The sequence below is a fragment of the Xiphias gladius genome, chromosome 6 (genome assembly GCF_016859285.1).
Source record: "Xiphias gladius isolate SHS-SW01 ecotype Sanya breed wild chromosome 6, ASM1685928v1, whole genome shotgun sequence".
Classification (NCBI taxonomy): Eukaryota; Metazoa; Chordata; class Actinopteri; order Istiophoriformes; family Xiphiidae; genus Xiphias; species Xiphias gladius.
The window spans coordinates 10,536,218-10,594,759 of NC_053405.1; the positions used below are offsets into that span (position 1 = coordinate 10,536,218).

At 37.8% G+C, this 58,542-nt stretch overlaps 3 protein-coding genes across 3 annotated transcripts; 1 reads left to right on the forward strand and 2 right to left on the reverse strand.

The window, feature by feature from the left end:
• Positions 1 to 540: 540 nt before the first annotated feature.
• LOC120790480 (pyroglutamyl-peptidase 1-like) lies at positions 541 to 8,378 on the reverse strand. The gene is made up of 5 exons (XM_040128033.1): positions 8,281 to 8,378; positions 6,353 to 6,405; positions 4,457 to 4,573; positions 3,695 to 3,927; positions 541 to 2,049 (listed from the first exon to the last, which is right to left on the reverse strand). Exons 1-5 carry the CDS (start codon positions 8,312 to 8,314, stop codon positions 1,854 to 1,856), a joined length of 633 nt encoding a protein of 210 aa, XP_039983967.1. The 5' UTR covers positions 8,315 to 8,378; the 3' UTR covers positions 541 to 1,853.
• A 415-nt stretch (positions 8,379 to 8,793) lies between these two features.
• lsm4 (LSM4 homolog, U6 small nuclear RNA and mRNA degradation associated) lies at positions 8,794 to 13,601 on the forward strand. The gene is made up of 5 exons (XM_040128034.1): positions 8,794 to 8,941; positions 10,319 to 10,360; positions 10,861 to 10,959; positions 11,973 to 12,153; positions 12,890 to 13,601. Exons 1-5 carry the CDS (start codon positions 8,939 to 8,941, stop codon positions 13,057 to 13,059), a joined length of 495 nt encoding a protein of 164 aa, XP_039983968.1. The 5' UTR covers positions 8,794 to 8,938; the 3' UTR covers positions 13,060 to 13,601.
• Positions 13,602 to 14,060: 459 nt separating this feature from the next.
• On the reverse strand, positions 14,061 to 55,377 carry LOC120790482 (E3 ubiquitin-protein ligase rnf213-alpha-like). The gene is given in 58 exon segments (XM_040128035.1): positions 14,061 to 15,461; positions 15,641 to 15,819; positions 16,079 to 16,168; positions 16,835 to 17,032; positions 17,467 to 17,544; positions 19,134 to 19,338; positions 20,464 to 20,641; positions 21,254 to 21,331; positions 21,589 to 21,718; positions 22,478 to 22,729; positions 24,018 to 24,106; positions 24,389 to 24,563; positions 24,857 to 25,010; positions 25,493 to 25,596; positions 25,720 to 25,754; positions 26,057 to 26,144; positions 26,565 to 26,807; positions 28,286 to 28,396; positions 29,109 to 29,231; positions 29,538 to 29,728; positions 29,831 to 30,038; positions 30,664 to 30,778; positions 30,967 to 31,069; positions 32,031 to 32,176; positions 32,838 to 33,017; positions 33,127 to 33,229; positions 33,453 to 33,571; positions 34,418 to 34,605; positions 34,906 to 35,109; positions 35,759 to 35,919; positions 36,040 to 36,158; positions 36,381 to 36,566; positions 36,864 to 36,999; positions 37,123 to 37,273; positions 37,739 to 37,788; positions 37,873 to 37,986; positions 38,101 to 38,222; positions 38,341 to 38,436; positions 38,646 to 38,773; positions 39,825 to 43,406; positions 43,770 to 43,925; positions 44,020 to 44,204; positions 44,982 to 45,522; positions 45,524 to 45,535; positions 45,659 to 45,814; positions 46,340 to 46,477; positions 47,197 to 47,414; positions 47,494 to 47,653; positions 48,150 to 48,769; positions 49,303 to 49,455; positions 52,027 to 52,200; positions 52,472 to 52,661; positions 53,112 to 53,234; positions 53,317 to 53,415; positions 53,573 to 53,707; positions 54,729 to 54,888; positions 55,007 to 55,062; positions 55,160 to 55,377. Coding segments are annotated over 58 exon segments (12,534 nt in total). The 5' UTR covers positions 55,349 to 55,377; the 3' UTR covers positions 14,061 to 15,304.
• Between the last annotated feature and the right edge of the window lie 3,165 nt (positions 55,378 to 58,542).

Sequence of the window (58,542 nt, forward strand, 5' to 3'; positions counted from 1 at the left end):
AAAGTTCAGTTCTGTTCACGTTACTATTCCAGGACGCTACTTTGTGGTAAAAACCGTGATACTGAATAGCAATTAAAATGACACACACTGCTAAAAATAATGACAATTAACTCAGACTCACTGGCACCAACTTGCTTGACTCAGGTAAAAGTTTAGTTTTCTACAACTAGCTATGACAGCCTAAAACTATATCCTTGTTTCCCCACAGGCAGGTAGTTCTGTTGCGGATACACAGGGTGTTGAAGTATGGAAACCATTCAATGCTAAAATTTCTACAGAAACTTATAAAAGTGGAGCTGTGTTGGGTGGTGTGGGCTGTTGTCAGCGATGACTCAGCCGCCAGGGAAATGCTGGTCAACACAGTGAAACAGAGAAACCAATGAAAAAAAAAAAAAAAAAAAGATTAAACAGAACATTTACATCTGGGAGTAGCACCATCACAGACACACTGAAGGAATATGCTGCGGATAAAGCATAAGTCACCTATAACGCATATCTCACATGCATAACTATAACTAATTGGGGGAAGAAGTCAAAAAAGTTAAAAAAAAAAAAAAATGGATGTGTGGATGTCTGGAAAGCTACATATTTCAAGTTAAAGTGACTGAAAAGAAAAATACAAACATTCACATTGCATGAAAAATGCTGTCCGTGTTCCAGATTAAGTAAAAATGAAAAACAAAACAAATATAGAAAAAAAGAAAGTGCTGCAGAAATAAAAGTCCAGACCCAACTCTGACTGAACTGACAGTCCAACTTCATCAAATCAAATCCTCAGGTAAAATAAGCAACTATGTCTGATTCAATGAAGGGAGCAAAAGAAAGCTGTGCAGCCATAATTGAATTTTGACAAACCCACAACATGAACTTCCTGAATCGACAGACTTGAGATCTGTAAAATATCATTGCACAGCCGGGGGCCAGATCACAGTGAGGTGAATTTGGGGTTTTTCTGTCAGAATTGGGCCAACAAACTGGGGGAAAATGAGCTGGAACCAACCCGTTCCCTGATTTAAATAACCTTTGTAAAAGAAGGTAAATTTCTTTGAAAAACTTCTTATAAAGAAAAAGGACTCGAGAAACAATTCAACATCAAATGTGAAACAGCACAGTTAGGCTCTAGAGCAGCTGGAAAAAAATATCTGAAGCAAACTGAAATTAGCAAACACAGTTTACTGCTAAACATTTCTACTTAAACCATAATGTATCATGTACATTAACCATCTATAGATATTCAGGTGTAAACACCTGTTGACTGAAACATATATATTGTGACAGAGTGAAATTCAAAATTTGAGGATGAAGCTTTACAGAGTACATTTAAGGGTTTTCCCAAATGTGACTTCTATAACTATTTCAATAACCCTAACCCTATAAGGTGCAATAATAGAAGTCACTTTTGGGGCTATAGGTTGTAATATCTGCTACATTACAGACCATATGGTTCTTCACTGTATCTGCATATAAACAAATATGAGCAGCACTCTGCCGCTGCATTTCCTTAGTGAACTTAATTCCCAGAAGTTAAACTCCAAAGCCAGAAGGTTTCATGTTCCTTGGAAGTGGGACAAAAGCTTATGTTAAAATGTGATCAAGGGTTGTCTTCAGACTCCCATTTTATCCTCTCACCATCGGGAGACATCGAAACATAACTGAATCAGGCTTAGCAAAACAAAACGCAAAACCCTAAGACAAGGATAAGTGAACACGGGAAACATCCTATATGCTGAAGTGTTCATTTTGTCCAAGTGAAGACAACAATTATAAAAGAAAGAAGTTTGGCTAGTTGTGGTTAAGTGCAATTTCTCTGGTGTGGTGAGGGCTGGAGAAGCTGGTTGGCATCTGGAGGTCACTTAGTGGAAGTGCTGCTGGCAGTGTATCTTTTCCTCGGCCTGGGCCAGAAGCTCCAGCATCTCTTGGATGATGGCCTTCAGTGCACGACCCAGGTCTTCCCCGCTGTAAGGCTTTCCAAGAGGAGGCACGTGGATGAAGGCAGAGCGACCACGGCTCAGGTACAGAGACGTGTAGTAGGTGAAATCACAGAGATATCTGTCCGGGAAGAGAGCAGAGCATTGGATGAATGGATGAATGGATGAATGAAGGGCCTGTCTCTTAAAAAAATTAAATAAAAGCTATTTTCTTGACACATCCTGGACGTGCTTTAATCATGCATTCCTTATTGCATTTGGAAGGACTCACCAATAACTCAATTATGCTATTCTCCAGTTTGTCCAATGTGCACACACATTTATTTTTAAGGTTCCCCATTTCTGCCAGACATATGAGTGTTGTGCTGACAAACATACTGTATAAAAATCAGTATAACTATGTAAAAATCACTATTTATGGCATCACCGTAAGTGAAGTCTCCATAGATAGATGAGCCGCATCCAGGAGCATACAGTGATACTTTATGATATCATTTTTACTGAGGACAGATCAGATAAAGCTATCGTCGCTCATGTTGCTACTGTAGCCTGACCCATATCTCAGCCTGGCAGATTCTAGCTTATCACAGATGTGTCAATATCAGCACGGGTGTCGGCCAATAAGAAGCAAGAAATTTTAATACAAACATGCCAAAGATACACTCAGCTGCCAGTTTATTAGTTCGACGTAGCTGAAAATAATGCGTCCTAATACAACAGCCCTGCAATAAATCCTCCATTCATGAAGGTTGTAATGTTCAGTTTGTGTTGATTCAACTTGATGATCATTTTGGAGGACGGAGTGCTGTTGAACTGTACTGCATTATAATAATGCAATACAGTTCAATACAGTGAATTATACAGACACACCTCTCTGTGATGCAACACAGTTCAATGTCACAACATCAACATTACAAACTACAACCTCCAAAATGATCATAAAGTTGAATCAATCCTCATCTTCCTTAGTTTTAGCTAGGTGTTCCTAATACGGTGGCAGCTTAGTGTATGTTTGAGAAAGTGTGAAAAGTGTTGCCATTACACAGTTTATCCACCAGAGTGCACTGTTTGTTATTGTAACTTTAAAATGTACCACTCTCGATTGTAAATTTAAAGGGATGCTTACCAAAATTTTTGTTTATGTTATGTGTTTAGTCCTTATATGTTAAAAAGTGAATATTGGCCATTATATTGTTATCGGATTTTTCATCAGATACTTATACATTAAAGTATTTGTCTCAAAAAATTGTGCCCCAGGCTTCATTAACATATATATAAAAATTATTTATGGGCAACATCATTTTAATGATAGGGTATGGTCATTATTATTATTAAATTGTGTTCAACGTTTTGCAAATTTTTTTTTTTTTTTCTAAATTTTCTGCACTGTAGTAGTCCCCCAATAAATACAAAAGTATAGATAAACTAGATCAAACGTGGGTTAAAAGTGGTGATATGTTCTTTTAAGATACGGTACCTGCAATGGAAAGAAGCATCACTTTGTATTATTTAATGTATGGATTACTGATTTTTTTTAAATGGTAATTTGCTACTTGGATACTTCATTTGCACAGATTGAATAGTTTTGAGTTCCTTTTAAGCAATAGTATATCCTATGTTTACTCCAGACTTTGTTGCCCTTAGTTTTACCTCAGCTGTCTGTCACACTGTCATACAAAACAGCCTCTATCCTACACAGCTGAAGCATGTGGTCCAGAGGTGAATGGCAGAACAAAAGCTGATTCTACTTAGAAAAACAGAATTACCTTCCGGCGTCTTTGGAGACGGACACAGTTACTCCCAGTCCGGAGGCGGTCACTCTCTTGCAGACTGATTCCATGTCAATTACTGAATCAATGCAGTCTGGGCCTCCCACAATGCAACACTGTGAATCAGGACAGAAGCTGCTGTTGTCCAGACCCTTGTAGCCATGATTTCTGCCACACTTCTCCAGCGTGACAGTGGTGGCCATACCCGAGACTCCAACATGAACAACCAGCTGGCAAATAAAGGAAACAATAAGAACACAAAGTCAGAATTACTAAAATATTACTGTCCCATAGCACAAATGAATCACAGGATATCTGTGCCTGCTCCTTTCACTCCTTACATGTAGCTCACTTACACCTGAGTGTTCGTGGTCCAAAAAATAATCTGTGGCTATTTTAGGTGAACCTGAAATGGTCAAATTCATTGGGCACTAAACACATCTGAACACAAGGTGAAACCCAAGTACAAATTTTCAAAGTTTATTGCCCTCATAGGGAGCCTAGTGTCAAAGCCAAACTCAAGTCCGTCATTTGTTGCATAATTTGATAATTGTATATCCTTAAATTAAATGCTGCATGCATTCCTCATATTTCTTACTATCAGCTTGTTCACAGGGCCTGTCAGATCCAATTATAACTTACATTTGCCTTTACACAGACCTGAGACCTGTGGCAGTAAAACCTGGCCTAACCTGGAACTGAGGCAGGCAGTTCAAAGTAGAGCAATGTGACCAGGTCACCACCAGGTTCTCCGCTTACCAGTGGATGATACTGCTTCCATAATGAAGGAACCAAACTCTGGACTGTCTGGTACTCTACAGGAACCTCATACACATGCAAGTCCACTTCACTGCCGAGTCCAAGCTTCTTCAGTTCCTGACAGGATGAAAAAAAACAAAACATAAAAGCTAAATTTCTTTCTGCAATTTCAGATAAGATCTGTCATTTCTTGGATTTTGACAAAATATACAAATTTACTTACTGTTTCCGAAGCTGTCAACCACATCTCATGGCCTTTCTCAGCTGACGGACTTGCTCAGTTCTCCGTGATATGGAGAACGTCTTGCCATGAGATGTTGTTGAAAGCTTTGGAAATGGCAAGTAATTTCAATGGTCTGTTGAATTTTTTTTTGTTGCCAAACTGCCGTTTCCAAGGAAAATAATAAACCTTCAAGCTCAACATTTCTTGGATGTTTTTTTTGCCGAGAGTCTAACAGTGACAGAACACATGGTCCTAATGTAAATGAAATTCTCTGTTAGCACTTTGCTCTATCCACAGTTACACTACTCTGTTTTCCGGTTTACATAAAGTTTAAGTTAATGAAGCTATTTTACGGGCAAATATTTAAAAAAAGAAAAAAGGTCAGGTGACCTGTTTTCAGCTCAAAATAATTTCAAAACAATTAGAACAGAGGTGGTGCAATGACAGTAGTACTGTAATCAAAAGAAAGATGGCTGTTAACAACACAGACCCATACATAAGCAGATAATACTCAAGCATTGAAACTCATTGTTTGGTACTTGTGATAAAATAACCTCAACTCAAAGGTCCATTAATAGCTTTCTTTCAGCTTTAAACAGCATCTTACAGACTTCATCAAAATCACGGACCAAGAAAAAAAACTAGTAGGCTTTGAGTTTTGATAATACATGTTATGGAAATGCAGTAAATAACATTTAAATTGCAAAATGTATTACTTTTTTTGTAGATCTGCAACAGCAGGCTTTGCTCATCGTCCTATTTGCCTTTTCTGTCCTACTTACTACCCACCAACAGTCGCTTTTCCACGTGATGTCCTTACCTTTGCCTGTTATAGCAAGAGATACATTATGTACAGATTGCCAAAAAACATAACTATTTAGTACTGACGATGATGATAATCCATGGCAAACGTTTCTGTGAAATGCTATTAAACTGACATGTTTGCTAAATTTTGAAAATCAAGGAGGTGAATGTCAGTCATTTTTTCCTTTTTCTTAGAGGAAAGAGGTCTCTCAGTTGCCTTGCCCTTTCAAAACAACATTATTTTTGCACTGAAACTAAAAAAATTCTATTATGAAAACTAAACACATTAACTGCAAATATCAACCATATTCATATATAAAACCAGTATGAGCAAAGCAAGAAATAAAAGATGCAATCATATGTATTATATGCAAGACAAATCATTGTCAGATTCACAGCCAGTCGACCAACACCTCCCCCAATCTTCCTGCAGGACAAATAGCCCTGGACACTGACCCCCACTTGTATAAAAAACGAGGCTTGTCTGACCACGTCTGTGACCCCGCCACAAAGCGGCCTTTTGTTTGCCTTTAATATCCTTATCAAGTCCGTCTAGACACCCTGACAACCACCATCGTCACCCCCACATGCAGTTTCCCCAGCAGGGCACAGGGAGCCTCTGAGACACACTGCTGCGCGGTGTGAAGCCAGCCAGCAACTACCAGAGCATCATGTAACCACCATACAAATAGGTTCGAATCTTGCTAACAACATGACAGGCATGAGGAACTTGGATGGAGGATTTTTTCCCCCCCAGGATGGATAAATAACACATTGGACATATTTGTGACAATTGGACAGAAAAAAAATCCCTCAAGTGTAATTCATGATTATGTGCATTGTAACAACAATATCGCGGTGACACATACCTGTACTGCTACCCAGCTGGCGTTGACCGTGTGCTCTCCGAATGGCCCAAAACCTACAAAATACCTCAGTTATTTCAGTTGCTGTATTAATTTTATACTGTGCTGATGCTGTCAGATTGTTGGTACATTATATTTATTATAATGAAGCTTTTGAAATCAGTTTGTTTTTTTACACATAAAGAGAAATATACTGGAGTGACCAGTGACTTAAGGGAGAATTTTATTTTCACAAACACTAATAAAATACAGTTGTGAAATATGATACAAGCATTGATTTCATTTCCTGATGGGATCCACTTAGACATGAGTAAACGCTACATACTCCAATGTTGATATTAGCTGGTTGGATTTGTTTGATTGCAAGATACAGTGAAAACGTCACCGATTGTGGCATTTGTAATAAAAACTGTATATCATATACCTTTAACCGTATACCTGTGTACCTTTCAATATTTTAGATTTTTTTTTCACCAAATGTGAAATATCTTTTATATTTAAAAAAAAAAATGGAGATCCTGCTGCATAAAATTTGCTGTTTTAGATTTTAAAGTCTGCAGTGCTCAACCATGTTGCTCTTCTTGAATTACCAAAGGACCTGACCAACCAAAAAAAAAAAAAACAAAGGCAGATGGATATTAACTGAGGCTTGTTTATATAGGGATCCATAACTGATCCCCCTCCACCACACTTCCTAGGGTCAGCGGGTCCCTGGGGGTTGGGTGTGGGGGGAAGTCAGTCTGTCTGACAGGCTGCTGAAAAGGAGCAGAGAGAGGGGCCAGCAGCTGCCAGCCGCCCAGCTATTGTGAAGGTGCTGTTCCCAGGCAATCTACACATCTTCAATCAGCTGGGACGGCAAGCTTCTACACCCCTTTGTGTCTGAAAACACCAAGTCACTGTCTGTGTTACTTCTGCTCAGATTAAATGTTGAAGACTGTAGTTTGTGCACTTTGGCTGGAGGGGGAATTGCACTCAGTCTTGTTTTTGGAAAAAAAAATCCTAAGTAGAATATTTATATTTACATATATATTAATATCAGTACATTACATAGAACTATCCTTTAAAATGAATAGTGATGCAAATTTTGTTGTCTAAAATGAAATGCAAAACAGTTTTTAAGGACAGATTGATGGGATGCAGCTGAAAATAACAATTGTCGGTCCAGATTTACATATTGTAGCACAAAGTTATGTGATTAAAAATGAAATAAAATGGAAAAGCATCCATATAGAGACCAGTATAGTGAGATATCAATACTAGAACACAATCATTGGTTATTGGTTATTATTTTATTTACTTTCAACCACTTCGTCCAGATCTGTAATGACACCATGTCTGGAAAGAGGCCTGGTGTTGAGAAGAAGTCCAGCTGTTTGACAGTAGATGAAACTCACAATACAAGGAAATGAAGAGGAAAAACTCAGGAACTCTTCCTTTGTTAGAAAAGTTATTAAAAGTCTTTATCTCATTTATGAATGTGGGCTAAATTTCTTAAAATGAATGTACTCAGAAACAAGTTTCCTAATATATCATGTATATATTGTATGTGTAGAGAGAGCACCAAAATCGACTAATTCCTGGTGAACAATGTTAGATATTAAATTTTGCACAAATGTTTACCTCTGTCAGATGGTGTTGTTTCTTATGGCCTTTCAAGAAAAAGACGTGAGAAACAAGACAAAAGATTTTTCACCTAGCCTGCCAGTAGCCTCCATTTATGTAAGAAATACCTGAATACAACAAGATTCCGTTATTAAAACGGTAAACAAAAAGGTTTCCTTCAACTGTCTACCCGCTGCAGCGGAGTGAAGCAGTAACAGCCTGACGCCATTAACGGTGGAGCAACTGTCATCTCCACAACTTTTCCTCCACTTCACTCGCTGCCGGCAGACGGCAAACGACAACAATAGCACCTAAAAGAGCAGACAAACCTGTAACGATCACAGTCCGTTTACTGTTATCCATCTCCCGTACTGTTGTAGAGGATCTGACGTGTGTTTTTTTTTTTTTTTTTTTTTTTTTGTTTCTTTTTTTTCTCGGTCTTATTTGTTTTGATAAACGACCGTAGGGAAACTCGACACACTCCAAAGCTGACGGCCTCTTCTGCTTGTCTTTAAAACGCCGGTCCTCTCGACTGCAGTTTGCGTGAGACGTGACGTGATTACGTCAGCCATGACACGCTTTATTTCGTCGTCATCTTCTTCTTGGTTAGATAGATATGGTGGCTAAAATATATACTATAACTAAATACACCAGCTATAAAATGAATATAAATAAAAAGAATATAAAAAACAGAGACCACAGAATAGCTAGCACTGTACAATTGTCATAAAATAGTATAATACACGGAATTGCTCATGGATGTTAAACGGAAAACGAATGTACATTGAATTTATGTATGACTGATATATAATCATTTACACAATTTTGACTGTAGAGGGCAGCATCTCGCAATGCTTCCATGATTTTGCGACGCAGCACCGGAAACTCGTTGGGGACTCGAAGAAGAACAGTAGGAGGTAAAATCGTGTCAGGGAAGGGCCAAGACAGAAATTAAGACAACAAAAATCTGAAAGAGATACTATCACAATGGTGAGTATCTAACTGTGGGTTTCACCCAAAACGTTGATAGTTGTCTTTTAGATTTCCAGTAGCACGCCTGCTGGGCAGCAATGAAGCGTTGGGTCACAATGATGCTCGGGAACGTTACGCAAGCTAAGTGAGGTTAGCTACTGAGGCTATATTAAACAGATTTTACACAGTGTTTTATGTTTGTTTGTTTTTTTCTTTTAACATACTGTTAAAGCAAATCTCTTTATCGTGCTGCATGTACTGAAGTGGACATATCATCTTATTTGACCTCAAACTCTAGTACAGGGTATCTACATGGTTTTCAGATCTTGAAAAATATTAAAAAGTACTGAATTGAGTTCCCTATAAAAAAAAAAAAAGCCATCAGAAAACATTGAAATGTCCTAAATGTCATGTGCAAAGGCCTTATATACCTTTCCAGCAACATTAGTTCTAAGTTTGGGCTCTTTGGAGAAAGTATCTAAGAAGCTCATCAGTTCATAATGGACTACGGTCGATTCTAGAAAAACTTAAAATTACAAAGAAAGTATTTATTTCTTAATTGGTTAATCCAGCCATCAATTTATGCCGTTTATCTGGGTCCAGGCAAAGACGGATTAAAAAAATTAGGATCCTAGGCATAGACATGGAAAAGGCCCCCTACCCCTCCTATACGTGACCCCCAGACTGAAAGAGAGACATTTTTTGCATCTAATTGTGGTCTCTTTTTTTTTCCCCTCTTTGAGATAGTTTTGCCTGTCTTCGTATTCTTGTAACAGAGCTCTGTGACTTTCAGATAAGAAATATTAACATCAATTTCATTCAGGGGGAAAAAGCCCCAGGGGCCCTAGGGGTCAGGGGGCCCCTGGGTCTGGTATGCAGCTAGGAAGTCCTGACAAAAATGTGATATAAATGTCAGTAAGTTCACATACGTAATAGATAATAGTCATTGTTTTTTTCCTGCCATTCTTTGACAGGTATGAAAGTGAAAAAAGTTTTTAATTGTATTCTCTGCTGTTAAAAAGGTCTTAAATTTAATTTGGTGAACACTCCAGAAAAACTCTGTTAGTTATTGCCTTAATAGAGGCAGGTAATGAGAATTAATGCGGTATTATGAATACTCACATAGGAACCTTGTCTGAACCTTATGAAAATAACTTGAAATAAGAGTTGTTTATAAGAGCAGCCACTGCCAGACTATTGCCTGCTGCCAAGCTGGAGTTGGTTTCAGTGGAATAACACTGCTGGGTGAACAGATTACGGATACTCCAAACGTGTCATGCAACTGGGTCTAACCAATGCTTCAAATGTAGTCCTGGTTGTATGATTAACTCAGATAACTAAATAATATTGTCAGGTTAATTCATATGTATGGCCTTTTTTTCTGTCATTTTGCAGCTTCCCCTATCTCTGCTGAAGACTGCCCAGAACCATCCTATGGTGAGGAGGCACTGAGCTCTTTCTGCCGTCAAAGAGCGTTGTAGCAGTTGACTTATAGTTTAGCCTGTAAAATGTTACGCATAATAAACATTGTGTATTTCAAGGTATCAGATTAGAAAGTGATATCCAAAATTGCTTACTGACTGAAAGCAGTTAAAGTCATCCGAAGTAATTGATTTTATGTAAATGATCTTATTATGCATTGTGTAATTTGTAGCGCTCTGCTGTTGCTGCTTCAGCTCTAGCTGTTTCATTTTCAAGTTTAATTAGTTTAATATATCTTGATCAAACTACATTCAGTCTTGGCTACCTATTGGCTAAATTGAATTAACTTAAGTCCAGTGTTTTTGTTTAGCTGGTATTGTAACTTGCAATCTGTGCAGCCTTTAATTGCTGTGTCTTGTTCTGGGGGTTATACCACGAGAAAACTAAAGCTCTAGCTTCTGTCATCCACCTCACGGTGTGCTGCTGTTTGTTTGTCGTGTCTTCTCTCTGCTCAGCTGGTGGAGCTGAAGAACGGAGAGACGTACAACGGTCACCTGGTCAGCTGTGACAACTGGATGAACATCAACCTGAGAGAAGTCATCTGCACCTCAAGGGTAAAGCCGCGCTCAGCTTTCATTTCTCTGCCGTCACTAAAACTTAGGACAGACTGCTTCCTACAGTAAAAAGGGCCTAGTAGACATCTCTGTGGCCCAGTGTTAACATGTAGCTCTAGGTGGGTGGTGTACAGTAGCTATCAGTGTTGTCTGCAGACACAAACCAAATGTTTATGGCCAATAACAGAGGCATTTAACTTTCACTCCATCATACACATTTCCAGTACTTTTGTGTTTTCTTTGTTTTAGTTTTTCCTGTTGCTGCTAGTTTAAACAGCCTCTCAATGCTTAAATCTATGTGTTGTCACACTTGAACAAAATTCAACTCAATTTGCTGTATGACTGCTATTGTTATTTTTTAAAACAAGTAAAGTTTAATTTTAATTAACAATTTTCATTAATAAGTTGGCAATCGGCGATCAGCCTAAAACAACGTATTCACATTGCTTTAAAAGTCAGACCTGTCAAAACCCAAAGGTATCTATAGATTAAACAGAGGAAAGTGGCAACTCTTTGTATGGCCACCAAATTATTGATAAATAATAAAGATTAACCAGCTATCAAATTTGAATCAATTACTCTTCTTAGATAGATTGCATGATTATTTGACCTTCATTGACTATCATTCAGCACTAATGTTCTAGTGTTGCAATTGCTTACTCATGTGCGTATTGTAGACTACACTTATGAAAAGTCCCTATTAATTCTGAATAAAAAATAATGGTGGGTTAAAAGCCAAAATGTCACAAAACAGTAAATGGCGGAGCAGACAGGATTGAAATCGAAGTTCATTACGACCTGTTATAATTACACAAAGAATTTGGGATACAAGAAAGAAAGACAACAATTACTCATTAAAAACAATAGACATTGCACAAAGATCTTCTAACTGTCCAAAAAGGTGTAGCGTGAAACTTGTTAACAAAACTCAAAATATTTGCTGTCAAAAAGTGATATTATGATTAGGATGCATTTGGATCCGTTGACTACCCCTAAACACTGACCTCTGACAGGATGGAGATAAGTTCTGGAGGATGCCTGAGTGCTACATCAGAGGAAGCACCATCAAGTATCTGCGAATCCCAGACGAGATCATCGACATGGTGAAGGAGGAGGTGGTGTCAAAGGGCCGTGGACGGGGAGGCGCCCAGCAGAACAAACAGCAGGGCAAAGGAAGGGGGGGAGCCGGCCGGGGTGAGTGGGAACGCTCCCTGCTGATCAGACGGACTGCCGGGGCGTTTGTTTGTGATTTGCTGTCACATCATGAACATTGGCATTACAATTTCAGGTTGTTTCCAAGTTTCCGTGCTAATAAAAAAGCACTCACTCACTCACTCCACAAAATCTCAGGAGCACCAAGGCTTTTTCACGAAATCCTTGTCAATAAAATATCAAAATGCCTGTATTGAGATTAACAGTGTCAGCTGTAAACAACCGAACTCCACTGGAGACCTTTTGTGTTTTAGCGTTAGTTGAAGAATTATATTTATAGAATTATAGTATATTAATATTTCTGCAAACATTAGGCTGATTAAAACACTTCATAACCAATGAAGTCACTGGGAAATGCAGTGTCAATGAGCAAGAATTTTTCAGCAGCTTAAATTGAAGATGTTATAAAACATTTTACTACCAGATAAACTTGGCAAAACACACATTTAGCTAAACAAATCCTCATTTAAAAAAAAAAACAACAGACTTTTCCTATTAGTGTCTGATAGGCCAGGGAGGCCGTGACATTTTAAAGAGCTAATCATTTGAATTGAGTGTAACATGTTCAGGCTGTCTGACAGCTCTGATGTACTTGAGTACAGGTGATTGTTTTCAGTTCAGTTTAACACAGTTTTTGGGGGGGGGGGTCTGTCTTATCACAGCGGATATAATTACCAGAAATTACGTATTTCCATTGCTCTCTTATGTCTCTCTGTAGGTCTGTTTGGTGGTCGTGGCAGAGGAATGACCGGCAGTGGTCGGGGCCAACAGCAGCAGCAGCAGCAGCAGCAACAGCAGCAGCAACAACAGCAACAGCAGCAGCCGCAGCTGCAGCAGCAGCAGGATAAGAAACCAGGCAAACCACAGGGAATGAAGAACCAGCACTGACAGACAACATAGCACCTTCAGCAGCATACCCTCTTATTCAGAGTGATTGCTCCTTCAGTACATGAAGATGAAATTAACTCTCTGGTGTTTTTTTTTTTTCTTCTGCTGAGATGTTTGTCAGGACTGATCACTGCAGAAATCACACTGGGAGAAGTTGAGAGAAGCTGTGCATTTGCACTGAATTTTGTTTTTTACCATCTGTATGTTGGTATTAACATTTTTTATGACCATATACCAGTGTATCAGTCAGAACTGATAGACTTCTCCTTTAGTATCAACTTGTAATATGTATCGTTACAACTTTACATTTTGTATCATAAATCACATTCGGTTATCATTCAAAAAACAGTTTTCCATCAGTTGGTACACTGGAATGAGGTTTCTATTTTCAGTTTTTTTTATGTGGTTGTTTGCTTGTTTTGTCTCCTCAGGTGTAGTTTTCATTGGTGAACAAACTGCCCAGCCCCAACTTTTGTTGCATGAATTTTTTTTTTTAAGTTGCTCTTTATTTCTGTGGTGTTTTTGACGTTCCGTTGTTTTTTTTTTTTGGCTGCTGCACTGTACAGTCCAATCACAGCAGGTGAACAGTAGACCAGCAGTCGCCAGATGAGGATTCAGTCCCTGAAAATTAGTACTTTTGTTAAAGCATTTGTAAGACGACACTTGATGATGGGGAAACAAAAAAAAAATTCTCATGTTCTGAAGTCTGACATCGATGAGTCCAACGTGTCAATTTGGTTGGGTTTCATTTTATTTTTGTAACAAAAGACGGTGTTGTAATTTATTTACATGAGAACATGAGAATAAAACAACTTTTGTTAAAGCAGTTGTATTTATTTAGAAGTGATCCTCTTTTTAAAGATTCAGCCACAGTTGGCTGCTTTTTGTCCTGTTGATCAAAACAATCCGGAATCAAAGTACAATATTGTACTGTCATAATTGCCTGGGATAAGTTTGTCCTTTAAATTATATAGATTTTAAATCTTGACATCTGTCTGGGATCAGCTAACAGTATGTTTTTAAATCTGCAAAGAAAGATCTAGAATCAGTGAAAAGTAGCTTTTATGAGGAGTTTATGGTGTATAATTAGGACAATTTAATTGATAAGTGGTTCGGCAAAGTTGCAGTTTTTTTAAACAATACAATGAAAAAAAGAAAAATCTGTTTAAACTCAAAACAAGATACTTACAGTATGAGGCTACAGTATCAGGTTACACATGTATATTTAAGTTGAATGATTGATTACTTAACAAAAATGTAAATGTATTCCAAATGTTATAATCAATTGAGGACTTAAACTTTAATCCCTCAGCAGATACAAATGAACATTTACTGCTTACAGCCTTACAGTATGAAAGGTTACATGCTTTTCACCGTTTTACATAAAATAAGATACCTCTGGTTTTTCGGCTGTTGGCCTGTAAGCAGATTTTGGAACCTTGTAACACATTATTAATGTTCTACATTCTCAAAATGGTTCTTTTATTCATAAAACGTTACAACTTAAAATGTTTAAAGAGTAGGGAGATGTTCTGCTTCCTGTTTCCTGATTTTCAGTGAAGAATACACCTATATCCAGGCTTTCAAACACCCCTGCAAACGCTGATGGGTGTTTTCACAGACACTATGTCCATGATTTTCTAGTATCATTGACCCCAAACAGGTACAGACTGAACAAAAAGACATAAAATAAGATAAATCAAAGACTGCACCAGAGATAATTTGACATGATCTGATATTGTAAACAAAAGGTTTTGTTTCAAAGAATATTTTACCTTCATATTAATGCAAATAAACATTCAAAGTACTTTAATTTGTAAGAAAAATTAAATGAAAAATATGTAATTTCATATCTTTTCTTCCCTACTTTATCATACCAACATGCAGACACTACTCCGATTTTGGTGGTCACTATTGATATAAACTTATTCCAAGAAATTTAACTAACGTAATCCTGAAACATAATATAAAAGTTACAATATACTGTCCTAGTCAAACCTTTTCCTAAGGAGATACTGACATTTTGTTCAAACGAGGCTCAGACAGTAATTCTTCAAATTATTGCTATTAATAAAAGGCAGTAAATAGCTATAAGGCCATTTTTAACTCTTTCCGTACATAAAGTAATTATCACAGAATAATCAACAAAAACAGACAAATAAAAAAAAAAAAGTAAACTGCTTTGGTTTCTAGAATCATAATGTAAATTCATCCAAAAACTAAAATCTCTATAAACTCATCCGGTTCATCCCTCCATCATCCAGTCCTGTTTGGCGGTGACAGCAAATTTCCAAGTCTCCACAATCTGAGATAGCTGCAGATTTTCAGGGAACTTGTCCTTCACGTAAAGAGGCAACCCCACTACTTTGGGGTCCATGTAGGCAGCCACAGTTTCTTTCACACTGAGAAGAAGGAAAATGTATGGAATTTAACACATTACCCTCTCAGTTTCATTCAAGGGAAAGGACCAGGTTTGCATGTAGAACCATTTAACCAACTACAATAAACACAACTGAAGTTCAGCAGCAGTGTGACGGTATTTTAAGGAGACATTTAAAGCTGTTCAACGGCTCCAGTTTACCTCCAGGATGGATTGTAGTAGTCAGTGGCCTGCGGACGGCCCAGATTCAACAGAAGGAACTCGTGCATCTCAAGCAGCCACTGGTCCACGTTTCCCCAGGACAGGAAGCCTTTCAGATCAATCTTGTCTTCCTCTGTCAGCGGCATCTGGTACTTAGCTGGATATCCCGAAAAGGGCTCCTTTTTATATAAACACGGAGTGAAATATTTTATATGTGTATTTAATTACAGCTTATATTTTGTATGAGATGCTGTGTTTGAATTACACAAAAAAAAAAAAACAATGAATGATTGAAAACTATTCCATTCAAATATTTTTAATGAAACATTACAGCAAGAGGTGAGATGCTAATACTCAGGTGATTTAGTGATTTTCTATTCAGTGCTCTTGTTTTGCCTTTAACCAGTCCAATAGCAATGGTGAAAGAGCAACACTTACCCTCTTGAGACGCAGCATGTTTTCAGATTTAAGAGAGGAGAGGAGTTGCCACAATGAAACACAGTGTCTGAGGGTGCATCTGCCCAGAGCCTGAAGAAACAACACAGCAGAGTAAGGAGTCTGTTCTATGCAGTCTGAAAGCACACAAAAGTGAGTTTTTAAAGAAAATGAACTTACACCTACAGCTTGTTTAGTGTTTTAAAGTGATGAGATTTATTTTTGTGAAGCTTTATTTCGTAGGTCACCTTATTTACCGATGTTTATTGGGATAATTGACATAATTTAATCATTGTTTGATAATTTCATTGCTCAGACTGGTAGAGTGATGTGATGGTGAGGTGGTTTACTATGTATGTTGTCAGAGTCCAGCCGTTGCTGTGGTTTTTAAAGTGGACTAAGCTACACCAAGGAAAATGTCCCTGTGCTTTTACTTTACTCAGGACCTGAAAGTAGTTTTCTATAATGCATTAACTAGATAACAGTAAAAGATGAATCAACCTCACTAAGGTGGCAGTTTTAGCTGTGTTTTGAGTTTTGCCAGGGATTAAAAAGCTATGTTTTCTGTAGTCATTTATTAGTTCCTTATATTACTGTTGATTATGCTCTCGCAGTAGTTCTGTTGTTAGACGACTGAGAGACGCATTTACACCTTAGTGTGTCAGTTTACACTGTCATTCATTCTCATTTCCTAGCTATCCAGCCTCGTTTAGGAAATCTTAACAGTCACTCCAGAGAAGAGGCTGCATATGCATCGACCTGCAAAATGTGATGATCGATGCGGTTGGCCATCTTCAGCACGTCCTGGAGGTAAGTGACCAGTTTCATCGTGGGATCACCACCAGTCATTGATAGGAAACCCAGGAGCAGCTCCACGATCCTGAATGCCTCGCACACATCGCTGTAGGATCTCAGCTCTCTGGACACAGCGTTCCGGGTCAGAGAGGACAGAGGATCCTGAGGGAGACACAGTGTGAATGAAGCCTGGATCCATAATCTACTTTAAATGTAAATCAAAACAAGATAATATATGTGTCTTCTGTACATAACTATCAAATTGTATAGGTCAAATTTGGTGAATGTATAAATGTCTATATATGAAGATATATTGCTGTCAAGATGAATACCTGCCATTTAACAAAATGTTTACTCATACTGGGATAAAATTATTATTAACAACTAAGTGAAACCCTGTGTTTTATCATTGTAAATTGAATATTTGGGGATTTTGGTTCTGGTAACTTGTGAAAGTTTGACAGACCAAAAAAAAAAAAAAAACAATAGATTAATTATTGATGAACATAATCTTTAGCTGCAGTCCTTGTAAATATCTTTCCTTAAATGCATGTAATATACAGTATGTTTGTGCTTTTGGGGGTTCATTAATTTACCTGATGCACTTTTCCTTCAACGGCTTTGAAAATGGTTTTATATTCTCTCTCTTGTGCGTTGACCAGAGTGGGAATTCCCTAAAATAAAGTACACCGATTTTGGTGAAGCAAGGAAACACAGAAATAAACCGTAAATTAAGTGAGGTAACAGAGCAGATTATGACAAAGAAGTCAAGCAAGATGTTACGATTTGCTTGGTGAAAATGTCTTACTGTGTTGTTATCCAACACAATGGATGGGCTTAGCATTAAGTACAGTACATTATGAAAGCCCAGAACAAACCATGTCAAACAAAATGATGTGTCTTTTTCTCTAGTCTTGGTTGGATGTGGCTGGACATCATGCTACTGGTCTGGGAGGATATGTAACGCTCGGGTGTGGTGCAGGGCATGGTGAAACACTGAGGGTTCTATTTTCATGCAGGTGCAATGACAGCACTGGGGCAAAGGCCGTTTTTGTTCAGTTTTCCTCATTGGCTACTCAAACTGTATGTGTCTCCGCCTGTGTGGTAATTTCCTGGCACCAAAGGAGCGCATTTGCAGTAATGTGGAAGGAAAGGTGGGGCTTAGGCTGTGTTTATGCTGATTAGGTGGTGCAGTGCAATTATGTGCTCATTTTGGCACAAAATTGCATTTGCTTTAAAACCTGCTCAGACCAACTCTTAGTGCAGATGCACGGCAAGTTTCGTGGCTTTATTTGGCAGAGGCACGCGCATATAGATCTCACATGAAATCAAAAAACACTTTTCAGTTAGGTTAAGTGTGGCCTCTTTCCATTTTCTACACTTTTTTTTCATCTACTGCAGATTGATATGTGCATCAAAATGCATCTTTTAATGAGACTGAAAAAGAGTTCTGCAGAAATGTCAGTAGTGCTGTTCAATGTGACGACTGAGCTGCTCAAAGTAACTTGTAGAATGTCGGATCTTCTCTGTGTAGTTGACACCTGTATTCATCCTGAGCTCTATCAAATCTGTGAGAACATTTTTATTAAAGGCAAAAGTCCAAACTCAGAGTCGAAATATTTTTTAAAGTGAGTTTTCAGTATTATTAGTTCCATTTTTTTCTGTCGGATGAATAAGGACTGATATTTTGCAAATACACTCGTATATGTATAAGATGCAGAGGAGGAGAAGAACCGCAGAGTTCCAGCAGATGCTGCACCAACATACAGCAGCTGCCTCTTAATTCTACCATTGACAGGATATTTGGGGTGATGTATATTTTTTTTGAACTTCAGAGTGTTCATGTAGATGAACTTTCTCTCTCTCTCAGACACGTCACATCTCTCCTTCATCGCTGCTTTTAAAGGAGATATAAGGAACTCATGTGGTTGGTCATCACTGAAGCTCGCTCAACTCCAACCACTTCTGTACTACTCCTACTGATGATGTATTCAGCCTCTCTTCCATGTTGTGCCTAGCTGCGCCTGGTTGCACCTGGTTTGCACCACCGCCTGTGGTCAACAAAATCGCAAAAATAAAATTGTAGATCACGCCCATTTCTGTTTGCACTTTGCATCTGCTCCCTTTTTCAGGGAAAACAGAGCCCTGCGTCTGTTTGGTGCCAAGGTTGCACGCACTCAACAATGGACTGTACAGGGCTGGTTACAATTGTGTTTCCATTTCCTCTCATTTACTTGAAGCACAACAGGCTGTGTGGACTCACTGTGCAGGTGAGGATGGGTTTTCCCTGCAGGAAGCGGGTGAGGATCTGATACTGGATCCTGGGCAGGTCATACTGTGATATCGTCTCATGGCCACGTTCCAAGCTGTACTGACAGTTGGATAAAACCAGAGGAAGCAGGTCCTTCTCCAGCTCGTAGCGGATCACATGCTGCTCCGCCAGCTCTGCCACACTCACCTTGTAACTGCTAATGGAAGTAAGAGACATCACAATACAAACGGCTTTTCTTAAAAAAAAAACTTACAGCATAAGTGCGCTCTGTTCCACATTTTTTGTTAACAATGATAATCTCATAAACATAGGTAATCCCAGTTTACACATTGTACAAAACCCGTGCATTTTATACCCAACAATTTTCAAGGACAATTTCAGTGCTTTTTATGTATGTGCTGTTTACTACATTTGTTTTAAAAGTCAGCATCTGCATTTTAAAGTTGAAAATCTGTGCTGCTCTCAAATACACCACATTCAAGGCCTTTGGATTGTTTAGGCAGGACACCAGTCCAGGTCCGACATGTTAGACTGGGATAGCCTAACCTGATGAAATGATTCCAGCTTCCAGAGTGAGAGAGGAAGTTTGAGGACCACTGCACTGACTCACCTGGAGCCTCAGAAAATAACATTATGCTTCAGCATCTTCACAGGGAACAGTGGAGGACAACTGATGCAACAGACCATCACCAGTAAGAGGGACTTGGTGCAGGCAAGAGATGCTGATAATGCAAAGGTGACAGCCTCTAGAATCATGATTATCTACGTAACCTCCTGTACCTGTTGGGTGTGCCCCTAACCTCTGCTCCTACATACATGGCAAACGTGGCTCCATTTGGGGAGCCCCGCCTACAAAACACAGATCAGTTGATTCCGTAAAATAGCAGTAAAGCTAGGGGCCTCCCAGGAGAACTGCAACTCAGCCAAAGAAAAAACACTCATGGTTAACCATGATGTCTGGGCCACCCAGACAGATACAACCTGGCCTAGGGATCCAGCATGGTGGGGTCAGAGGTCTGACAGAGACACAATCTCCTGAAGAGGAGCTGAAGACAAGCTACACAACATGCTGTCTGAATCATATGGGAGTGTAAACACAACATAAATTGCCCACCTGATAGAGTTTAAATGCATTCCTCCCCTGGTCTAAGGGTGGGGGGATCAGTACAGTGCTATGGGAGTTTTGCCTGCACTCATATCTCATATATCAGATATTTATAGCACAATGACAAAGCAACATTGTTCACGCAGTACTTTGCAACTATAAACTCTTGGACAACAATCTAAGAATGATCTGTGTAGATACTTGTATGTTATGTACCTGCTGTCCTCTCCGGTGTGACTATCCACAGCGTACACCAGCTCATTTTGTAGTGCCACAAGGTAGCAGACCAGCCCTGTGGCACACAAGCCCGGACCCTGCCATTGGGGCAGAAGGTACTGCAGGTCGCTGTTCAGGTCCAAATCCTTACTAATGGAATCTGGAATTTTCATCTCACCTGTAGGTTTGAAAGAACAGATACATCATTCCTTATTTCCAAGGAAACAATGAATAAGTATGTATTCAGGCTGAAATTTCATTCAGTTGGTTCATTCACTCACTGTTGCACCAAATTCACAAGTTTTTTTTTTTATCCCTCCAGTGGTGGCAAATACAGCTCTTTTCCCAAAGACATCACTTTGAATCCAGTGACTTGTGGTGCGGTGTGCACAAAGAATCACAATACTGGATATCTATTCTGTTTACTTGACTACAGGAATTTAAGAGATTGATGAGTATCAAAGCTCTAAAAACTGAGTTACAGTAGATGTACTCCGAATATAATGTGAATGCAAACAATGTAATTCTGCTTAAGTGCTTACATGACATGAAAAAAAATCTCAGAATTGCATTGCTCTTGTTATAAATGTATTATTAAGGGAAATTTAAACTCAGCTCTACTCAGCTTTATTTATATAGCAATTGTAACAAAGCTGATCCAAAGTGCTTTAAAGCAAAGAGAGAAGAGAAAAAAAAAGGAATGGACAAGAAAAGATGTAAATGTATTCACTTTGACCGACTTCATCGGCAAAACATTTAATGAGACGAGGAGGGTAACTGCTTTACTTACTGCTGGTTACAGACAGTCTGAGCAGATTCCATGTTTTCAGGAAGATGACGATTCGTTTTTCATACCATCTTCTCATTTCTGAAAAAAGTAAAAATATTTACATAGTTGACTATGACAAAACATTGAATTAGAAGACAGAAAAAAATTGAGTGTGTGTAAAAACAGTTGTTTTCTGTCCCATACCATATGCCTCTGCTTCTTTGGGTGGTGGGTAACAGATTTTGCTTGGGCCCCTCCCCATCAATTAAGACTTACTCCATTCGATTTTAGTCAATTAAATGTTAACATTTAGAGAAAAACAAGGTTTAGGTTGCTCAGAGATATCGCAGCTCTACCTGTCTGCTTCTCGATGAACTCTTTGATGGAGCCAATTTTCTGGTCAGATGTGTTCTGGAACTTTCTCACCAGGCGTTTTTGCAGGATTAGGATGTCTGGAAGAAACTTAATCTGGCGAAATTCTCTCTCCTGAAAAGAAAAATCACAAATGAAACAGCTGATAACCATGTCCCATAAGCACAAGCTGCATATATAAATTGGTTAAGATACATGACCATAACACATCTCTGGCAATTTTTAATTTTGCTGGTCAAAACTAATGATTAGCTGTCAAGTTGACAAAGTCATTTTTAATTTTACTGAAACTTTAAAAAGGCTTTGATTTTCTTTTATGAAGATCAATAGGACAAGTACAAGTACAAGTACAATTTTCAATCACACTAAAATAAATAGAAATCTATGTTCATTAATTCCCAAAAATGTTTTTGGAAATTAAAGTATTATTAGTAATGTAAAAGTTATCCTGAGGGTAGTGGGCACCCTGAGGGTAGTAGGTAGAGAAAGAATGGACTCATCAAATGTCCTGGAAGAGTACGTTTAGATTATAAAATATGGGAAAAGTTGACATGTAGTCTAAAAGCTGCACAAAAGAGTGTCCAAAATACAAATAGTTCATCTTCTTAATGTGTACAGTTACTAAAATGAATGCCAATTAGATTTTGATGTTGTACAGAGGTTGAAACTTTGAATTGTTGGCGGCTCTACATAAAAGCACAGGAGGTCAAAATAAAATAATGAATGATCCTCTGGAAATGAATATCCACAACAAATTTCATAACAATCTGGCCAGTAGTTGTCAAAGTTTCTTGCTCTGAACCAAACTGCTGGATAGAGTTGTGAATAATTCAAAGCCATTTTGTCACAAAGCTTTACATCTCACACATTCACCTTCTGCAGGAACCTCCATAGCAGAGGCAGCGCCTCCTTTTGGTCATTATGCTCCACAGTGTGTGTGAGGCTGAGCAAGGAGAGCCTCTCCCTGCAGCTCCACACCGCTGAGTTATGGACTTCAGAGCCCTGCGGCAGAGATGTCAGGAAAGTACAATCATCACCGAAGGTTGTCCTCATGATGAAGTTGGAAGATACCCGGGAGTCAGTCCTGATGCTGCCCTTTCCTTCTTGCAGGAGCTGATCAAGATCCTAGACACAAAATAATGGTAGTAGAGTAGTGCATCGGTGGAAGATATTTGTATGTTGCAATAAAAAAACATAAAACATTTTATTATCATTACATTTGCTCTCAAAATAGTCTTAATCTTAATTGGCGTCACAGTCCTTTGTGATTCTGGTTCATGTTGACATTATTAGATCACATCATTTCCATAGATTTGTCAGCTGCACATTCATGCTGCCATTCTCTTGTTCTACCACATAACAAAGGTGTTCTACTAGATTCTGATCTGGTGACTGGAGATGCCACACTGAGTAGTAGTACACTGAGCTCATTGTCATGTTCTTGAAATCAATTTGAGATGACTTTTACTTTGTGACATGGTTCATGATCATGCTGGAATTTGCCATTAGAAGATGGTAAATTGTGGCCATAAAGGGGATTCGCATGGTCAGCAGGTACAGCCACACAGACTGTGTCATTCAAACCATGATGGATTGTTATTAAGGGGCCCAAAGTATGCCAAGAAAACATTCTCCACACCATTACACCACCAAAACCAGCTGGGTAGTGTCCATGGATTCATGCTGTGGACTCCAAATTCTGTCCCTGCCATCTGCTGCCTCAGCAGAAATCCAGATTCATAAGACCAGGCTACATTGTCCCAGTATTCATCTGACCAGTCTTGGTGAGCCCTTGTCCACTGCAGCCTCAGATTTCTGTTCTTGGCTGACAAGAGTGGAACCTGACATGGTCTTCTGCTGTTGTAGCCCACAGTTGTAAAGAGTGGTTATCTGAGGTTCTGCAGCCTTTCTGTCATCTCAAACCAGTCTGGCCTTTCTCCTCTGACCTCTCTCATCAGCAAACCATTTCAGACTGCAGATCTCCCTCTCACTGGATGTTTTTTGTTTTTGGCATCATTCTGAGTAGACTCTAGAGACTGTTGTGTGAGAAAATCCCAGGAGAGCAGCAATTTCAGAAATAATCAAACCAGCTCGTCTGGCACCAACAGTCATGCTAAATCATGTCACAGAGATCACATTTTTTCCCCATTCTGATGATTGATGTGAACATTAACCGCAGCTCCTGACCTGTATCTGCATGATTTAATGCACTGCACTGCTGCCATATGATTGGCTGATTGAATAACTGCATGAATAAGCCGATGTACAGGTGTTCCTAATAAAGTGCTCAGTGAGTGTATGTACCAGTCATAAGGTATGCAGTGTTTTACCATTTTCAAATATCATGAAAGCATCATTGTCATTCATAAGGGAAAAATTACATAGTGTAAAAAGGTAAGGTAAAAAGTTTTACCTTCAACAGAGGTGTCATAAATTCTGCAGCCATAGTAGTCTCCCAGGAGTTTCTGGATGCTTTGGTTGTTAAGTTTGGTTCAATATCAGCTAGACAAAGTCAAACAGAAGGTATTTTGTGGAATACATCACATCATTGAAGGTTATCTGCTATTACTTATTATTTTCAAGTTCTGATTTTCGCTAATCTTTCCCCCCAGTGGCCATATGTGACACTAGAATTCCATCTTTGCATATACAATCTCTCTGCAGTGCCTGAATTAGTCTGGGTGTGACTCATCTTTTCAGGATTTAGACAAATAAGAAAAGGTAATGTGCAGCTTCAGCAAACTTTAAAATTATTTTGCAGCGACAGACTGGTGGTGGGCTTACAGTGACTGGCGTGCAATAGGTCTTGTAGGGATCTGAGCACCAAGTGGACAGTTGTAATAGTGTCATCAGCTCCTTTTCCCAGTGCCTGTGACAGCTGATCCAGATCCGTTTTTATGTGTAGGGTGAGAAAGGAACAAACATCCTCCACAGGTGGCTGGATGATGTTTTGGACAAACTAAAAGGAACAGAGAGTTGGGGACAATGTCATGGTCAGATTCAAAGGAACAAGCAAAATTCTATATTATATCAGCTTAAGTCTTTATATTTTTCAGACTTTTTATTTTGCAGAGAGAGTATTATCTGGATAGAATCATTTGATATCTCAGCTGCACACCCTGTCAACTCTGAAAAAATGGTGGTACCTACACTCAAACAAAGTTATCTACTCAGCAAGTGCTACTACGCAGTAACTGTTGATGCAGATTTTCAGAGGCCTCTCGTTTTGAGAGCAATTCTTCTTCTGCTCACCTGGGACTTATCTGAGGCTCCCAGCAACAAAGCCAAATGTGTAACCAGTCTGACCAGAGTGAAGGGAGTCAGAGACATGTTTTTAGTGTCCAGAGCATCTGGGTTTTTTCTCTGCTCAGGGTCTCCCAGGATGTGGCCGGGCCTTGTACGATCCCTAAAACAACAGATAAGCATCAGTCAGTTACCAGTATGGGGGAGATATTTAAATTTAACTAAATCACCACAAGATGTGCAGCTGGTTATATACTAGATATGTTTCTACTTAAACACCATAAATATTAAAATACAGAACTTACTTTGCTCTTGAGTGTGGAGTGATCATTTATCTTGCCAACCAAATCACCAAAACAGACTATTTAAATTTTTAGAAAGCTTAGGATGCATATAGTCAATACTTACATATTCTACAACAGAACTGAAACTATGTGTTTGTGGCCTTTTTTTTCCCCATTCACAAAATACCTATAATCAATACTTTTGAATGATCCCTCCTTATACTATCCAACCCTAAAATCCTGTTTTAACAGGAAGTACACTAAATTCAGGAAGAAACATCCTTTTAAAAATTCTGGTTTACAGTGACAGTAAAGAGACTATTCAGTGCATGACTGTAGAATGGCCATTAATGACACTCACTGCTGCAACGGAAGTTGTTTAAAATTAGGCAAGGCTGAATGATGCGTCCCTCCCACCTCCTCGCCACACTCCAAACATTTGCCTATCTCCATGGGCAGGCCGCACTGCAGTGGGACATAGCAGATCAGATCATTTTGCTCAGAAATCAAATTTCTTATCTACTGTATGTTCTTACCACTTAATGCCTGTGAATATATATTAACTGGAAGTGGATAAATATAGCTTACCTTATCAACAAAGCATGGATGATTATTCGTACACACTGTGGAAAACAATCAACCAATTAAAATAATCTTAAATTCACCTGAATTATTGAGACAGGACTAAATTTACTAATTAGTAAATGGGTTTATAATTCAATATGATGATGCAAACTCAGAGTGAAACAGGTTATCCAAAGACTTTTAGACATCTGTTATAGAAAATAAAATCTGCTGAAGAGATAGAATGAAAAAATACTACAGATTATTGGAGGAAACCAAGAAAAATATCCGATGAATGAAGCTGCAAGAAACCAAAATTTAAAATTTTTGTTTACTGTATATATGACTGTGTAATACTTACCATACCAAGTGATGTTCCAATCGCTTTGTGGTATGGCTGCCTGGGCAACAGCTAACATGTCATCAGGCATTGTGGGTATAAAAGCCGTCTGTTAGATTAAATCAAATGAAGATGATACATTTGCATTAAGGTTACATGAAAGTAATTATCAATTATTATTGAAGCTAGAAGTAATTTAAAGAGCTTTTCCTTCCAACTGCAAGTAGTAATGGATTAAAAGATTTTTCAAGATTTATTTTTTCTGCTTTACAGCATAAAATATCTATAATCTATCTCAGGGCATCGTAGTAAGTTACTCATTAGTTTGAACGAAATTTTAAATTTTGTATTCACTATTTGGCACTGACCTCTTTTTTATATATATATTTTTTGAAATAAATCCAATGAAATTTGAAACTCCCATCACTATATTATGTAAGGCACCCTGAAGTTGTACAACTCAAAGCCTCCTGTCATTTGACACAGATAGCAGCTGACGGTTAGAGAGGCAGATATGAGAGACATTTACCTGCATATTTTCAGGAGACAGACCAAGTTGCTTGAGTGGCATCAGCAGGACGTGAGTCTCAGTGAGCAGCACAGCTGCCAGATGGGTGGTCAGCTCAATGACAGCATTATCCCCAACAGTATTACCAGGGTCGATGGTCAGGGCTCCCAACCTGTTCTGAACCAAGGCTGAGGCAAAATCCCTTACCTCTCTTTGATGCAGATACATCGACCCTTGGATGAATTCTCCAAATGCTTGGCGTCGCTACAGGGAAGATATAAGACAATACACAGTGGCAATAAGCAAGTTTTTTATTGCACCATTTTGAACATCTGACAACAAAATATTAGTTGATGGTTGCTGATTAATATCACTACTGAGCAAGACTTGATATTTCCAAGAAAAAAAATTTGACAAAATAATGTAAGGTTCTGCACCATAAAGCACATGTTTTAGGTGAACGGTTAGTTCACTGTTTTACTTCCAGATCTGCACATTATTGTCTTAAGTTGTTATGGTACAAATTTGTAAGTGGCTTTTGAGCTTCACACGAAAAAACATCTTAGTGATATTTTAACAGATAGATCACCACCATTCAGATCTGGTCTTATTAAAGATGGTTTTTCATACAATGTAATGATCAGCAGGTCATAGAGGGTTTTGCAATTTTAGCAATAATCAATGGGTGTAATTTTCCAAATCTGTGACTCTGTTAGGTATGTGCTATAATTTGGTTAGGGATTTGTTTAATCTCCAAAATTGCTTTTTACAACTGTGATTGACTCAAATGCAGTTTTTTTGACAGAAAATTACATTTTGTGACATCTTGTTTCCTTTTTTAAAGAGGAAGTCCACAGATTTTACATATTTAGATCAATGTTTTTGTCATGAGGAATGCTCTCCCTGTTGTATCCTGTGGAGTTTAAATTACTCTGAAAATAATGCTGATGATCTCATTATAGTATAACCCTTTTCTTATTTTGGATTGTGTTACAGAAAACTGCACTCTCTAACTGCATCCCATTTCAGAATGACAAATTCCTCTAATCTGCAGGCAGGAGGTTAACGTTTTCCCCTCTAGATCTCAATTCCTCTCAACAAAGGTGCCCATACCAATGAACGGAAGACATTTGTCTAGCCACAAGGCACAATTCCTCACTGGATTCCCAGACTGAACAAAACTAATTGTCCTCAGTCAAGCTGGAAAGGTTGCTGCCTAGTGGTGTGTAATGTTTTTTCCTTTGTGCCCTCTGGGTGACCCAACATACGAATTTTCTGATATTTTCATCTTTCCTGTAGAAAACTAGAAGGATTTGTTAGTGGTGCGCACTGCCCACTGATGTCCATCAATGATGAAGCATTTTCACTCAGCATGCAGTACTTAGATTTCTTTAGAGTGAACACACACACATCACGACTAGAGTGACGGCGGCATACTGTACTTCAGAAAAAAAAAAGTTTCTTTTTGCATCAGAGTTTAGGGAGGTGTTGAACGTGCAGCAAACGCAAATGTTTAACATGCTTTAAGTAGCAAACGAGGTAGTACGTGTCATTGGAGATTAATTGATCTCTTAGTTCCTCACTCACAGTCCTAATTTCAATTTGTGAATGAATTCCAAAAATCTATGTCATATTTTCCTGAATGAGATCAGCCCCTGCTCAATTCTTCTGCCTCTTAAATACTCTTGATGTGTAATATATTGCTCAGTTTCTCCAAAGGAGTATTTTATCATCGTTCATACCTCAGGGGTGGGATGAAGACCTGTGTTTGCAGACTTGTACAGAGTCGTAACCTCTCGGAAAAGCGCCAGGAGGATGAACATTGTTCGTTTCCTTGGTGGTGCGGCGCATTTCTAAATCGATGAAAAACAACCAAAAATGAATCAGTGAGAAGCTACACCATTCTATTCAGACTTAATGGGCATTTGGTCCCAGAGTCAACTATGGCAGTGAAACAGATCTCAGAGTCTGGCAAAGGCTGTCTTTTAATGAACATACCAATGTGTTTGCGAGTTTTTTTTTTTAACTTTTAGATCGAGAGTTCCTCTATTCCAGGCAGCTGCTGATTTCCATTCTTTACTATGCAGTATTAAAAATTTCTGCAATCTATCGCAGTGAAAATCAAATCGCTCAACTTAATTTTTGGTCAATATTACATGTCATTGCATGGTAATGCATTTTAAGTGCAAACTGATTTAAAAAGTCCGCTAGTGATTTCCTTACAACAATATTTGAATGATGGAATATATAATAATTTCAACTTCACTGTGACTGATAACACCACTAAAGCATACTCCAAGTCTCTGTAGTATTTGCAAAATAGTTGCCTGTAATGTAAAGTATATTTTTTTTTAGTAGAAGGACTTAAAGATACAAAATCACTGCATTCCATATATTATATGTTGTATAACTGATAACAAATGGCAAAGTTTATATAAACTACCCATATTGATTGTGGGTTTTGTCAAAACAGAAAGATTTACAGGAATGAGTCAAAGATACAAGACTGAGTGCATGGAACATTACTTAGAGCAACAAAGAGTTGGGTAAATCAAATTTCAATACCTCGCAGACTTCTTCTATCTGCTCAACATCCCCGTCCACTACTGCCTTTGCAACTGCATCCCTCACCGACTTGTATTCATCCCCGTACACAAGAAACTGGTCCATCTGGCCTCCATCTTCATTCTGTTTACACCATGAATGGAGATAGAGGAGCACAAACACAATGCAGTATATCCAAATATATGAATATTAAATGGATCCGAGGTGTCCTGGTGACTTCGAGGGCCAGCAATAGTCTAATAACTGGGCTAAATTTGACGCCATGGTTTGTTTCCATGTTTTAGTCAATGAAGACCTGCACACTATCAAATGGTAGCATGTTGCTGATGACTGGCCCCACTGGCTGCATCATTTAATAGGGTGACATATTTACTTGTTTTATGATCTAAACATTTTTGGTAGAGGATTTGTTAATGAATGGTGGTGTACCTGCTGACGGATCTCTTTAGGGAAAAGCCAGCTGAAGTTTGGTTGTTTCACCAGCGTCTGGACGAGCTCGACACCATGCCATTCGCTGAGCTTGCGGATCAGGTAAATGCGGTACCAATCATTCCCACTATCCTCACAAACCTTTTTAACCATTTTAAGGAAATCTTCTGCTCCATCTGGAAAATTGTTATCTGCAATAGCAATGTAGTCCAATAAACTAGTTATTTTCATATAGTTATTTTCATTGCTAACCAATATAAACTGTCAGCAGTAGTGGAGTTACAGTATCTCACCAGACAGACAGTCATTGATGACATAGGTGGCCATTGTGAGGGACAGACGCAGTCGGGCGATGTGCTGTAGATGTTGAATAGACACTGTTGTTGGAAAAGAAGTGACTTGAGCCAAAAACAAGCACAGGAATTCTGTTTCTTCTCTGAAAAATGGCTTCAACTCTTCAGCCTTCTTGCCCTCCATAGGCATTTTCTCCCACATGGAATCCTGCAGAGCATCAGTTAACCATTACTTCAACTGACCTGTATCAGAAGTGAACAGAAAACCCAAACCAAAGCTTGTGGTACAGTTACCATCCACACTCCTCCATAACCCTTCTTGTCCCATTCAAACACTGTAGGGTATCCTGTAACGCTCTTAAATAATGAGCATAAGTAAAACAACTACTGTAGATCTATGCTACCCTGACATTGCACATAAAGCTGCACTTAATCCAACACAGAAGACCCCTGCTCCTTTGCTGACACCACTGGTCTAAGTTGTGTCCCAGAGAGTTCCCCAACATCTGGTTCCCTATTAATTTTATTACCAGACAAATGGTTGACCATTGTGACACCTAATTGCCCTGCAATCTTAAAATACCACATAGTAAATAAAGGGAATGTGTAATGTCTTGTTGGAAAAATAATTTGGTTTTGGGATCTCATACTTAATAAAGACTCTCACAGCAACGCAGTTTTTATGCTGCATCATGAACAGCAAACTGTTCCCCAAGTAATTTTTTTTGAATGTTTTCAGAGAAATCTTCTTTCCATCTTTTATCGGTCCATTTCTACATTATTAAACATGAGAAAAACAATACTTTTATATCTTTGTTTAAAAGATGTTTTACCTCCAAGCAGTTGATGTACAAGGCATAAAGCTCTGCTTTGTTGTGCTCATCCACAAATCTGCTTTCTTCAATAGATGACAAATGCTGCTGCAAATATCCCTTTACTTCATCAAAGCTGAAAAACAGTTGGGTTCATCATAAACTTGGCACAATATAAAATAGCTTTGCAAGGTGAAGCAGAGGAGCGCAGACATTTTCACACAACAAAATTCCTCAATGTGAATAATGCTGTAATGCGGTCAAACTTCTCTGTTGACAGCATGTCGAATTTTAACATTACAGTGACACATTTAGTTTATCTACCTGAACTTCAGCAGCAGCTTGAGGATCACAGATCGCACGACTGGGTTGTTATCTGGGGACTCGTCAAAAGGTGACAGATCTTTGGTGTAAATCTGTTTATCTTCTGGTTTGAAAGATGATTTAGAGTAAATATTAGTAACAAAAAAAAGACTTATAATAATCTTAAGTTATTAAAAGTGTTGAATATGCACATTGTACAAGTATATTGCACATAAACAGAAAGAGTTGCACAACATATCAAGTCAAAACAAGAGGGAATAAAAGTTTTTAAAAAAGAAGATAAATTATTATGTCTAAGAACTAGGGATGTTGTGATCCCAGTTCCAGTCTATTGGGTATCTGCTGATACTGAGTCCAATCCTATAATTATATTTACTTAAATGTTGATTAAATATGCATCTTACACATCGAAATAACGACTGTAACCTTTTAAATCTGACTCACCTTAAATTCTTAAGCTTAAATTATTGATATGATACAGATGAAAGTTTAAGTAGGCGAATGTGACTCAGCTAGAGAGAAGGCCACTCTGTTTGAGTTGTTGGAACTACAGAAACACTTGCAGTTTTACAGTGGTGGTACAGAGTGATGCTTTTTTTTTTTACCTCATAAACAATTTTCAGCTGAGTACAGACATTGGCTTACAGAGAGCGCACAAATCCAACTCTTTGATTTCGGCATGCCATCAAGTTACTCACAGAATTAACGTTCAGCTGCTAGCTGAATGTTTTGTACACTGCTCTTCGCTAATAAGAGAGGAGAGATAACAGGTTCATTACCGTCGGAGATTGGAATTTGTTCGGCCATATTTTATCTGATAACGACCCATAAAATATGCATCGATTGGCCCCGAAACCAATTCTTTGGGATCAGCCCGGGACATCCGTACTAAAAACCAACTTTCATATATAAAAACCTGTATAAAAGGTACCTAGTAATAGGAATGTTTGTAAAAAAAAAAAATTGTCAAAGCTGAAAAAAATCCAGGTTCATTAGAAAATAAGGTGTAGAAAACAATGAGGGAACAATATTTCCTGGACAAGAAGCAATACAGTAAGTGGTACCTGTCTCAACCTTCACGTAGGACAACAGAAGGGTGATGACACCTGGGGCTGGTGGCGTATTGTCCTTGAAGCACACAGTAGAGAGCATATCAACAAAGAAACCATTGCAACGCCGCCTGAATTCTGCATTTTTCTTGAAAGAAGCCCTGCAAAAAGAAAAAAAATACAACATAAAAATTAAAGCAGTGACTTTTTATTAGTGTAACGTGGCTAAGATTAGCCAACTGATTCCACAGAAATTACACTCTGTCAGGGGACGTTCTTGTTTCAGTTTGTATCTCACTATATTTCCTCTAAGCAATTACACACCCACTTTTTGGTAAGCGAGTGTATTATACATTACAACCATACACATATATAGAGTGTACAAGCCGCTTGCTTGCTTATCTAGAAAAGATTAGGTTGCTACACATCTTTCAAAAGGAAGTGTCCGATTGGGTATTAAAACACACACTCAGCGGGATATAGGTGTGTGCACAATAGAAAATGGCTGAGTGAGACCTGTCACAGGACTCAGTGTCTTAGTGCACGAATATTTCGTAAATGACAGGTGGATCATTAAACTGAGCTGCTAAGCACAGTACGGTGCAAAAAAGGCTCCTGTGCAATTAATAACAACAGTGGTGCAGTGATTAACATGTTCCTGATAGCAAGCAACTGTAGTGCTTACAGTATGTCCTTGAACATGAACAGTTAAACCCTACGAGCTCCGCAGCTTCTTTATTGTAACTGATCCTTAGCAGAAAAAGTTTCACATTTGGGTTTTTACAGGTGTTAAATGGTGAATGAAATATTTAAAAATCTCACCTGATTTCTTCAGAGACATGTGGCTGAAAGTCATTTGGTAACTGTTGCCTGCACTTGGGACAAGAGGTCCATCCTGAATCCAGGCTGGCCCTGATGCATGTGGAACAGCAGATGTGATGGCATGGCAGCCCCACAGGGTCCTGAGGCTCTCTCAAGCACACCATACACTGAAGTCCAAACCTTTATGAAAATGTGACCAACATCAATCAAATTCACTTGCGGATAATTAAAGAACATTCTTCAGTATTTAATTTAAAATAATTCATCTGTCAAATTGACAAGCTCTTACCTGAAAAGCTGATCACTAGCCCCCTGCTTACAGGACGTCAGTACTTTAATCACAGCTTGAAAAGCTTTCAGTGATTTAATATCTGAGTTGCCCTCCAGAACCTTAGAAATAGGCAAAAAACATTGGACATAAATATAACAAAAGCAATACATGAAGTCCAGCCAAAGGAAATAAACGAAAAATCATGTAAAATAGAAAACAGTAATGTGGCAAAATGTGACAGAAAACCAGATTAAAAAGAGAACCATCACATTTAATGTAGGCCACATGGCTTATGCATGTTTTTTGTAGAATGTATTGGTCATTAAAAATCTACTCACCCTTAAGGCTTAAGGCTCGAATGTGATTCAGGACCAGTATTCTGAGCTGAATATCTTCATTATGAAAACTCAGCAGCATGTGTTCCACAAACAGTGAGAGGATGTAGGTGCGCTTCCAGACATTACTATAAAGTATTACAAACAATAATCACGATTAGTTTCTTGTAGAAAAATATGCCGATTCACCGTACTCCTAGGCAGTATTTTACATCTGTGCAGAAAATTAGTTAGCAGAGATGGTAAGCACTAGATGATGGTTTAAACAATCACCTCACTGATTAAATTTGTGTAGCCTTTGCAATGTGAAATAGCGTCACATGACAATACTAATGATGTGTTTCATAAAAATGCAATAACTTCTTCTGACGTTAGCAGAAGCACTCTTTATTTGAGGTGTGACAGGCCGCCTCTGGTATAAAGCACTTCAGGAAACCTTGCTGTTGCTTGAGTTAAAACGGCAAATTTTCATTTTATTCACTGAGAAATGCCTGCCAGGCAAGTTGTAGCACAAATCATCAAGCTGACAAAAAGACTGAAGCATTACTATCATCTCATCTCAAAACTAACTCTCTGCTTTACTTTCTGACTTGCTGCCTGTTGTAATTATTAACAGTAACGGTTGTGAATGAGATTTTTGTGCACTGCAGTCGTTTGGTGTTAAAAGGGCTCAATTCTCAATAGTCTGACTCTTGGCATTTTATCACAATGTGAAATATGGACAAATAACCAGTCTATCAAAGGGCTAATACATAGAAACACCAAACCATTCACTCCTATGGGCAACTGTGACCAGACTGTGGGATGGAACCAGAGCAACCACACAGGAATATGCAAAATCCACACAGAAATTCAGCCATCTTGAAACCTTACTATCCAATATCTAAGTTAGTCATTTACCCTGTGGAAGATTTTACTGATTTTGGGTATGAGTATTTTACTTTTAATCCCAGTACTGTGCATCAGCAATTTACCTGAAATCACGGAGTCTTTCTTTACATCGCTGTCCATATTGTTTGATGTTTTGTTGGGAGCAAATCAACTCCAAAGAGGCCTGAAGCCTCTTAACCTGCTTCAACCAGCGCTGGCAGAGAGCATCAGTATCTAAATCAGGAGACTCCAGGTATTCAACACAAGCCTTGGCTGCATGGACATCCAAAACCTACAGGACAGCAAAATAGTTTGGAAGTGATTCAGTATTTTTGCAAAATTTTAAACACTTTGTGAAAAGATTATCGCAGGAAAAAACTTAAATCTTAGCATGATTGACTTTGTTTAGGGGTATGGTCACTTGTAGTATAATGGATGAATGAGCCTTTGAATAACACAATGACTAATTAAACATCCTTTTTATCTCATACGAAAACAGATCAAGTTTGTAGGATGGGCATAAATGTGTTTAATTATTGCAGTCTTTGAAGTTTCCTCAGAAAATGTTGCTGGAATTTAGAAATTAGTTTACCATCTCGGGACAATGTCTAATGTGCTGGTTTCCTCGCAAAGGAGAAACAATTTCAGGCTGAAGAGAAATCATCCGAGAGAGGTTCTGAAGACGACTTTGGTAGAAATGGTATGCGATGTGGATGTGAGGAAGAGAAAGCTCATCTTCATCTCTTATTTGTCTTTTTATTTCATCAACACAGCTGGCCAAGGCCTGACACAAGAGCTGAAGAGTAAATGCACAAGTAGATTAATAATAAATTATGCGTTTTAAACTATAGCGACATTAATGAGTAACCAGTTAAAGTTAATAGTTTGAAGCATTTAAAAGATTTTTAGTAAACAAATTTTTCATGTAACCCAAGCATTAGTATGAGTTTAGTTCAATTTCCTGCCACTGTTAGCCATGTGTAGCATCAAAATACAATTGTAATGAGTGGAGTAATGCATTACTCTCTTTTTATAATTGAAACACTAGTGTACACCTAACTCACTGAGTGAGCAGAGTATAATGCAAGATGCTCCTGTTCCTGTAACGAGTTTGTGTACATTATCATTAAATATTCTGTGGATTATACTTGTCACACTGGTAACATGGTTTATATTTAAGTTTATGTCTACTGTATAGGCACAAGGGACCAGAAAAGTCAAAGAGTGAAAATAATTCCATCCAGCTTATAATGTTGAGCTTTTGCATATACTTTGCCAAAAAGGCATTGATTCAACAGTATGCTAAATTTTGAGGCCAATTTGATTGTTGTACTTGACTGCACTGGACTGGCTGTAAGAGAGAAGCAGATAAATGTTTTGAGGATATGAGAGTAGTAGTATTGCAGTAAATGGATGCAGTAACAAAGGATTTTTATTACCCTCACCTGCAATTCTTCATCTGATCCTACTTTCATTGTCATTGAAACAAAATCCCGTAGGTACTTTTCAAAAAACTCTTTCCTCATTTTTCCAGTCACATTTTTAACCATGTAACTGCCAAGTGGAGTGTTCAAGAACAGCTTTCGAAAATCACCAGGTGAATAAACTGTAAAGGAAAGTTTAGAGTCAGTCTAAAAAGAGATATTTCAGTTACAAAGCTAATACTTCAAATGTACATCACAATTCTGTCCATTTAGATATGTTACTTATAGAGTATGATAGTTACTTTCATGTCTGGATGTTTGCATCATGAGCCCATCCAGGAAGTCCTTGATCCACCAGCTGAAGGGCACGAGGCAACGCATCGTGTTGCCACCTGTGGCATGGCTTTGTACCAATAATACCCTCGAGATGTAAGAGAGTCAGGATGCACATGTTACAAATGTGATTTTTCAAGACAGTGGAATCACATCATTTACTTTGTAACCCAAACAGCCTCTAGCTGGCGCTGTAATTCACTTGAGTTTACTTGAATTTTTCTTGAGTCAGAAAACAAACCATTCAGAACCAGCAGCTGACAATTTGAGCTAAATACATACCATGATCATACTACCAAAAGATACTCACTTGCTTTCAACCCTCACATAAGGCACATGGAGCATATCTTTGCTCCCAAATATCTCAAGCCATAAGTCCCTGATGTCATCCCCACCATTCAGCAGAAGGTCCAAATTGCAATCACGGTCAATGACTGAGACCAAGTTGGCCAGAAGTGGAGTGACAACTGCTTGGATTTTCCTCCACAGTGTGTGTCTGTGAAAAATATTCACGGAGCTTTCTTAAAATCTAACTGACATTTGCACGTGTATAAAAATTACAGTTGAGAGAGGTATAGCATGTCAGTTGTAACCAAACCTCTGTACTGGCAGTGATTAACAACTAAACAGCTTGTTAAGCTGGAATTTGAAGTAGTGCATTTTTAATTTTACACCAAAGCAAAACATGTCTATACAAGTGATGAATAAATCACAGATAAAGATTTTATGCCAGTATAGCGAGGAGAAATGCCATGTAGACTGGTAAGGTTAGTGATATAAAGGAAAGACCTACAGGAACGTTCCTCCCTCTTGAAGAGCGCTGACATTAGATGCCTCAGTTAGTACCCAGTTTTTTGGACTGGGGATGCCGGATTCATAGTCCTCCAACAAAAAGTGAAGACGCTTCCTCACAATGTTTGCGAAGACACCTTAAAAACAAAATTCATTTAAAATAACTCATTCAGTAAGATGCAACTTTACGGCATACAGAATACATGTTACATAATGATGGCCTGATTTCAAAAGATGACCCAAATGACTGATTTTCTAACCTTGTGTCTGACTTTCATCCAGAAGTGTGAGCAGGCTCTCAATTCTCTTAGTGCTGAGTTCTGCACTGTCTTCTGCATCTCTGAGCATGTTCACTGCACTCTGCACACAGCTCCGCACCAGTTCTTTAGTATCAAACAATTCTCCCAAAACCTGAGAAAAAAAGATATTAGGTAAAGTCAATTAACAATAGCAACATCTGAATTAGGAAAAATGTCCAAGAAGTGAATCCTCCTCAGAGACCATGAGTAATCACTAGAGGTCAGATAGTCTAATTGTAACAGTTGAATGAATGAATACATGGTTTGTTAATGAGTTAAAGTTCTGAACCTATGAGGTGCTTTTCATTTACAAACTATATTTTTAAATATCTTGGAGTATGAGCTAAGTTCTAGCTCTGTTAAACTACTTGTTATGACAGGTAAGTCTTGTATCACCATTTAAAAATAATGCACTTGTAGATAACAAAAATAAAAGAAAAAATATGGTGGCAAATGTTAAGTGGTGCTTGACCATACATCAGAAAATAGTAAATTATGTTTTGATTATGTGGCCTAATAATCACAAACCCGCTCATTCTTCCAGGTTTATGAATATGGATTGGAAAACTACACTTACAGTGGAGTCATCATTTTGTGGCACACTGACGTGCTCTTCTGTCTCCATGGCTTGAAAAGACAGAGAATTATAGGATAATTCATCCATTTATTTAAAATATGACATTCTTAACCAAAAGGTGTTTGATGAATTACCTTCAGGTGGATCTTTAAAAAGGTCACTTATACGTAGATTTTTCAAGAAATTAACATCAGAAACAAACTCTTTTGATCTTCTGAGATCATCAATGTGAACTGATTTCCAAGGACCTGAAAAAAAAAGTCAGACTAATGAAGTCACAATATAATAGTTTTAACTTTTGTTTACATTTTTTGGTCTTGTGTGTGTGTGTGTCTGTGTGTGTGGAAAACAGCAGGACTAACCGCCTTGAAACCCAACATAGGAGGTCCCACCCTCAATGCGAGGAAGTTTGGTGACAAAGTACAAAAATGTCTTTGTAATGTCAGTAGTGGTCCACTTGTTTATTTCATTTATGGATGAATACCTGAGAAATCCAAACATTAAGCATATGTAAAAGCAAAAAGTGAACAAATGTGAGCTTCTGCAATGATGTTAAAGAAAGATATAAAAGAAAGTTATTATGTGATCATCCTAAAACTCACTTAGCTGAAGAAAGAATGTTCCTTCTGTACGAGTCTTCATCATAGTCTGTTTGGATAATGAGCACTTTGTCTGCATGTATTGAGCTCAGAAATTCCCTAATACCAAGATATAGGAATGATTTACATTTGAATAGACACATAGACCGTATAAGTGTACAATATAATGTGAAATATTATCAGTTTTATAATTGTCCTAAAAAGAATCCTGAGAAACAGAAGCACAGGGTTGTGGGTAAAGGCCATTGTTTAGATTGAAATGAGTACCTCAGCAAATATGATACGCTTTTTATACTATATTTACATACCTGATTTCCTTGAGAAAAGAGAACTCTGTTTCAAACTGCTGCAGTGATAGCAGCTTGATATCAAGCTTTGTCACATTCTGCAGTTGTTGAGTGTCTGTTGCAGTCAGTAGCCTGGAAAAGGTTGTGACCTTCAAAAAAGAAAAAGAACTAACTAACAGAAAAAGCCACCCACATAAATTGTTACATTGTCATGTGCTGTCAGTCTGTGATTTATAATATATACCACAAGTTAGGCTTCGGCTGTGATTTGCATATAACTGCAGCATGATATTGTTTATACAGTAATCACTTCTTCTATAAACTTTTTCTGTATGTTATTTTTTTTTGTCATTTACTAATGCATACTGAAATTTCAACAGGCTTTTACCATTATGAAGTAAGAATTTCTATTTACTGTAAAACCTGAAATAACTTTAATTTCCTACTTCCATATTTAAAGATGGAGGAAATGGACAATGTGAAGCTAATTCAACAAATCTTTAAGTGTAAGTAGCCATTGCTTTATTAGCAGAGCAAGAGCTAATTTAATAAAAATATTAAGGTTGTTCCCCATACAACAAAAATCATGTCTTGGGCCAATGGTCAGTAGTTTGCCCCCTCTGCAGCCAACAAAGCACACTTGCCGCAAACTCCTCCTAGTTGAAGGTAATGACTGAAGCCATATTAAAGCTGTTTCACTTACTAGGACATGATCCCATATAGCACTATTGAAAATAACAAATTTAGTTCATGGGTATGTGGGTGCCACTAACCTATGAACTAAGGAAAACCATGAAAAATTCCTCTTTGGGAAATACTCTATCACTGCCAGTTTACTATTATTTAGCTTACTAACATGGCAAGATTTTCCTGGACATTTTTAATCAGTAAAATTAGAACTATACTAGAATAAAAAACAAGTGAATATTGATATTAATAATAATGTTAAAGGTCTTGACAAAAGCCCCCCTGTTCCTGAAAAAACTTTTATTTCTACTCCCTTTGTTTTGGATTTCTCTCTTTGACTACTGACTGTCAGCATAAACTGACGAGTATTAAGAGAGCCCTTATTTCTGATGGGCCTGCCATAACATATGCCAGATGACTGCTGGTATGTTTTTTTTTTTTTTTTTTACCAGTTTTTTGAGGTAGAGTTTTCCTGCAATATTTGATAGCATAATCAAAAAAAAAGAAAATTACCTCAGTGAAGAAGAAGCTGGACAGTTCCAACTGCTGTGTGTGATAGACAATGTAGTCTCCCAATGATCTGTGCATCTCCGCTTTAACATATTCTTTTGTAAGATGTTCTCTTTCCTCATCAGGCAATCTTGATTTGTCCAAACGAACAACTGAGTCTGGAGTAGCACAGTTAAGCAGAATGTTTTTGGCTTTGTCCAGTGTTGTCTGAGTATCTGTTTTAAAACTTTGATTCTCTGTTACTTGCAAGACCACAGAGGAGCATGTGTCTGAGTGGTAACCAATGAAGACATCACTTGGAACATACTGCTTTTTCATGGAGAGTTGACTATTTAAGGAGACAAAACCATCAACCCAGTCTTGTAGTTTTCTAGCAATGTACTTCTGCTCATCTTTGAGAACAGTACTGATGTCCAAGTAGTGCTTCTCCAACCTGTTAATCAGCGGGATTGGAAACTGTTCGTAGACCACCTCTTTCTCTTCAATAACAATGAGCCTGAAGTTTTTGTGAACTCTGCATTTCACACGATGTGTTCCTAATCCTAGATCAACATACTTTTGACCTCCTAGAGTCACATAGTATTGGTTGAGAGCATCATACAGACTTTCGTATAGATTCTGAAGATTCAGTAGCACCACTGTCTGTCCAGTCTCCATGCAAACCTTGACGCGATTGATGTTCCTACAAATCTGTGTGTACTCCTGATCTTTTGGGAAACCAGACCCAAAGATGATCTCTGGATGGATTTGGTGAGAGAAGAATATCTGTTGGAGAATCTGAAGAGCTGCGTAGTTTTTTGTGAGGATTAAAAGGTAACGATTTTCCTCCACTTGGCAAGCTGAGATGCTTTCCTCGACCATACCAATGGCGGTGATGTTGGCATTTTCACAGTCATCCCTGAGTTCTTTGCTAAATATGGCCATCACATCCACATCATCTTTTCCACTGAAGTTTCTCAGGACTGCTCCAGTGATTTTATCTGCAGTAGGACACTCATTAGACATTCTGGTAATTGAAAATACCATCTTTATCAGACTGTAGAAATCCCGCAGACCAAAAAAGCCTCTGCCTTCTCTGCATATTGTCATATATGCTTCTGCAAAGGGTTTAAAGAGGTGTCTGATATTTTCAAGGGCCTTTTCTTCAGATGAGCATATCCCTGTAGCACTTTTAATCAGTTCTTGCTGGTTTGGATCTCCACGGGACACAAATATTCCGCGATTCATCTTGGCAGGGTCTAGCGCCCAGTTGGAAATTCCAATGAACCCAACCCGTTTATGAGGCTGGGGCTCATCATCAACGCAGCCCTCTTCCAGTAATGGGTGCAGTGTTTTCAGTGGCATTTTAGGGGAATCCTCAGCCAATCCAATCTCATCAAGAACAACAACCGAGATGTATTCATCCAAGTTTTTGCTTTCTTGAAAGCGGGCACATTGTTTGAATGTGCTGATGATTCCTTCAGGAGTTGAATGAGGGCTGCACTGGAAAGACACCAGATGTATCTGCTTCAGCCTCTTGTAGAGTTCAGAATGTGAGGCAGGGCCCTGCATTGCATCTGCAACTAGGGTTTTGGACAGTGATTTGGAGCTCCCTGGTTTCCCAACAATAAACAAGGGAATTCTTAGCTCAACACAGATCACCATCATGAAGAAATTCTCTTTCAAAGCCTCATTTCTTGCTATAGTCTTACCCATGGGTACACCATTGAGTAGGAGGTCCTGCATGAGTTGGATTTCCTGCAGTATTCTCTTTGTGTTGTATTCACGAGGAAGCAACTGGCTGATAGTTTTTCGATATGGCTTTTTGTCCTCCAAGCAGGATTGATAGCACACCCCAGTGGCCATCAAGAGTGACCAGATTACTCTGTCGCTAGCAGGTGAAAATGGTGACTTGTTTGCATCTTTTTCCCCCTGAAATTGCTGTTTAAGGAATGCTCTTAGTTCCACAACAAACATGGGGTGATTTTTGTGGAACCACACAAACACTTGCATGCAACGTTCAACATCCCTCAAACTGACAAAGCTGCATTAATCTTTCCTCTCCCTCATTAACTTCTGTGATGACGACATCACCTGGGTTATAGTTGGAATATAATGCTTCTCAATAAAGTTGGCCTTTGCCTGTCTTTGCACTGTTTGTTTGATATACATTTGCTCTGTTGAGTCACTGAGCTGCCCAAAGTCCCAAACAAGAGGAATCATGCTGGGGGGTAACACATGAACACGATACACAAGCTGGCGGCGAGGGATGGCACCAAGCCTGTCTTCAGTTTCCTCAACCCTGACCCGGTAGCCCAATCCTGATGCCTCTAGCCTCTCAATCATCTCATCTGTATGCTTCCTGTAAGGGTTGCAGGCAGCAATAATCTGCAGTCCTGTTTGAGAACCCAGTTGTTGTCCCTGCACTGAGTTATCACAAATGATCTCTTTGATGCTGCTGATGGCTTCTGTGGTGTTTGCCTCATCAAAGAAAAGAACTGAGTCAAAATCGAGATTCTTTTTATTAGTCCTTGCAAGAGTTTCTGCTTCCTTCACTTTATCGTGTATCATTTCTGATGTGGTTCCTCCATGAACCTTGACGATTTTCATGTTTTCTGCTGGTGCTCCACATCTTCTCAATTCACACATAAATTTTATGAGTCTCGTTTTACCACATCCTGTCTCACCCATTATGATGACAGGGATACCGCACTTAAATCTCATATGAATTGCCATCATTTTGAGGATATTATCAGTGGTAAGTTCATATGTTTCATCAGGATCTTTTGGCCACTTGATGCCAAGCACACTACACAGATGCTCAATCTTGTCAGCTCGAGGAAGCTGATCAAAGTCCCTATTAAAAGGGACTCCCTGAAGTTTTAAGCCAGCGTAAAGCTTTTGAGTCATGATGTTTTTCTTTATCACTTCTCCTGTCAAAGGATTTATGGCATCAACCCCATTCTGGTCTATGAGCTTCAGGTGAAATCCAATGAAAGTCATGGACATGTGGTCATCATTAAAAAAGATGTATGGATGTGGCTCAGACTCCCACCTTCTTCTAATGAGGAATGGAGCCAATTCCCTCTCTTTAAGCCCACTGATGTCAATTTGTTGCCCCCCTGGGCTCTGGTCAGTGATGCATAGTGATGGGGTTGCAAAGTCTTTGGACATTAAGATCATAGACTCAACCACAAAGTTTCTGAACCCATGAAGAGTGTCTCCAACAAACTCAAATTTGCAGAAGACTGAATTCTCACAGTCTTGCAGCTGAAGATTTAGGAACCAGACAAAATTACGTAGCTCTGCCCATGATGGATCTATTATGCCACAGTAGATTAAGAGTATCTGAAGACATTTTGCATGACTCCCTTCAATGCCCTGGTAAGTGAAGTTGTCAAGATTGTCATTGTTGTAAAAACGTGTGAGGTACTGGTATGGTCTCTGGTAAGCTTCACTCCTGAAACATTCATCATCCATGAGGGGATCATCACTCTCCATGTCAGCATTTTCCTCTCTCTTCATTTCCAAAGTCATAACCTCCTTTGGTGGACGACAAAAAACCTTAGGAAAAACGTCCAAGAACCCAAAGTCTTCCTTTCGTCCCTAAAAATATAGAAATATTTATAATTATTTGAGTTTAGAAACAATCAATCAAGCCTATGCTCTATTAATTTCACTTAAAAGTTATACCTTTTTCTACCAGCTACTAATTGTACCTACTGCAATTACATGTAGTATAATATTTAGTCAATCAACATTGTCATGTATGCAACTGAAACAAAATGCTAGGATTCTGAAAGGATGTTTTGTGTTGTGGTATCTACATTGTGTAGCACATAGGTCAACTTCAATTGTTTGAGAATCTATCTTATCACAACATTTCAATATCAATAATAAAGGAAACCAATAGTGTTCTGTGGTATGATTTCATATGATGAACAATGCACACAGTAAATCTCAACTTACAGATCTGGGGGCATATCTGGGCTGATAATTTATTGATTCCAGTAACTCGACGATGTACAAGTGTTGGTGGCTACAGCGCCACATCCGTCCATCTGAATCCATCAGGTACCGCAAAAAGAAAAGCTTGAAGAGGAATTCATTCAAGCCTTTTTGCACCTGGATAACATAATTTGCATTATTAGTAATGAGAACCACTTTGTTCAAAAAATCTAATAAGTTTCATTATTATGGTTATATAAACATTGCTTACCGAGGATGTGACATCAAAGTGAAACACTTTTAGATCTTTTTGTTTCGGTGTGTCATACAAAGACTTGAGAACCTTGTGGTCATCAACCTCATGATCAGTTAGACGGATGCACTTCTTGAATGCAGTTCCTGGTTCAACAGTTCCTTCCATCTTTTCATACAATCTTTGGACATACAGTGACTTACCTAAAATTGTGAATAACCATATTAAATTTGGCTGACAAAATCATGGCATCAATATTAATGGTGGAATATGCTACAGCTGTATCTCTAGGAAGCAAGAATTTTGTTACCACAATTCACAGAACAAGATCACTTTAATTTTGCATCTTGTTTTCTATAATAAATACTGTATAACTGATTTCATTCAAAGAATCCTAAAAACATTTAAGGTTATTTTCAACATTAATCGTCTTTTCTGCTGAGCATTATTGTTTGGAATACTTAAATACTCCAAAGCTGCTGAAACACAAATTCACAAATTGTGCTGCATATCTCAATTATATTGTAAACAAATGCATATTCCAAAACTGAGAATGCTTGTACTTTTCTAAAGGCAAGCATCATTCAGTACAAGAATTGCTTGAAGATTTACAGTAAAACTTGCTCATATAACATCCATTTTAAAGGACCGCACCGATACTTTAGAAAAATTATCTCCATCTCCAACAGAAAACTTTGCCAAATGCACAAATTAAGACTTGTGGAATAAAAGGTAGCCTTGTTCAATTATAGGCGGTCATGGAAATGCATATGAATGCAAAGATTTGGATGTTACATGTAGTTAAATAAGCAGGTGGTCTCTCTCAAATTCAGATTCTTAATATGTACTGTATAATGCATAACCATAGAAAATACTATTATTTCTTTAGTCGGTTTTATTGATGATGTATCTGTATAACCCTTACATAAATCTGGCACAGAGTGTAAAGTAGTGTTAGAGAAGAAAAAACTACTGCTCACCTACTCCTGCACATCGGGAAGCAACAATGCCAACAGAATGGCCACCTTTGAACGCAGCATTCTTGTAATCTGACATGACAGTGTAATACCTTGACAAGTATTTCTGGATATTTTCCAACGGCTCTTCTGGCACAAAGTCACTTTTGAATTGACTGAATGCAGTAGGAATATAGGTGTGCTCCCTGTCAGAGCTGCAAAAGATCACTAGCCTGTAATCATGTTTAAAAAGGGAACGGAGTTTCTGAAAACATTTCTCCATTGCACAGCTAATGTCATAGGTTAGTTGATCAGCCCAAAGCATTGTGTAAATCTTCTGGCCAGTGTCACCTGGTGTGAGACATCTCCTCAGGAAAAGCTCTACTTGCTCATGCGATGTTGCAGGGGTACACAAGAGAACCTCATCATAACTCGGCAGTGGTTCATCGTCACTGGTCATGTACAAGCAGATACTTGAAGTCAGCACCTCATTGTGTGGGCAGATTACGAGATTAGGTTGTTTTGAGCAGAAGCCATTTGGGAGCCTTCTTCTGATTGAATTGGACATTGTCAAACACCTGAATATGAACAAAATAAAGTGAGATGAAGGCAATGTTAAAAAAAAAAAAAAAAAGCACACATTCATTGTTAAAATCTATGTTATCACAAAATAACAAAAATATAAATTCAATATACAACACCTCAGCGAATTGCTCAACTTCACTTTGATTTTGCTCTCCTCTTCCAGACATGAGCATAAGCTTGTTTTGCAACTCTTTCAAGTCCTCATAGGTGCATGTCATGTTTTCCTCCTGTCCGTCCTGAATTTGCAGCATCAGGGAAGTCTCTAAAGCAAGCTATAGGGGGAAAGGTCAGTATGATATGGACCACGTTAGTGTTTATTTGAAGTTCGCAGACCTAAAAACTATCATCACTTGCAAAAAATAAGAAAAGACAGTTTAATTTAGTTAAATTATATGTACATTACTAATGTTATGAGAAATTCTAAGGTCTTTGTAAAAAAGTGTCTTATAAGGTAATTATCTGAGCAGTAAGTGTTCCTCACATATAAAAATGTTTCTTTCACACAAATAAAATTACAAAAAAATGATACTGCTGAAAGATAATAACCATTAAAAAATACATTTTGTACTAACAGAGCAACAAAATGCAGCTGCTAGTCATTACCATGTGAAAGTGTACAAAATGAAAAACTTTTTATTTTATTTTAAATGCTCTTTATTTTGTTAAGTGGGTATCAAGCCCAGTTTGGTTGTCTTTTGCATTTTGATTAGACTATCAGGTTTGTTTGTTTTTTTTAAAGGTAGTTGTGTAATTCTTTAAAATTTAAACATTAATTTTGTGTAGTCCACTTAGTGTACCCTTTTCTGGTTTTGGGCCTTGATGGTGTATATCCCTCTCTCATTGATGGATGTAGCCAGGGACAGAGATGAAAATTCAACAGATCCATGGCTTTCTTTAACATTCTTTAACCATTCCAGATGTCGTGCTGTATCCCGCTGAAATCAGACACACACAAAAAATCTGCATGTATTCTGGCTGTAAGTAAATAGTCAAGTTTTTGTTGTTATACTACTGGTTACTAATGGTTTGTAAAATAAATTAGCAGTAGCTATTTATCTGATTTATGGAACTGAATAGGATTCCATACCTGCCAAGAAAGACTTGGCAAGCATAGAAAATTAAGTAGGGAGCTAGCCTCGGGATCAGGACACATTTTTCCACAAAATATTTGTGCCAATTATCAAAAGTGAAGGTGCAATAATTAGTGAAAAAAACATTTTTTTAATAACAAGGGTGTATTTTCATTTCATTTGGTCATCATCCCTATTAGTTAAGACCAAATTTTGAAAATTGCTGAAATTTGAGGAAGACGAGACAGTGCTACAAACTACTTAACAATGGAGTCCATTAAAGCAAGAGCCACATGTAATCTCACTGATCCTAGTGGTCCCTAATTTAACCATATCATTTACTTAATAATTCCATTAAGATTTTGGAGAGCTATTCCCTGTTTTAACTTTGACCTACCATACAACCACAGATTTGTATGTGTATAGAGTTATAAATTACATCGCAGGTGAATTAAATTTAATTTTCAATTTCAAATAATTTGGTATACACAATAACACATCTTAACTATTTTGATTGGATGTGATTTGATTGTAGTAGCAATGTCACTTGCGGTATGGTGGTCACAAGAAGGGTGGAATCTCACCAGCTTCCATGGTATATTTCTGTCATTTTCAAATGCCATCCACAATTTTGACACGGCCACCATGAAGTCCTCAAAGTCAGAGTCCTCCTTCAGACCATACAGTATGGACGAGTAACCAAGGATAGCATCATGAAAACAGGCCACTCGATCCACATCCAAGTCATTTTCTCCAGCAGAGATGGATGCCAGATCGACGAAAACTTTCAGCTCACTGATATCTGCAAATACCCATTTATGTAAGCTGATATGAATTTTTGTGGTTTTATTATTGGTAACAAACAATGGCATCTACTGTACCTTCAAGTGCTTCTTTGACCCAGAGCACAAAGTTCAGTCTTAGACTGAGTTCCTGAAGACATTCCCTGCGATTATCCGTAATGCCCTTCAGAATATTTTTGGCATTTATGATGGTATCATCTATGAAATCCAGGGTGTTTTTCTTGAAGTCAGCTTGATTCTGAAAAATATACATTTACAGTATGAAATCACTGACTGAATGATTCATGATTCCAGTTTAGATGGCTGTATAAAAGCCTGTTTGACATAACAGTTAATGGCTACAGAAAGTTCATTTTCTTCAGAACTCGTATTGACAACTGAGGGTGTCATAATTAATTATTTTAGTTTCCAATTTACATTCCAATTTATTTTTCAGTGTTTCAGCATTCCAACAGGGTGCAAGACCAAGCTATTCTTCAACAGTAAATGTGGAACACCAAATTACTTACTGAGAGCAGCATACCCTCATATGCCCATACTCATGTGCATCTAGACAATACATTTTCCATAGTTACACACAACTACACATTCTTCTATATTCACCAAAAATATCCCTCTCAGATTCTCCCTTATGAATGAAACCATGTCCCTAGGTCTGCTGTTAATGTCTTACAGGTACAAACTGGTGTTTCTTTAGAAGACCTTTATTAAATTTAAATTGTGGGAAAATGTACCATTTGTAGTAATTTCTCCAGTACTCTGAAGTCTCCTTCTGGACATATTGTGTTCCTGATATCCATGATGATTTTGGCAGATTCCATTGCAAGATGAAATTCATGGTAGTGTTGAATCTGTGAAATCCTTCTTCGGATCCAGTTTCTGTTATCATGTGAATCTATTCTGCACATGATATCTAAATCTTTCTGCAAGTCTTCATACTTCGCTTTATAGACCTCAACCATGCTGTCTATTTCCTCCAGTAACACTTTCCCACTCTTCAGACCATCATAAAGAACTTTGTACTTGCTGTAGCAGCTCCGGAAAATTTGATGGTAGACATGGTCAAGAGTGTAGATTTCTTCATTTCCATCGGAATATTCAGTGTCATCTGTATCAGGTTGGTCCCTTGACAGCTCTTCTACTCGGGTTCTCCAGCAAATTCTGAAGATTGAGCTGTCTTTAATAGCATGCAAATCTGAGGCCATTTGACGGGTGACATCACAAAGGTTATAATACGTGACCTTCCCAGTTGTAGAAGAGGTCCGTCCATCAAGAGTGTGAACTTTCATTAATTCATTCAGATTCATCATCTCAATGTTCTGATGAAGTTTTTTGTCCAACCCCTCAAAGTCAACTGTGAATTTAAAAGATATTATTAAGAATGTATGTAGATAAACAGGTCCTTCTACTGTCCTCTCAGTCCTAAGCTACAATATCAGAATACAACATCTTAAAAGTACCCCTTTACAGATGCCTTTCAATATAAAGGAGAAGCAACTTGATTTGCCTGTGTAAGCTACGGATGTCGCTAAATCCTTTAATTCTTGCTGCGTCAATGAAAGACATCACAAAAATTACTGAAGAAATACAACACAAAATATAAAATGCAAACACCTCACAACACACTTCAGTTCAAAGTAGCACCAATAGAACAAGTTTTGGCATCAGCATACAACTGCCCTTGGTCTTGATTAGCACCTTCCCTAAAAAAATTGCTTGTATGATTTATGCCAAGCCAGATTTGAATTATTCCCATTCACACTTCAGATTTGTATCATCTGAATCAGGGGCCAGTGACGGTTCAGTGTGTGTGAACAAATACATTTAATTCTGCAAGAAATAACATGATGAACAGGATTTTATGCTCAGTGTGCCAGCGTTGCCCACCTTTGACATGTTGGGGAAGCTCTTGGCAGATTTGTACAAGACTCTTGACCAGCTCCTTCTCACTGTGCACAGCTTCTGCTTCCCCTTTTCTTAATCTCAGTAATCTTCTCATGTTACTGTCATCTTTACACCGACCATCATCACAGAGACCATCTAGAGGAACATAAACACTTAGATGAACTCAAATACAAAAGCAGAATTACAACTGTGAAGCTAGACAAAGAATAACATCCACAGGAATTTAAAGTGGCCCCCCTCCAAAGTTTCACAAGATAAAGATTTGAGATGATTAATGTGGTAGAAAAGAGGAGTGAACAAAGTTTAAATTTGCTACACAAATTTGCATTAATTTTTAAACTTTGCTCTACTCTTTGCTTTTTGTAAAATATTGAATAACGTTACCTCTTTGGGCCTCGAACAGTTATTTGACTGTCTCATGATGCCTTGATATTTTGTCAACAGGCTTTTTCAAAAATGTTTCTAATTGCATGGCCTCAGATCTTCTACAAATTGTCAACACATCTCTTCTCTTGTGTGTTCCCACAGGCCCTGAAAACTACTGTCATCAAGCCACTCTTAAAAAAAATAAAATCTAGACACATTACTAATTAACAATTACAGGCCCTTATCAAATCTCCCATTTTTAAGTAAAATCATTGAAAAAGCTGTTTTACAACAGCTGAACAACTTCTTGGCCCTAAACAACTGTTTTGATGTCTTCCCGTCAGGATTTCGACCACACCATATTATTGAGACTTTTCTTCTTAAGGTCCTCGGTGACATCCACTTAAACACAGACAGTTGCAGAATTTTAGTCTTGGTACTACTGGATCTCAGTGCTGCATTCAACACAGTCAACCACAACATATTACTAGGCCGACTGGAAAACTGGGTGGGACTTTCTGGCACAGTATTAAACTGGTTTGAATCCAACTTAAAGGACAGGTACTACTTTGTGTCTATAGGTAATCAGACATCTGACCAGACAAAAATTACATGCAGAGTTCCCCAAGGCTCTATTCTGAGGCCTCTTCTGTTCAACATTACATGCTCCCACTAGCTCAGATTATGTAAAAACAAACTAAATATGTTACCATAATTATGAGATGACACTACATATCACCCGGGGACTATAATCCCATACAAACTCTGAGTAAGTGCATTGAACAAATCAACAATTGGATGTGCTAGAATTGTCTTCAATTAAACAAAGATAAAGCTGAACTAACTGTTTTTGTGGACAAGGAAGAACGATTAAAAGTCAGTGCGCAGCTTCAATCAGGAATGTCAAAAACCACAAACCAAGCCAGAAATCTTGGTGTAGTCATGGACTGAGACCTGAATTTTAATAACCAAATCTAGACAGTAACAAAGTCAGCCTAATATAACCTTAAGAACATATCAAGGATTAAAGGATTTATGTCTCAGCAGGATTTGGAAAAGATTGTACATGTGGTTATCTTCAGTTAAGCTGACTACTGTAACTGTGTGTTTACAGGTCTTTCTAAAAAATTGATCATAAAACTGTACCTCTAGTTCTCAATAAGACAAAGAAAGTGGATCATATCAATCCAGTTTTTAATGCTTCACATATCTGGAAAAAAACTCCCAGAGCACTGCAGGTCTATAGCAACTCTCAGTTCTTTTAAATCAATGCTGAGGACTTTTATATTTGCCACTGACTTTTATTAAATAAAATAATTACTAATTTCTTACACTGCACTGTAATTTTTACTCTCTATTTAACTCTTAAATGTATATCTTAATGCTTTTTGTATTGTCATATGTTGCTTTTACATTTTGATGCCGTCCATGTTTTTTGTTTTATGTAAAAGAACTTGAATTATGTTGTGGTTGAAATGTGCTGAATGTGCTAACTGGTTGGTAACCACTGCTTTAAAGGACTAGTTCACTTAATCACCAAAAACACAACCCACACTCTTATGGGTATCTAGCCATATAGATAGTTTTATTTACCCAGTTCCGAATATAACCACCACTGACCCTTCTTCTGCCTAGTGAATTTATTGGTGGTTAATGTGAATTTTGTTTGTTATGATGAAAGCACTAAGAATTCAACAGCAATGCCTTTTTAGAAATTTTAAAATAATTTTTATCCTTTTTGAAAATTAGTAGACCCGACTGAAATCTGGTCAAACTGCTGGCAGTGAGGTATGTGGAATATACAGAGTGGCTGGTTTCTGAACTTTGCAGTTGAGATTTAAATTTTTTTTTTTAATTTATTTTTATTTTTTAATGCTTCGAGCACCACAAAATTTAATTTGTCCATGGTATTTTAACTGCAGCCAAGGTCTCAATGGTGGTGGTCTTAAAATCTGACTAAATAAAAACAAAACTATCTGAATTACTAGATACCACTCAGAGTAACTGTAAAATTAGCTTAGCTGTAAATGTATTTCTAAGTGCTATACTAAGGCAACTGGACTTGCTTGAGGTTCTTGCAAACATCTTCAAGAACCTCAAGAAAATCCAATTGGCTTTTCTGTAGCAGATAAAATACTATGACCTGGATGACTGAGAACCTTCAAAGACATTTTGTAAATGTAATTTATCATGAAATTTCAGTACAAATTCAGCTCAAAAGGGTGTATACACACAAAATCTGGAGTAAGAAGAAGTAGACAAAGATAGAAAAGAAAAAGAAGAGTCAAAGGAAGGGGAAACTGAGCGGAAAGAGCAGTAGAAATAGATGTTTGTATTCACCTATCTTCAACAAGTCCATAAATTGTTGTTCTTTGTTGAGGATTTGGTTTAAAGTTTTAATTTGGATTTCTCCGCTGAGGAACTTCTCTGACACAGATCTGAATGCTGAACTTGCCAAAGTTATCCTCATTTGCGCTTCCTCTGACAATTTGTTGACAAGTCCTCCTCTTGCGCCTGAAAATTAAGTGTGAAAACATAAACTACAAAACATTTTATTATGTGTTATGTACTCTATGAATAAAAATTTAATAAAAACAGTTTCATAAAAAAAAACAAAAAAAAAACCCAAAACATTTTATCATGAGACAACAGTTAATTAGATAGACTTGAGGGGAGCCCAAAACAACCCACTGCCAGTCAGCCTTCACTTTCTTATTTTGGTCATTTCTTTCACACACTCACACACACACACTCACACACACACACGTTACCTTTAAGTCTTTACCTGTCATTTGGAAGACATTTTTGGCCGTGGGCCAGTTTACAAGGTACTCAAATATCAAGTCCTCCCCTTGAATGTGATCTCCTTTTGCATTTGTGGGCCATGTCTTCAGCAGAACAACAGACATCAGTTTCCCAAACTTCGTGATATCATGTTTCTCCAACAGAGCAGAAACAGCTCTACCAGATGTGTCCTAAACAGAAAAAAATTATGCATAACAGATAAGCACTCCTAGCACAACAATTAGGACACACTGGTAACTTTCGCCCAATTCATTGCTTGTCCTTTCATGTTTTCTTAAAAAGAATGAGAAAAAAAAGGCACATTCGGTATTTGTCATACTACTGCATTGGAGGAGAGCTCAATATCTAGAAAAGAGGGATGTACTAACTTAATTAATTCCTTATTTGCAAGAAGAAGAAGGGAGACCTTCATTACAGGTATTCATAATTAAGCACTGTTATAGCAATCTTAAGTTGTTAAAGAATTTTTAAATGGTTAACACCATTCTTCACTGTTTCACAGGGGGAATTATCCTTGTTTATAAATAAACACAAAAAAGACTTCCTTAAGCGCCTACATTTACATTATAATATCATAAAGCATTTATTAACTGCTTATTCACTACTTATTACAATCATACCTGACATATAGCCTCGACCGCCTCCACTGCATATGTCTCCATTGTGCTGCATAACAATGGACTTGTCTTGCTCAGTTCTTCCATCTTGTTAGCGTATATTCCAATTTGATCCATTGGATGTTCCTATCACACAAGCACATATCCTAGGTTTGTTTAACAAGTGCACATGGAAAGGATCTAAACACAACCACAAATCCAGTCTTACCTGTTTTAGTTTTGCTCCAAAATCCTCCATGAAGGTGGTTCTCCAGTATGAAGTGTGCTCCTCATGACTGAAGGATCGCGAGAGTAACTTTTCCCATACCTAGAAGGGGAGACATGGAGTTTAACTTGTCAGCTACGTCACAATTTAAGTAGCGCATACCACATCAAATGGCAAGCACACTGGAAAAAAGAACAATTTTATTGTAAAACCACAACAGAGTATAACATTTATATTTGTGGCATTCATTTCTGCTTACCTCAATTTCATGGGGTACAGAAAACTGCGCCTGATTCCATTCATTAAGCAGCTTGTTTTTGAAGGTATTTCTCCGCCATTCCCTCACTGTTTCTAATGTCTCCCCGATTGACTCTTCGTGAATTCTCACTCTTGACTGGAATAGTTGTTATAAGTTACTTTGATTAACTCATTGTTTTTAATTTCCTTTTCATAATAAAAAAACTATTCTTTTAATGAAAATAAAATTTTACATAGTCCATTTCTAATCTAAATTGTACTGCTTGTATTTAAGCATTAAGGCTTAGCTAGTCTGTTTTATCAGGTTTGCTGTGTACCTTGTTTTTAATGATTAATATCAGAAATAAGTAGTGGCCTCTCGGGACATAGCACATACAAGATTGAAAGCACAAACATTAGGGAAAATGTGCGCCATATTCATAAATTCAACATATACCAAAAAACATACAAATAGGGAAAAACATGCTCCAAGACCTGCTACACCGGAGGTGCTGCAGGACGGTATTGTGCAGTGATGGGCTTGACTTGGATACGTAGAAATTAGATTTTTTTTAACATATGTTTATTTTTATTGAAATGTATATATATATATATCTGCTATATATTATAGGGGTTCTTATATGTACAGCTCTAAGTCCACAGAGGTACTGCTGTTGTTAAACTGTCCAATATAACGTGTTTATTATATATTCAGCTTCATCTTCAGACAAACTGTCAGCAACAAATATATTTCAACTTTGAGACCAAATTCCTGATGGACAAGCAAAAGTATCTTCAATGTTGCTGCTTATCCAAATTGAGTCCATCACACCCCCTACCAGAGGACTTCTTGTACAGCAATTCGTGTTGCATGTGTTGTCACGATTTGTACGTGTATTTGCTTCATTTCTGGATTTGTGAGCGCATTTTCCTTAATGTTTTTGCTTTCACTCTTTCCTAAGGGGCTACCATAAATAAGACTTACAAAAAAATATAACAATTAAATCATCCACAATATTTAGTATTCCAAATTAGTTAATTTATCTATTTCCTCTATACAAGACAAAATAAAAAAATAATGCTGCTGTAAACTGTTCAAAACATTTCAAGCTGGACTGTGGCTTGGCATGGAGACATAAAAGTGTGACCTGTTCAACAGACTGAGAGGTCCGTCTCACCTGGGAATCAGTGTGGTCATATGCCTTGGCAATCAGACAGACCAGATCAAGGAAGTGAAGGGGAACATCACAGCAGGCTGGATCTTTCACTTGAGAGCAGACAGAACCGAGAAGCCTTACTGCAGTTTTCAGGCAGCACTCTCCATACTGGTCACTGAAACTATGAGAAGAAAATATCTGGCTTATTGTTGTGTATACATAAAGATTGCTATCAATACATACACTGAAATTAAGAGATTACTGCAGATACTGTTTTAAACTGACAGATTTTTATATACCTCCTCCTCCAACAGCTTTCTATATTGACGAGATGAGAAGCCAATTCTTTCAAAGCCTGTAATCCAAAGAACAGAGGAAATGTAATTTGTAGACAGTAAATTCTGTCATGAGGCTATTTGAGCATGTGGTAGCTTTTATTTAAGGATACATACTTTGTAGTTTAAGTGAGTCATTCCAAATTTGAACCTGAACTGCATGTGATGAAGAATGTCTAGGAGCTCCACTTGCACACTGGATATGAAGCTCATTAGATCATCCACACTCAGCAGGGACATCCAAGAGTGCACAAGTTGACGATCAATGTCCAACAGGTGTGCAGAGTCTTTCATGATCCTGTTCATCTGTCTTCCTTTGCTCCCCTTCAAGCCTGTCCAGTTGTCAAACGGAGGATTCAAGACAGGTGGAGCTGGTTCAAATGGCTTGCTTTCTCCTCTCAGTAGGTGAATCAGAGGAATGACCAAGATCCACTTCTCAATATGGTGTAGTCTAGCATTGTTGCATAGCATCTGAACAGCATCTGCAACTCTGTAACAGTGGAGATGTCAGTTTTTGTTATATTTACAGTGGAAGTGCTTTATACTGAAAATAAAGCTATTCAATATTTGGAAATCTGACTATGTTGCTTTTTAAAAAATGATATCATACCATACTTACTTAGCTTTTGTTTCTACTCTGTCCACTGTTGTTGGGAGATATATATATATATATATGTGTGTGCATTCAGATCTGCATTTTAGAATACTACCAGATGCAACATTAAGTACATTCCTTTTTGGCCTGTTTTCAGCATCAAGGCAATTGTTATTTCAGTGTAAAAGGTTAAATTGTTTTCTAAAATTTCTTCATCTAAACTGAAGTAATGTAGAAAAATAGAAGCAAGAGAACAATACAAGAGCAATTAAAAACACACTTACATCTCCTCTCTCTTCCTACTCTTTTAATTTAATGACACTGTTACTACCACCACCTGGTATGGAGTTTTACAGATGAGACTTTGTTAGTAGTTTTGTTTAAGCCCCTTACATTGATATCCCAAATTTTCATAAGAAAACCAGGCTGATTATGTTGAGATGGCAAAAATAATAAATCTTGGCTCATGAGAAAAGCATAACATAAACATAAATACTCCCATGGCCTACATGGTCTTTTGTAGGTTAACACAACTGGCTTTTTAACATAGCTAGCAAGTACCAATACATCAGCTTTAAATCTTGTGAGAAGCTCCATTTTCTGAATTTACATTTTCAAATGTATCCAATTTGGAGACCAACAATGTGCAGTTTTGATGGAAAAAAAACCCACCAAACCACAAAGTACTGCTCTGTAACTAATCGATTTAATAAATACATTTTAATTTCACCCTTGTCTACGTGATTTGACGGACAAAACTTAATCCTGTATGAGTCTTGTATTATCTGGTCCTCTGACTGATACTATTTCCGGGCAAAGTAATAAAGTTGACGGATCTTTTAACTTTATATTGATCTGCCAATTATGAACTGTTGCTGATAGTCACTATTTTCTTTAAAGTTAAATCTGAGGGACTTTTGAAAACATTTAGCTTTTCATCATTTTTTCTTGTTTCCTTGTCTATTATTTAATTATAAATTATAATCTTTATAATCATTATGATTTTATACTTGAAATTAAGCCATGCATTAGTTACCTATTTTTATCTGCTATAGGCCTTACAAAGTCTTCCCAGAAAGAGATGAAATGGTGCTGTGGCTTTTTAGGCAGACAAAGAAGATCGCACAGACTAGATAGTTGATCTTTCATGCTCTCCTGCAGATAGTCGTTGTAGACGAGCAAACAGACAACTCCTGCATGCAGAGGCGGTAAAAGGGATTCCTCTGTTCCTTTGTACTTGCTTGCTTTATCAGTGATTCTTTTCTCCAGGAATTGTTTTAGCAGGGTTTTCACCTGTAAAAAGATAAGTAAGAAGGTAATGACTTATGCAAGTACTTACATTCTAATCACAATGGGCCTCATTCACCGGCCATTCTTTAGAAGAAATTTCAACTTAAAACCCACTTACACAGTTTTCATGAAAATTCAGAAATCCACCTGTGTTTTCTTATAGGGTTTTGTTGTTAAGTAACAACAGAATCTATGCATAATCAAGAGCACACTTGCGCACATTTGAGTGCGACGTTTGTGCAAATTAATTGGTTACTGCGTTTTCTTCAATTCTACAGTTTTATATTATAGGATATAAATTGCTATAATATTTTCTATCATTTATAATAACTTTTAATAATAGGAGATGAAAATGCTGACATGGGGCCCAGGTCTGTGAGTACTGTATTTCCAATAATTGCCCCAATGCACTGCTCCACCTCAGATAACTCTGGGTAAGCTTTTCCCCCTCCATTGGTCAGTGTCTCTCTCATGTGTTTGGCAATAGTTTTTTGGCCTCAGATTTGAGATCAAACCTTTTTTTTTTTTTTTTTTTTTACTCTACCAGTTACAGCATTCAATGAATGAGTAATAGCATCCCATGCATAATTTTTTTTGTTATTTTATATCCACTTCTGACACTACTAAATGTGACAGCTCATTAGCTGTTCACTTCCTGCAGCAGTAACCACCCTCCACTTCAGAACTGCTTAAGTTTTTCTTGTGCGTGGAGTTCGGTGCTCCACTGTCTTTAGATTTTTGTTTGGGCATTCTTGATCTCTCTCTCAACTTTTCTCTTCAATTTCTGTGTGTGATTTTTGTGTTTGCATACAGCCCTGCAGTCTCATGCCCTTTGATGGGGATTGGCGTAGCGTTTACCAATGCTAATTAGGAAAAACTGGCTCGACTTTCAATTTACGAGGACAATGAGGTTCATTATTATAAGAACAGAGGTGCGAACAATTGTGCGGTTTAAAAACATGACATTAATCTGACGTAGACTTTTTTTAGGACCTTTCTCAAGAAAAAAATTAAGAAAAAACTTAGGAAGATATTGGTGAATGAGGCCCAATGTTTGGTGGAAAACATTATTTATTCATTCAGTCTGTCTTAGATTTTTGAGGACCCCTCTGGGTGTGCATATGTATTGTTTTAAAATAAAACCTTTGACATTTACCTGTTCTTCACCATATCTTAATCCCCATGGTCTTTTCATGCCATCATGAAGTGAAGGATAGCTGTATGCATAAAAGAACTGTTGTAGCAGGAAAAAGAAGTTGTCCACATTTTGTTCATTCCAGGTTGTAAGAAGATCAAAGATTATTTCTAGCATTTCAGTGCCAGCTTGGTTTCTGGCTTTTATTATGGTTTTGGTAGAACTCCAGTTAGTGCTCTTCACTTTGCGATGTATCATATCATCATATTGATGCCATTCACCTGAAAAATCCAACAGTAACAAATTAACAGAGGTGCATTAATTTTATACAGTATATTTATTTCTATTGCCCCATTCATATTGTAAATGTCATTGATGTCTCTGAACAACAGCAGGTTTAAGCCAGTAGAAGCTGCAGTTAATAAGGATGCATTCATACTCCTCATGTTCTAAACACTTTATTTTAATATTTCTTCCCTT

Coding starts and splice junctions, on each gene's coding strand:
- LOC120790480 (XM_040128033.1), bottom strand. CDS start 8,314: ATGGATAACAGTAAACGGACTGTGATCGTTACAG. Junction 6,406..8,280: donor ACGGACTGTGATCGTTACAG/GTTTGTCTGCTC, acceptor GGTATTTTGTAG/GTTTTGGGCCATTCGGAGAG. Junction 4,574..6,352: donor CCAGCTGGGTAGCAGTACAG/GTATGTGTCACC, acceptor TCATCCTGTCAG/GAACTGAAGAAGCTTGGACT.
- lsm4 (XM_040128034.1), top strand. Junction 10,361..10,860: donor CTGCCCAGAACCATCCTATG/GTGAGGAGGCAC, acceptor CTCTCTGCTCAG/CTGGTGGAGCTGAAGAACGG. Junction 12,154..12,889: donor AAGGGGGGGAGCCGGCCGGG/GTGAGTGGGAAC, acceptor GTCTCTCTGTAG/GTCTGTTTGGTGGTCGTGGC.